Source organism: Varanus komodoensis, unplaced genomic scaffold, assembly GCF_004798865.1.
Source record: "Varanus komodoensis strain SLA01 unplaced genomic scaffold, ASM479886v1 scaffold51, whole genome shotgun sequence".
NCBI classification, from domain to species: Eukaryota; Metazoa; Chordata; class Lepidosauria; order Squamata; family Varanidae; genus Varanus; species Varanus komodoensis.
Window position 1 is genome coordinate 3,661,587 of NW_025336100.1, and position 61,065 is coordinate 3,722,651.

General features: G+C 42.6%; 1 protein-coding gene across 1 annotated transcript; it reads right to left on the bottom strand.

The window, feature by feature from the left end:
• Positions 1-6,298: 6,298 nt before the first annotated feature.
• Positions 6,299-54,017, bottom strand: PARM1 (prostate androgen-regulated mucin-like protein 1). Its single transcript, XM_044447400.1, has 4 exons — positions 53,821-54,017; positions 17,882-18,601; positions 15,143-15,221; positions 6,299-11,083 (listed from the first exon to the last, which is right to left on the bottom strand). Exons 1-4 carry the CDS (start codon positions 53,876-53,878, stop codon positions 10,999-11,001), a joined length of 942 nt encoding a protein of 313 aa, XP_044303335.1. The 5' UTR covers positions 53,879-54,017; the 3' UTR covers positions 6,299-10,998.
• Between the last annotated feature and the right edge of the window lie 7,048 nt (positions 54,018-61,065).

Sequence of the window (61,065 nt, forward strand, 5' to 3'; positions counted from 1 at the left end):
GGGGCACCAGCTTGTCGGGATCCGGCTCGACAATTGGTGCGAGAGAGTTCAGAGAGAGAAATAAAACACTGCAGACAAAGAATAAGTTTTAAAGCATGCTTGGCTGGTTGTTCATGAGAACGAAGATCTTCGCAGAAAAATTCCTCCTGCATCAACACAAGCAGCCCTTTTTATTATTTCACAGATTGATACATTTATACTTGCGTAATCCAATAGCCATCGAGTAAAGCAGTGAACACCCTAGTTGATTGTGCGCAAGCGCAGGATTCACAAAGGCTTATTGATTGCTTATGCGCAGGCGCGGGTAACAGGAAGCGTACTTATTGCTATATATGGTCACAAGCCTTATATGGTTACACAGGTGAAGTACAATGCTATTAGCTGAGTAAGTTGCAATACTATTGGCTGGCAAATTACAATACTATTGGCTGAGCGTAGCGTGCCTAGCTACAGCATGAATGCTGCGAGGCAGGGATGAATTCCCACAGAGTGGGTTGCCATTTCCTTCGCCAGTGGATCATGTTTTGTCAGAGCTTTCTGCTATGACCTGTCTGTCTTGGGTGGCCCTGCATGGCATAGCTCAAAGCTTCATTGAACTACGCAAGCCCCTTTGCCATGACAAGGCAGTGATCCATGAAGGAGCCTTGTCTTGTACCGTTTTGTATATCTATAATATTTGTAAATTCTCTATTGATTATAATCCTAGCAGACTGCTTTTGATAGGTGCTTGATATCGCATTAATGAACTTTTCACCAAACTCTGTTTGAACTAGTTGTTGCTTCATAAATTGCCAATTAACATTGACAAAAGCCTTCTTTGCATCCATTGGTTTTTCCATATGTACCTCATAATACTCTAAGATGTCCAGGATAGTTCTCATGTTATTCCTCATTTGTCTTTTAGGTAAGAAACCATTTTGGTCTGAGTGAATAAAGTCTGTTAGATACTTCTTCAATCTTCCTGCCATTATGGAGGCAAAAATTTTGTAATCCAGATTTAACAGTGATATAGGTCTATAATTTTGAATCTGCATCAGGTCCATGTCTTTTTTCAGTATTAATGTAATATTTGCCTCTGTCCAAATATTTGGTATTTTAGCATTTAACAATGCTGCATTACATATATCCTTATGAAGCATAGCAAAAATTCCTTCAAAGGATTTATAAAACTGTGCTGGTAGCCCATCCGGGCCAGGAATTTTGTCATTCTTTTGTCTCTTAATTGCCTCTATTACTTCTGTGATTGTTACTTCTTGATTCAATACTTTTTGCTATTTCTCCGGCAACTTTGACAGGTCTCCCTTTCGGATATATTCGTTTACTTTCTCAGTTGAAACCTCATCATTCTGGTATAGCTTTGCAAAGAAATCTGCTATTTTCTTGATATGTATACTTTGTACTTGTAATCGTCCTTCTCCATCCTTCAATTTACTTATTAGCCTCTCCTCTCTTTCCTTTTTTACTTTATAGGCTAACCATCTCCCTGGTTTATTCGCATTTTCAAAGAAGTTCTGTTTGGTCAATTTAATTTGCTTAGTAAGTTCGTTTGTATCCAGGAGGTTCAGTTTGTTTTAGAATATTCATTTGTATCTTAAAGTCCTTTTTGGATGGATCTTCCTGTAATTCTTGTTCACATTTCGTCAATTCCTCTACTATTTTAGCTCGTTCTTGTTTTCTCCTTTTTATTTTTGCTGAGTATGTTATTATCAGCCCCCAACATAGGCTTTGGCTGTATCCCAGACATTTTGCAAAGAGGTTTCTTCAGTTTTAATTTGAAATAATATTTGCATTTCCTTATTTATCTCTTCTGTGAATTTTTTATCCTTTAATAAGGCTCTGTTTAACCTCCATCTGGGCGTTTTTACTGTCCCTTTCAGTGACATAGTTACAGGGTTATGATCTGCCCAGACATTTGCCTCTATTTCAGCTTCTAACAGGTCTGGTTTTAAGTCTGGGGTTATCCAAACCATATCAATTCTAGACCATGACCTATGTCTATTCGAATAGAAAGTATATTTAGCAGTTTAGAAAGTATATTTAGTTGGGTTTTTATGTCTCCAGACATCTATCAATCTGAATTCTTCAATCATATCAGAACAAGACTTTGAAAGTATCCTCCTGCTGTTTCTGCCCTTAATCTCACTCTTATGATGCATTTTCTTGTCCACAATTGCATTAAAGTCTCCCATTACACATACGGTCTGGTAGTCCAATTGTAAGAGTAAAGCATGTAGTTTTTGGTAAAACATTTCCTGATGGTCATTTGGGGCATAAATCGCCACTAAAAGCACCTTTTTCAGTTTCATTGTGATTTCAACCATCAGAATCCTACCATCCTCATCAGCTAATATATGTTTAGGGTCTAATTTTTCCTTGATGTATAAAGCTAAACCTCTTTTCTTTTGAGAAGCAGAAGATATAAATAACTTTCCAAGCTTTAAACATTCCAAAAGTTTACTATGTTGTTTCTTAATATATGTTTCTTGCAGACAAATTATATCTAATTTTCGTTTTGAAGTTGAGAGAAAATCCTTCTCCTCTTAGAGGGTCTGTTTAGTCCATTTATGTTTAAAGAGAGCAGTTCAATTCTTCCTTCCCTTTTGAAAGCCATATTTTAAAAGTAAATATTTAGCTACTTATGCTTCGCCTTTACACTTCTACCGTTTTTCTTTTCCCTTAGTTCCAGTGTCTGTCCCTCTTGTTGTAAGTCTGTATTCACTATTTCTCCTTCTTCAGAGCGGAATGCTGTTAGTTCCATTGGTTCAGCACCTTTCCCTCCTTCTTTTGGAGCACCCAATTCTTCCTCTTCAAATGTACTTCTAAATTTTTCATAAAACTCTTGTGCCTTGAAGATCGAGTCCAGCTTGTACCTTGTAAAGTTTCAGGTGAAAAATATTCGTTTTGGCATTAGCCACATAAACATGATCTCTTTCTTAGTCAGCTTTGTAGTAAGCAATACATATTTCTTTCATCCTTCTCTAATCCTCCATGGTAATTGTTTCAAAACAGTCACCTCATGATGATCATCCGCCTTTAAGGGTTTATTATGTACAGCTCTCAAAACATTGTCTCTAATAGACCTTTTTGCAAATTTAACATGGACTTCCCTTGGAAGTTTGTTTCCTGGCATAACTTGAATTCACTCAATAAACAAGGTCAATGCTTATGTCTACCTCTTCATTTTCCAGATCCAACACCTCTGCCAGCATAGTAATTATTAATTCCCTTAGGTCCTCATTCTTTCCTTCGGGTATATTCTGGAATCTCAGATAATTAGATGCCTTCTCCATCTGTAATATAGCAAGTGAATCCCATAATGACTTGCTTGTTTGTTTTATTGTGTTTGTCTACTGTTCCAATTTCTTTCATGGGCTTGTTGTATTTTTTTGTGTATTCTGTTCAGTTTTAAGTTGAACATCTGCCAGTTGGTTTGATACATCCTTAACAGAGCTATCCAGTTTGTCAAGATGTTCTCTTTGTGCATTTACGAAGTGTTTCTGCTCAGCTGACATGTTCCTCTGTTCTGCTAATATATTCCTCTGTCCTAAGCTTAATTTTGATATAGAATTTTGCATAGCCTCATGGGATGCTTGCATAGCTGCTAAAGATGTTTGTATCGCCAAAAGAGTCATTTGTAGATCTTTTTGGTATTTTTCAGCATCTGCAGCTTTGGACTGGTGAACTGGACTCTGAGCAGCTGATGTAGGTGCCGAAGAGGAGGAAGAGTGTGTTTTTTTCATAGTGATGTTAGTTTTTTGCTAGTAATTGCAAGGAAGCAACAAAAAAGAGAAGAAAAAGAAAAAGAAAAAAAACTCCAAGAGAAAAGAGGAAGAAGACTTGTTGTAAATCCAATAGCCACAGGGTGGCAGCAAAGAGTTATTTTGTCTTTATGTGACATCACAAAGAAGACTGAAAAAAGAAAATGTCCGCTCGTCAAAGATAAGTAGAAGTTTGTTTTTCTATCACTTAATCTACAATAGTTTTTTATTCTGATTCTTCACCCTTGGGGAGGTTAAAAAAAAGAAATCTTTCTTTCCAGCCTCATATTTTCCAAATCTCAGTTCCTCTCCCCTAGATTAGTCTCTGCTTAAACTCCCCGGGGGTGGGGGTGGGGAATTCCTCTCTCCGTCAAGGGGGCTTTTCTTTCTTCTTTGTCCCAATTAGTATCTGCTTCAGCTTCTTCATGGGTAATAATGGAAAGGTAGAAATGCTCACCTAGCAGGTCCGATGAACGTCAAGCTGTTATTCTATGCTATATCCAGTCATCTATGGCTTGCAGGGAGCGGATCTCTCCCCTGTGTTGTTCAATTGAGAAAATCCCGAGTTTCTCCCAGTAAATGTGGAGCCGCCGCCCCACATCACCCAGAAGTATGCTAAGACTTCTATTCCCTGCCCCGACAGGGCTTGGATGAGCCTCTCGCAGCTGTCGAACAAATTACCGGCGTGATTACAGGAGCCCCCATTCTTCACAGTCGTCTTGCCACGACGTCAACCGGAAGTCATCTCACTAATTTTCAGTTATACCTATTAGGTCATATTCACCCTCCTGTATTAATCATTGAAGTTCATGCTGTTTTTTCCCCATTCTCCAGACATTAGTATAATGAAGACCATGTGCTTTATACTCCAGCTTTCTTCCTTTATTTTCTGGAGAACTATTATTGGGCATTGTTAGAGTTGCTCCGTCTGTTGTGGTGCTTAAGACTTTGTCTGTTGTTAGATGAACTTCTCCTTTTCCTGTGGGATTCACTTTAAACCCCTTCTGATATGCCTCTTCATGGTGTGGCCAGACATACTCTTTCTAATCCTTGTAAGGTGCAACCCATCCCTTGCCAGCACTCTGTCTTCCGGGAAGTGTAGCCCATGGTCCCAGAATCCAAATATTTCACAGCACCAACTTCGTGGCCAGGAATCCACCTTTTGTATTTTTCTTTTTCTGTCTATTCCTCTCCCAAGAATTGGAAAGACTGTAGAGAAAACTATCTGGGCCACAAAGTTCTTAACTTTCCTCCCCAAAGCTTCACAGTCTTGTGTGATTTCTTCAAAACTCTGCTTGGCAGTGTTATTTGTTCCCACATGTGTGAGAGGTAAGAGAAATGTGTTAGTGGGGTGTATGAGCCTTGGCAAACTTTCAGTTATATCATTAGTCTGCCCTCCAGGGAGCTAACATACCTGATGAGTCCACAGGTCTTCCTGACATAGGTTTCCATCCAACACAACAAGGAGTCTCCTACAACTAACATTCTTCTCTTCTTGTTCTTGCAAGCCTTGGTATCACTGCCACTTCTTGGTTGACCTTTGGCCTCTTGTTCAGTGTCACATGAGACATACTGTTCTTCCACTGGAGTCTTCCTCCAGTCTCATCCTTGAGTAACTGAAAGGGGTGCCATAGTTCCACTGCTTTCACTGGTGCAAACTGTCTTCTAGTTCTTCACATGTCACCTTTTTCCAGGAAGTTTTCTCCTAATTTTCCTTTGCCTTGGGATTCTTTTTTTCTGCCTAAGCTTACTGTTGCACTTCTAGCATCTGGACTGCTCTTAGCTTCTGCAGTTCCACCACTTCATCTAAAACCTCTTCATCTTCTTTTATTTCCTTGAGGATAGACATTTGCTGTTCTAGTGCTTTTCTTCTTTTCTTCTAACAGAGCTACTAGTTTGTACTTGATGCACATGTAGGCCATGCTGACCTCAGGCAAGAAAACAAACAGCACAGACATTGCAGGTCAACCCCACTGGGGAGTCTTCTCAGTCCATTCTTTCTACTATCTTTTTGATTCTAGCTTGCTTGGCCTGTTGTAACAACCAGTGCTTTTTCCTCTGTGTAAAGGTTAACAACGCAGTCATACTAGTAAATATTAGGGGAGAACTGGACATGTTCAGCCTTGAGAAGAGAAGACTGAGTGGGGACATGATATCCCTATATAAGTACCTCAAAAGCTGTCACAAAGAGGAAAGTCAAGATCTCTTCTTGCTGATGCCAGAGTGTAGGACATGGAATAATCAATTCAAGTTGCGACAACCCAGAGTCAGGCTAGATATCAGAAGATTCCTCACTGTCAGAGCAATATGACAGTGGAACCAGTTGCCTAGAAAGGCCGTGGCCTCTCCCACACTGGAGACATTCAAGGTGAAACTGGACAGCCATCTGAGTGGGATGGTGTAAGTGGTGTCCTGCAACAGCAGGGGGTTCAGCCTAATGGCCCCTTTCAACTCTACTATTCTATGAAGGGTTTTAAAAGGAAGAAAACAAAGGGGGGGGGAAGAAAAAGAAGAAAAAAATAAACAGTTTTAAAAGAGAACTTGTTTTTTTATTGAACCCCAACAAAATGAAGTTTAACAGCGATCACAGCATCCAATTCTCTGTAGTCAGAAGGCAACAGTAACTTTACTTTAAAAAAAGGCTTTAGAGCTACGTGTTCTACATGTTCAGTCGTGTGTTCCTACAATTATAAAAAAACAATCTCCCAAAGTGTAACTGTGCTGTAGGGGCTCCAATTCAGCAAGGCTTGGTCGATCTGTGCTGCCCCCTCAGCACAGCAGTCTCAGAGGGGAATTACATGTTGGAAAAGACAAGGGACTGCTGCCATTAATGGCAACTCTAAAATGAATTCCCCTTCTCTCACTCAAGAATGTCTAGCTTAGCTTACAATTATGACATTGTTACAGTGTGCATTTTTTCCACAGATGAAAAGGCAGCAAAACCAGAGGACAGGCTACCTAGCACTTTTCAGATATTTCTGCCTAGTATTCCTACAAGCCCCAGCCAGCATGGCAAGTGGTCAGGAATTATGGTGATTGTTGTCTAAAACATCTGGAGGGAATCAGGTTGCCTATTACTAGGTAGAGGGGAGAAAGGCAGGTTTCCTTACCTGTAACTGTCATTCTTTGAGTGCTTATCTGTGCATGCAGGGCTCTTTGTGCATGTGTGGAGCAGTTTTTGGGAAGATTCCAAAGCTGATTAATTATTATTCGGCAGGATCCTAGCCCCCAACGTGACTAGCATGTGGGCAGGGCTCCCACTGAGACCTCAGTTCGAGACTGAGACTGCCATCATAGTCACATCAAGAGATGTGCAACCCATGTGTCAAATGAGAGACACCAGAGAGGTTGGCGGGTGGGTATGTGCGAATGCACAGATGACCACTCAAAGAACAACAGTTACAGATAAGGAAACCCGCCTTTATTCTTTGTGGTCTCTGTGCATCATACATGTAGACTGGCAAGCTCACCTCAATGAGGAGGGTGGTGTTGTTCATCAGACCACTCTGCTGAAGGCACAGTCCTTCCTGGAGTTAACATCAACTGTAATAGTGAATAAAGGTTGAAGGGTATAAGTCAGTGAGTGACACTCCAGCATAGAGAGTGGTGGAGGTAGAGGTAGCTCTGGTAGAGTGTGCTTTAACAGTTCTGGAGAGCTGAACTCCAGAGAGCTCATACATCAGGGATATGGTGTGCACAATCCACCTGGAAAGCCTTTGTGGGGAAACAGGGCTCCACTGTTGTGCTTCACCATAGAGGACAAAAACTCTCTGAAATTTTCTAAAGGATTGAGTCCTGGATTTATAAAGTGCTAGCACTTTTGCCAGGAAGTGATAGGACTAGATGCCATGATATTAGTTTTCTTATGTTGAGTTGCAAGCCAACTTTTGCATTCTCCTCTTTCACCCGCATCAAGAGGCTCTTTAGTTCCATTAGAGTGGTGTCATCTGCATATCTGAGGTTGTTATTTCTCCTGGCAATCTTAATTCTAACTTGTGATTCGTCTAGCCACACTTTCACATGATGTGCTCTGCGTATAAGTTAAATAGACAGGGTGACAGAAGGAGGCTCAGTTCTGAGAGCTGCAAGTTCAACAGCTCTGAGGACAGAGATGACAGCAACCAAAAGGGTTGCTCTCTGGGAAAAAAGGCATAGATCAGAGGAAACTTTTGACTCAAAGGGAGGGTTAGTGAAAGCATGGAGGATGACTGAGAGGCTCCAGGATGGAGAAGGGCATCTGATGGGAGGGGCTAAATTGAGGACCCCTTTGAGGAACATACAAATTACAGGATGGGAGAAAGCTGTATGTCCTAGAATAGGAGCATGGAAAGCTGATATGGCAGCCGTGTACACCCTGATGGAGGAGTAGGAGAGACCCTTCTTATTCACGGAGTTAAGGAAGAGGAGGATTTGAACGGGAGAGGCTATGGCTGGAGAGAAGTCATGTTGCCTTGTGAAGATAGTGAATACTGTCCACTTAGCATCATATGATTTTTGAGTAAATGGATTAAAAGAAGCCTCACAGCTCTGAGGTCAGGAGGGATGTCTATCAGTGGTGCGGGCTCTGTTGAATTATCCATGTGGTGAGTTTGAGAATAGTCAGGTTGAGATGGAAGGTTTTGCTGTGGTCCTGAGAAAGGAGGTCCATATGATACAGCACGTGGAGGAACATCCTGTTGGAAAGGTCAAGCAGGAGAAGGAGCCAGTGCTGTCTGAGCTACCATGGTGTAATAGGATGACATTGGTGAGGTCTCAAGAGATTTTTGTGAGGACTTTTGGGATCAGGGGGAACAGGAGAAACAGGTAGAACAGGTTCCTGTTCCAGGATAGCAGAAATGCATCTCCGAGGGAGGGAGTGCCCAGGCCTGCTCTTGAACACATGGTGTTGTGTTTGGTAGTGATTGGATCTACCTGAGAAACACCCCAACAATTCCAAAGGGATTGAAGACCATGGCGTGTAGTTCCCATTTGTGGCACTTGGAGAAGTCCTGCTGAGAGAAGGTTGGTAGAAGCGGGATGGTGACTGGACCGGCAGACTCCACATGGACCACTTCAAAGACTGGTTCTTTCACTCTGGTGGGTTCCTGTCTACGGTTGAGCCCAAGACTGTGAGCCATGTGGGGAACGTGGGAAGAAAAGAGGCCCAAGTTCTCTGGTGTGTGAGGAAAATCTAATGTTGGTATAGAAGTACCAGGTGGTAAGTCAGAGTGTCGGTCCAGAAGGGAGATGACCGAAATTGAAATGAACTGGTCTATGTCTGACTGATTTGGTTTGGTTTGTGTGGTGGCTAAGTATGCTAAAAGGAGGTCGACACGCGAGGGATAGTTGCCTGGGTACGTTCCTGAACAGGCTTGGAAAAGGGAGGAACACACCGTGGTCCTGGTATAGAATCCCGATGGGACCCATAGGGGCTTCAATGGGAGCCTTCGTGCCTGGAGTTTATGGATCCCCATTGCTCAACACAGTAGTTGGTATTGATGTCCCCTTGATGTCCCAACGGAGTTTGATGTCTTCTGTGTGAGGTCTCAGTCAAATGAGAGCGAGAACAATGTCTATGTCTTTGCTGTTCTGAATGGAGAAATACACTAGGGATCAAGGGCACAGGCAAGGTTTGCCTCTGTACCAATGGGTGCTTGGGTTTTGAGAGTGGAGCTGGAGCTGGATCACACATCTCCCCCTCTGAAACTAAGGTGCTTTTCGGTTGGGAGGGAAGCTCCTGAGACTGTCTTGGTATCGGAGCAGAAGGGTAGCTCTATTCTTGCTACGGTACATGGGAGACTGACAGATGGTGGAGAATCCGTGCATTTTTGGCCACTCTTAGCACTCTCCTTCTCTTTGTTAAGGATAAGTAATTTGGAGGACTTTGCCTTCTCGTCTGTTTTTTTCTGTTTCATTGTTTTAGGAATTTTAGCTGATGGAGGAGCAAACATCTCCTCCGTGGTTGGGAGAATTGGGGCCCCCAAGTTAGATGAATGAGGACCCTCTGCAAGCAGGGCACAGATGCAAAGTCTGGCTTTTAGCCAGTAAGCTCAGTGTTTCCTTGCCTGCTTGGTAAAAGCTTGGCAGTGATAGCAGGATTCTATGACATGAGATTCTCGGAGGCAGAAAAGGCAAAGGGGATGGCTGTCTGTAGGAGGGAGTTTACTACTGCACGTGGTGCAATTGCCGAAAGGAGCCTTCAATGCCATTTCGTTAGTTCAATGAGGCGCGAGGTAGGGCAGGGTTAGCGGGCAAAGGTTCTCCCACTGAGAACTCTTGTCGTCCAAGGTCTGATTTTAAAATTATTCTCTCTCTCTCTCTTTCTCTTCTAGTGAGAAGAAATGACTGGTAGCAAAAACTCGTCAAAGACAAATAATTTTGTGAGGTAAATAAGAGAAGGAACTTCCCAATGTGCTCACAATGGTGGTCGAAGAACTGAGGTCTCGGTGGGAGCCCCACCCTCACGCTAGTCACGTTGGGGGCTGGGCATCCACTGAATAATAATTAATTAGCTTTGGAATCTTCCCTAAAACTGCTCCGTGCATGTGTGAGGAGCCCCATATGTGTGATGCACACAGACCATGAAAAATAACATGGCATTTGGCTGCCATTTGTAGAGATAGCTCAGTGTAGTTTTGCCCTTCCCTGTTAAAACAGATATGGGACAAGACACTTCACAAGAACTTCAGCAATAGTATGAGGTTTTTCCCAGCCTTCCTAAATTTGAATTTCCTATGGAGACAACCTGGTAAAGCCAATAAAACAAGAGCCAAGATGGGTATTAATTTTCTGAGTCCCTCCTAAGCTATCTGTTTGGCAAACGTTTGGTAGTTAATTACTAAAGAAGCCACATTCTTTCTGCCTGGAAGATCTCCCACTAAGCCTTTTCATCTACAAGCTGCTGGGAATTCAGTCACAAGTAATACTGATACAGAAACTTTCCACGATCTTTTCCTCCCTTTGCAGAGATTCTAACAACATTATATAAGTAAGGTTTGGACCTAGTATGCCTATGAGTAAATATTCTTGTGGTTACACATTCCAGCTCTTGCCTGCTTTCTTGCTGTAAGCTTCATTGCAGTCCAATTCATTTTGCAGATTCTGATGTGTATTGAAATCAGGATCGTACATCAGATAAAACAGATGGAAGAGTGAAAAACACAGAAGTTGGATGTAGAAGGCTATCAGACCACGGCAGTTGAAGTGAAATAAGTGCTTCATAAATACAAGCCAAGTTTTTGGCTTGATTAACTTTCTTTGCTTAAGAGTCATCATAGAGAGGATTGTTGTAGTTTCCCCAGGATCCATAGTCATGATCATCAAAGAGTCGTCCATAAGAAGAATGCCTGAGAATGAAAAAGAAACAGTACTTTACCCCTACTATACTGCACTTCCCTGTACAGTCATTGCTATTGACTCTACCCAGAACCAAGAAAGTGTGCCCTAAAACATGGCCAGTACTCCCTGCATCAACATACTGCTGGGGGAATAACCTCTGGCATTCCATTGCTTCCCCTGTCTCTTATTCATTAAACTACCAGATAACCAGTACATCCTGTCAACTATTGCCTTGGGAGATTCACAAGCAACCTCTTCATCATAGTTCTTGCACCATGTTTATCTTGCTGCCTGTTGCCAACCAAGTGAAGATTGCCCAGGCCCAGCATCAGACCAAAAACAGGAGAAGCTCATTTTGCTCTTCCATCCATGAAGAACTCAGGGCCAAGCTACACAATACATTAGCTCAGGGTTCCTCAAACTTTTTTTACCAGGGAGCCAGCTGAAAGCTACCAATGCTGGACGTGGGCCGGAAAGGTGGTGCCAGCGGGGCGCGTGGGCTGGTGCAGGAGTGGGGGCGGGGTGCGCGGGCACACACTCACTGAGGTGAGGACAGGGCGCGCAGGTGTGGCGAGGTGTGGGTGGGTGCGCACGGCAAGGGGAGGGGAGGCAAGGTGGGGGCGGGCACACGCTGCGATGCAGCAGCGGGCGCATGGAGTGGCTTGCTCGCTTGGAGATCGTTTTCTCCGAGCAAGTCCAAAATGATCTCCTTGCAAGCAAGCTGTCGCCTCCGCATGCAGCAGGCAAGGCGGGTGGCAGCAGGCGCCGTAGCCTGCACATGGCGCATGTGCAGCACATTGAAAATCTCTGAGGCGGGCCAGATAAATAGCCATAGCGGGTCGGATCTGGCCCCCAGTCCATAGTTTGAGGAACCATGCATTAGATGTACAGTGCCTTGCAAAAGTATTCATCCTCCTTTGACTTTCCCACACTTGTATTACAATATGGAACAGAAATATATTGTCATTGTTATCATGTGATATATGTGATAACTTGCAAATGCACGTATATGAATACTTAATACCTAATACCTTGAAGTTACAAACTTCATACTGAGAGCTATACAATGAGAGCCAGTGTGGTGTAGTGGTAAAGAGTGCAGGACTAGGGTTCAGATGAACTGGATTCTAGTCCCTACTCTGCCATGGAGCCAACTTTGGGCCCATCACAGATTCTCAGCCCAACCTAGTTCACAGGGTTGTTGTTGTGGGGATAAGACTGACAGCAGCAGCAGAACAATGTAAGCCACTTTGAGTTCATTGTAAGAAAAACGTAGGATATACATCCAATAAATTAATAATAGACAAACTTTTTAGTGTGGTGCAAAACATAAATAAACATAAAGAAAGTGACTCACCCCTTGAGTCAATGCCTAGTAGAAACACCTGCAGCAATTACAATTGCAAGTCTTTTTGAGTAAGTATTTACACATCTGGATCGTGCAATGTTTGTCCATACTTTCTGAAAAAACTGCTTCCCAGTGGGTGGGGATCACTGATGAACTGAAACTTTCAAGTGTTGCCACAGATTCTCAGCTGGAGTGAGGGGTGGGCTTTTGCTGCAATGTGGGCTATAATAAGTAATTCAGCTTGTGGTTTTTAAACTACTCCAGTGTAGGCTGTATGTTTAAGGTCACTGTTGTGCTACAATGTGAACTTATTAATTCTTTGGGAATACTTGTTCCTACAGTTTATTGCAAATGATTAAGTTAAATTTGAATAAGTAGTTTAATGAGATTTCAAGACAAATGGACAGACGGGCATTTATAAAGTTACGTCTATGAAGAAGGACATATAAACTTCAAATGAATAGTATGCCTGAAATTGTCTGTGTCTTACATGATATTCCTTTACGTGTACTGGCAAGTATTTCCAGAAGCTTAATGTTTTGCGTCATACATTTTCATGGGGTTCCACTCCAGCGTGAGTATCTTTGAAAATAATACAACTTTTGATCAAAGAGAGTAGATTTGGACTCTTAAACCTTTCCTGATACCATTGGGCCTATTTGTTGACTTGTGCTAGATTTTGGTCTTTTCCACTTAGATTAGAGAGAGCCAGTGTGGTGTAGTGGTTAAACGCATGGGACTGGGACTCAGATGATCTGGGTTCTAGTCCCCGCTCAGCCATGGAGCCAACTGGGTGACTTTGGGCCAGTCACAGACTCTCAGCCCAACCTACCTCACAGGGCTGTTGTTGTGGGGATAAGATGGAGGAGGAGATGTAAGCTGCCTTGAGCCCTTTGTAGAAAAAAGGCAGGATATAAATGGAAAAATAAATAAATAAATAAGATTCTCCTCTCTGGTGTCTCAACCAAAAATGGAATAATAAACTGGAGCATCTTATCTTGCCCAATCAATACAAGGTTTCCGTATCATTTGTTTCACAAGGGCTCCTGGATCTTTAGTAGTAAAGGTTTCCCCATGACATTAAGTCCAGTCATGTCTGACTCTAGGGGGCGGTGCTCATCTCTATTTCTTAGCCAAGGGAGCCATTTCTCTGCAGACAGTTTCCATGGTCATGTGGCTGGCATGACTAAATGCCAAAATGCAAGAAATGCGGTTCCCTTCCCACTAAAGTGGTACCTATTTATCTACTTGCATTTGCATGCTTTTGAATTGTTAGGTTGGCAGGAGCTGGGGCAGAGCAAAGGTAGATCACCTCATCCCATGGATTCAAACTGCTGACCTTCCAATTGACGAACCCACGATGTCACCCATGTCCTCGCATGGGTTAAGGCTACGTTTAATTTAGCAAAAAAGAATGTTTTGAGTATAAAGAATGCTACAATGTCTTGTTGATACTTAGTGTCTTACTAAAGTGGTCAATTGTTAGAAGTTCGATGCTGCTAATGCTTCTCTTCTTTTGGCGATACCCAATGGCAGCTTCCTTTTGGGAGGAAGTAATAATTTGGATAAATTTTGTGATGGAATTTTTTTTGTACAAAAAAATTAGATACACATGTCCTTTGAATTACCTGTTTTACCTGTTTATCTCATGGAATTTACACTAAGTCAGTATGGATTGATTTTCCGAGTCTTTTGGACAGCTAAAAGGAAAATACTAAAACACTGCAAGGATAATTAGCCACCTGCAATAACACAGTGGGTGAAAAATTTAATGAAAAATTCTGTTTTTGAATGTGTGGCCTTTAGGCATAACCTACAAATGGAAAAATATATGGCTATTAAGGCTGCTGCAGTTCACATTTATGCATAATTATTTTCAATAATGGGAGCATGTTCTGTAACATACTGATGCATGTGTGTGTGCATGTGCACACACGCACACAGCACCACTGTTAAATATCTTTATAAACCTTATTTAAAATTAAGTTTTAGTTTATATTATTCTCTTTTTCCTTCTCTAATGGTGTGCTTTGTTTGTGTTGTACAATGAAAAATATTAAGAAGGGGTAACAATGTGAATGTTTTATGTTTCAATTTTAGGTCACACGAATGTGCATGAATGCTTCTGCAAGACCCTGTGAACAACAAATGCAGTGGAGTCTGGGAGAGTTTAGATTAGATGGGGGAGTTTTAATCCTCCTGTCTCTAGCCAAGCTCACAACAAAGATTGTCCCCTGAACACCACTGCAATTTGTATTGGGAGGGAAACTCCCATTGGAACCAATAAAGGTGAATCACTGGATGCAGAATAAAAGAATGATAACAAAGGGACAATGAGGAGATGGAATCTGTGGTGGAGAGATCTGTTGGGGCAACAAATGAGGAAACAAAGACAGAGGAAAACCTAGGAGTATGGATACCTAGGAGAAGTGTGTGTCTGAGTGCATGTGTAGCAGTGGCAGCAGCTAAGGAGACAGTATGAAGTGATGCTGAGAAAGAATAGTTCATATGTTATGGGCTACACAGAGAAAGGGGGTATTAATAGAGAAGGGGGGAAGCTAGCTAAAATTGTATGATCCCTCTGAGTGGATGAAAACGAAGTGATTTCAGCAAGTGAATTTTATGCAAACTCTTTCACTTTCAGGACAATAGCTGAGAAGCCAGCCTCTTCCCAAGGAATGACTGTGTCTCCTCTAAATAAGCAGGTGCGAAATCTTACCTGATCTTCAGGAATGTGGCTAGGCCAAACACCACCAGTACCACTACAATCACTGTTACAGTAATGGCTGCAATGCTTCCTGAACAGGAAAATTAATGCACACATAAATTGAATATTCAGTTACTGCCAACTCCACACAACAGTTGTTCTTCAGTATTATAATTTAACACAGCACATATGCATACTGCCATCTAATGTAGGAAATGTGATAGCTCCAGATAGGTTTTTGCTCAGAGAGCTAGCTACAAGAGTGGAATCTGTACTTAGCTTAGCTTCTACAAATCCTGCAACATGTACATAATTGCTTCTAAATAAATATATTGTTTTCTACTTCAGTTTGGTCACACAATTCTTTCAAAATGTCAGATGAAGAAAAAAGAGTTGGGACCTAAGTAAACACTGTTGCATGATCATTGCTATCTTCAATAGCAATTATATCATGCAGTTGAAGTACTTCATGCAGGGCAATATCAATATCCAGCTATCATGATAAAGGTATGGAAGAAGCTGAGAGATTAGCCGCTTGCTTGAATCAGGTACTTCTGAGTTTCTTTGCCTATATAAGTGGCTCAATGCTACTCCAGTCTTTATATCAGCTTCGGGCCAAACTAGGTATTTGTTAAATCAGGTGTAGCAGAGCTAGATGTAATTAGCTACTTACTTCTACCTATGGAATGGGAGTGGGGGCACATGGACCCTTGTGAATGAATTCTCTCCCCTGATTACTGGAGAACCAACTAGCTGACCTCTTTCCTTGTCTCATTGCCAAGAATCATAGAAATGGCCCACCTACACTTCATCTAGTCTCAAAGATACTTCTTAGGTCATAAAGACCAGACATTGAGATCTTTAAAAAAGATGAAGCTCAAATACTAAGATTCCTACAGTGGTAACTCTGCTGACATTTGTTCACCTTAAGTTGTCACAGTAGACACGTAGGATCTTTGTTCTCATAGCCATTGATAGTTTTCCACATATGTAAAATATGTGGCTAATAATAAAGAGATAAGCAACAATTGGTGTGGGCACTCAGAATTCTAGCAAAGCTTTCAGATATGTCTTTTTTTTTGCACATTCCTAAATTGCCTTAGTAGAAAGAATTAATATAATAATTATAATAAATATAATAATAATTAGGATTATTGGTACCAAATATTAGGTTTGAATAAATCAGATCTGCAAGTGATGGGCTTATGCTTTAAACCAGGGGAAGGGAAGGATTCCAAGAGAAAGAGGAAGGCTTTTGGGGTAGGCTTGCAAGAACTATCCCAAGTCCCATGATCTGGTTGAATTGTCCTTCCCTTCCATCATGGAGCCTTCTACCAACAACTACCCAGGGAAAGAACTTTACGATTTTTTTTAAATTGTTTTTGAGGATGTCAGTAGTACACTTTTATCATACTTTTAAAACACTTTGGAGGGTTTTCTATCCTGAAAGTGGCATATAAGTGATGGAAATAAATAAAACTGATACCCTCCAGACATTTTGGATTACAATTCCCATAACCATTGGCAACTGACCAACATTAGCCTGGGATTAGGGCAGTTATTGTTAAGCACATCTGGAATCAGGTTACACCACAGTTTAAAAAGTTTAATCATGATATGTAAATTGAGAAACCATGCTTTGCTGTGGGTTTGCAATGATTTGCATGAGGGCAGGTAGAGGAGAACACTTAACGGCCATCATTCTGCCTTTACAAGTTGTTGAGTAAGACTGGATGAGTAGACAGAAAATGAAAGTAGTCGGACATGTCTAAAATGGCTTGTAGATTTGAGTTCTACATTATGACTGGTGCAAACTATAGTGAGCAACTCGTGGCTCTTTAGATGTTATGGCTTACATCTCCCATTCGACCTAGCCAACATGTGCATATGTGAGAGATGATTAGAGTTGTAGGCCAAAAGATTTGGATGGCCACATGACTACCCTTGTTTTTTTAAAGATGACTGAACCAAGTCTACTTAGGGCTCAGAAGCTCAACATCCACTTTTTCAAAGGTATGTAAGAACATTACATGATTCAACTGGGCCATTTTATGCATGTTTAGACAGCAGTCTTACAACTCTGTAACTACAGGACTCATTTCTAGTTAAATCTGTGCAGGAGTGTATCTTAAGTGTAAATAAAAGTTTTTAGAATGTGTTATGACAAATGAAGTAAGGCTAAACACCATCAAGAATTCAAAATTCTTCAGAATCCAAACTGACCTTTTTATGTTTCTGCTGTATGAAGTACACATTCATCCACTAAGGAAATGAAATGAAACGAAAGAAATCTAATTTCCAAAGAGCAAGTAATAAATGTGCCACTTCAAACTGCAGCTATTTGGAGCCCTGATCAAAATTGGGACCAGGTCATGTGGGCATGCTATAAGCCTGGCAAAAATCAGTCCACAGGTAGAATTTGGCTAAGGAGAGAAACTCCTTCCATTGCCGAGGATGGCAAGAATAAGGCATATAACATAAACATATTGACAGGTAGTGCTACCTTGGGGAAGATTCCTAATGGATCTTCCCCATTACCCATGATGTGCAGTTTAGTCAACTGAGGCTTAGGACATGGGAGAATATTGTTTGTAGGATATGTCTCCTTTTCCATTGCTCAATTTTGGGGGGAGTGGGGGAAGAAATCCACTTCTTTTATCATTCTGATTATTTAAACAGTAACATTGACCTCTGCCTTATACTTCAAATTAACAAGGAAAAAAATTAAGCAACAAGACTAATAAGGCTCACCTGAACTCAAAGCATGTGGGACCTCTTGTATGGTTATGCCAGCAGAGAAAGTGGTGCCATCAGTAAGGGAGGTGTCAGGAGTAGATTTACTTCCTAAATGCATTTGTGAAGGTGTAAGCCTTTCTATGGGGCTTGGGGAAGTGGGTGCCACAGGAGCCTCCCTAGATGTTGTCTCCTCAGTAGGGAGTTTCTTGCTTGTGGTCACAGTTACTGCTGCTGTTTCTGTGTTTGGCAACTGGGTAGGGACAGTTGCGCTAAGGTTTGTGATATCAGTTGAAGCAACAATGGTAGATAATGCTGTTCTAATGTATGAAGAGGTGATTCCCAGGGTTTCTGAAGGGCGAATGGTATTTGTTGTACAACTAGCAACTGATGTCACAGAGGCCACGCTGTTTTCTGTACTTTGTGATCCAGTGCTTGACTGTGGGGATGATTTAGCTCTGGAAACAGTTCTTGATAGGGGTGTTGTAGCCAAAATGTCCACTGTGGAGGCACCATCAGTAGAAACTGTGGAATGATCTTGCTCTGTACGTCCTGAAGTGATCCTAAGGGAAACAGAGGCTGATGCTGCAGTTACTGGCATGGTGATAATTGAAGTGATGCCATTGGATATAGGAGTCTGATCATCAGATGTGGTTCTTCCTGAGGTAGCTATTTTTAAGGGAGTAGGTGTGTTGATAGTAGGGGCACTGGTTGAAGATGCAAAGTTGATATGTAATCCTGTATGTACACACACACATCATTAGCATTCCAGCTGGTCAGTCAACTACTATCTACTTAAACCTATTAGCAATATTCTTCACACATTAGCATGATCAAGAAACTATCTAGGAGTCTGTTATTAATGCTGATGAAAATGTGTACTTCTGAAGATGAGATTCTCCATTATGGAAACTAGGAGGAAACATGTTTCCCATGCCACAATGTCCCTCAAAGCATCCCATCACTTTCTCCCACACAAATGAATGATTCAGCTGAGGCTCTTCTGCAGGTGCCTCTGCTACCAAAGGTGTGGCAAGTGGCTATTGGATAGAATGCATTTTCTGAGGTGGAAGCCAACCTTTGCCTCTTCATGCAAAGTCACCTGCTGCTGTTGCTCCATTCTGAATGTCAGTTAAGGTCTAGCATGGTTTCCTGTTTAATATTATAACTGTTTTTATCAGTATATATATTAGTGTTACTTGCTCTGTTTAATTTGTTTTTAGTCTGTTAGCTCTGTTACTCATTGTTATTTAACAATAATTTAACAAAAACTGTAAGTTTCCCTGGTGCTATTATAGACAGATGGAATTACAAAGAAACAAATGAACCCTAACTCAAATTCAAACCCTAAACCTAAATAAACAAATAGACGTGGACTTTCACCCTGTGATAAAAATTAAAGCTCTGCACTTTGGCAGAGACAAGATTGGCAGAGACAATTAAATAGTTCTATTTGTAATGGCAAGCAACTGAGGATCAGATTTCAAATTCTTCAGGAGGCATTGCTGTACCTAATTTGAAGTTATACTATTATGCAGCAGGCCTGGTTTATATTGCAGACTGGATTCTAAATAGGCAAGTGAAGTTGGAGTTGGCTGATCTTGAAGACGGAATACCTAATCTTTTATGGGCTAAAACATCAGTTAAGAAGGCTCTGATCTTAAACAACAGCCATGTGCTAAGAGATAGTTTAATTAAAAATTGGTATTCCTTGAAGAAAAAAAAATAGTCCTTCAATCTCCCCCTGATGTCTCCAGTTGAAGCATATCAAAAACAATCAAGGAGAAATAACAATCTTATAACTTATCGAGACATTAATGATCAATCAGGATGAATTAAACCTTGGCAACAACTGAAAGATGAAGGGAAAAATATGCAGTGGCTTGTTTATCATTAATTGATTTCAAGACTGAAGGGGAAAACGTGACCAGGAGAAGGCATCTTAAGAGATCTGACAGATTTTGAAAAGTTTATACAGCAGAATGAGCATTCACTGGGAAGACTTTACAAACTGCTATTACAGTATGATACTGAAAGCCATCAAGATAAGAAACACATGATAATACAGAAATAGAATCTTGGTGAAGTATCACTGGGTCAGTGGGAAGCTCTCTGGAAGAAAGATTCACTGCTAGTCAAGCATTAAGAGAAAATTGGTGTAAGATGTTTTATTGGTGGTACATTAAAAGATATTGGAAAAATAGAGAAGAATTATAATGGAAAATGTTGGAAACGTAACAGGGTAGATGCAACTTTCTATCATACGTGGTGGACTTGTGAAATAACACAAAAACTTTGGAAACTGATACATGCAGAAATGCAGAAAATCTTTAAAATGAAGTTTCCTATGCGTCCCAAGAACATGCTTTTGAATATTGTACCAGAGACCCTTTTAAAAACATGTCACAGTTATTTAAGTATATGACTAGGCCAGCAAGAATCACAATAGCTTCAATATGGAAATCGCCGGAACCCCCAGCCATTGAAGAATGGAGAAATAAATTAGCAGAATAGGCAGTGATGGCAAGGCTAAATATGTTAATAGAAGACTGTCAGAAGAATTTAATGACAAATGGAAATTTTATTGTGCTTAGCATGACTAATGGAAATTCAGGGGATTTTGGAAAAGAAAAAGGAAAGTAGTAGAATTTGAACTGATTAGAAAATTTGTTGATGTATAGAATAATGATTTATTTTTTGTAAACTCTCAAAGAGCATGGGAAGACAGGAAGAGAGTCAGTTTTGGGGGTTGCAATACATCGGCTGTATTTGTTTAAAATTCCCCTGGAACTTTGTCTATTTTGTTTTTATAATAGGCTTATTTTTATTCTACATTTCTTCTATGTATTTGTATATGTTAAGAAAATAAAAATTAAAAACAAACTCCCCCAAACCAAAGCAAGACACATGAACAAGTAACACGGATCTGTTTGGATCAACAGGAACAATTGGAGCATATGAGATGGGTATTTTACTAAAAACTTGCGTACCACTTCTATAATAATGAAAGACTTTATGTATACTTTCTCACGTTTTCTAAGATGACTATTACCTATTATAAACTATGATTAATTAGCATGGGTGTTCAAAAGAGCTGCATACTTGACAATTATTCCAGCTGGAAACTAGAGATTTTTTTTATTGTGAACGATCAACTTTGAGTTCATTTCTCCTTAGGATTGGCAAAGATGTTCAAATAATGTTTCTTTTGCTGTTTGAGAAGGAAAGTAACAGTTCTGTTTTCAGTTTATCATACTGACACCTGGGTGATGTGTTTGTACATGATAGTAAAGTGTTTGACATGTACTTGTTTTCATCTGAAATGGGAGTCACCCTCAAAATTTTGAACTTTCCCATAAATGCACACACAATCTTACTCAAACCTTCAAGAACTTACAATATAGACAGATCTGGGGCTAAGGCAGGCAGGGAAAAGATAAAGCAAAAATCTGCATGTAGTGATCAGCCTCCTCCCGCCCCCGGTCCTCACATTCCTGCAGCTCACTGGGCTGTAACCTCCACCCAAAGACTCCCTGGTCCCCAGTTCCAGTCCAGACACTGGATTCAGCACACCACGACCCAAGCATTGGGGAAAATGCATTTTATTTAAAAGGTTACCAAATAGAAGTAGGGGGTTTAAAACCACTAAGACACACAAGCACCATTACATACAAGGAAAGAGGGCAAGGGAAATTGGAAAGCAGCACAAACACAATTTACAACCAATCACAGCCCCCCGAGGCACTGTTGGCCTCCTCAGGTACAAAATAAAGTTTCCCTAGCCTATAGTCTTTCCAAATACAAGGTAGCAAAGCCTCCAGCAGCAAGAAGAAAACCTCTCCTTGAAGTGGAACCCCAAGCCTTCTCAGCTCCCTTCTTTTATCCCCCTTTGTTAATCAGATAACTCATGAGGTGACATCTTATGACATATTCCAGGTGATGATAATTTGCCCTTATAGCTCCCAATCTTTCTTAGGGCGTGCAAATTCCCCTGTCCTTGGCTATAATTTACATCTCTCTGCTTTTGCATTCCCAAGCCCTATCTGGCACTCCGAAGGCCTTGGCACCTGGCTCTCTTTGAATCAACACCCGGAAGTTGCAGCCATTTACCCTGTATGTCAGTTAACCCATCCCTTGAAGATTGGGTGTTAGGCCAGTTCACGTTACCCTGCACATGCTAAGTAACATATGCTTTAAAGAAAGTCACTGTCTGTCTGTCTTTCTGTCTGTCTGTCTCTGTGTGTGTGTGAGTGTCTTTAGAGGACCCTGTCTCTTATTTGTAAAAAGTGATTGTGGACAGGGCAGATTTCTGGAAAAACTGCAGGCAGAAAGATTCAGGCAGGCAGCAGGAGAAGGTGAAATACATGGGGGCAAAAAGTCAAGGGTCCATGGACAGCAGCATGGTGAGGCAGATGGTCCAGGGATTTGGGGTGCCCCATAACACTGCCTCTGGTTAATGCCTCTAACACTAATATTAGAAGATAATTAAAAGTCACTGGAGAAAATAATAATGCTAGGAAAAGTCAAAGGCAGAAGAAGATGACTATGAAATGGATCAATTCCATAAAGGAAGCCACAGCCTTGAATTTACAAGATCTGAGCAACGCTGTCAAGGCCAGAACATTTTAGTGGCCTTTCATTCATAGGGTTACTATAAATTGGAGATGACTTAATGGCACATAACAACAAAACTTCTCAAAATGCCTTCTAAGATCACCCAGTCAGAGAAGAATCTGTTACAGCCAGAAGCTCAGGTATATTTCTAGCCTTTCTGCAGCTTCTATAGTTAATGTAGCAGCTTTGTTTGCTGTAATACAAATCTACCACCATGAGGAATCTGCCTCTGATCACAGAAACCCCCTAACTTCCTGTCTCCTTCAGGTATCTTCTTTTCCTGGGGTGTGGGGGAGACAGGACCTCGCAGTTACAGAATCACTACCAGAAATGTGATTAAATCTCTACATGGCCGTGTTTTCAAGAGGAAATACTAGAGACTGTCAACAAAGGGTTACCTTATTGACTCTGTATATTTAATCAAAACAACCCCCACCCACTGCCACTCAGTTTCTTAAGAATTTTGGCAAGCCTCTAGCCTCCTGTCAGTGCAAACCTGGCAACTTGCGCACAGTGAAGAGCAACTCTCTGAAATCAAAGGAGAGAGTTTGAATCAGGATCCAGCAAGGAGGGAGCAGGGCCAGCTCACTCTGCACACTTCCTGGCTCCTCCCCATTGCTAGGACATGAATAGGTTGTGGAAAATAAGGGAAATAAATTGTGAAAAATAAAGGAAATAAATGAATATCATAGTATTTCTTAATTTTTAAACTACAAATATTTTAGCAAAGTACATAGAATGTTATTTGTCAAAAATCTTGTTACATATAGCCCTGTTTATGGAGTCATTCATTTTGATATGAGCACTCTCCACATCATTTTAAGAGAGACTTTATATAGAATCAAGCCTAATATAATCCTGTGTTTAATGGATCAAAGTTGGCATAACATTACAGCAGTGACCACAACAAAGTTTTCACTCATAGGGTGAGCTGAACTTCAGCCTATGTCACAACTTGTCTCACACAACTAAATACAAAAAAAAAAAAAAAAAAAAAAAAAAAAAAAAGAATGCTGGTTCTTTTATCAATCTTGTCCCCTGACCTCAGGTTCAGGCAGACTCACTGTCTTTAAAAACAAAATTAAATAGCATATATATCAGATTTATCTGTTTGGTCTTCAATTATTTTATTATTAATATTGTAAGAAATCGCCAGAATACTCCCATGATGGACAAAGAAGCTGTTTGAGTAAACTGAAGTCATCTACAGCTGCATTTTCCAGTTTGGAATTGAACTGATTCCTAAATGCTGCAGAACAAGTTTTTTTCAGAGCTTGCTCTGAAATAAGTCAGGCTGAACGTCAACCAAAGGTGTGTCGGCTGTCACCAGGACTTCTACTTCCTTAACAAGCCTCTCCCATCATCCATTTTTAAACCAATTTCAATCATGACTACAGAAGCCAAATATGAGAGCATTATGCAAAATATTCTAGGAAGACAGCCTTCTCCCATAATGCTTCAAGTAGGCTGTCCTCCTCATAAACTTAACTTTAAAGTGTAGTAACCACCACATTGCTTTCAAGGTATTTGCAGACTGTTTGTTTTATAACTGCTCCAGAATTTCCCCAGGTATCGATGCTTGTCCCTTCTTGAAGATGGCGACAGCATTTGCCCTTCTCCAGTCATCTGGCACTTCCTCTGTCTTCCATTATTTCTCAGTGATAATAGACACTGGTTCTGTGAGTTCTTCCGCCAGCTCCTTTATCACTCTAGTACAGGCCCTGGAGATTTGAACTCATTCAACTCAAGTAGATGATCCTTGACCATCTAACTGCCTATCAATCTTGAGCTGCCATCCTGCTGCTTCAGCTTGTACTTCCCCTTCATAAGGAAAGTAGTAGATCATCTTTTGCAAGAAGAATGAGCCAAAGTAAGAAATGAGCACTTCTGCCTTTTCCTCATCTTCTGTTATCATTTTGTCGTCCACATTTAGTAGCTGAATCCCCATTTCTTTCTGCTACCTTTTACTGTGGACATATCTGAAGAAGGATTTTTTGTTTCTTTTAGCATCCCTTGCTAGACTCAGTCCTTTCCTAGCTTTAGACTTCCTGATACCATCCCTGTAATTCCATGCTACCTGCACATATTCTTCCCTTGTAGCCTGGCCTTTCTTCCACTTCCCATACATGGTCTTTTTTTGCTTTCAGATCATCTTTAAGCTTTTTGTGAAGCCACATGTTTTGCCTTCCACCCCCTTTCCTTATTGGAATTTTTTGTAATTATGTCTTTAGAATTTCCTTTCTTAAACATTCTCACTCATCTTGGACTCCTTTTCTCATGACAGTCACTTGCCATGGGACTTTACTTATTGTTCTGAGTTTATTAAAATCAGCTTTCCTAAAATCCAGGGTACATGTTTGGCTACATTTGGCTTTTGCTTCCTTCAGATTCAAGAATTCAATATGGCATGGCCACTTTACCCAGAGTTCCTGTAGCTGCCATTTTGTCCACTTGGTCTTCCCCGTTGCTTAGTATCAGGTAAACAAAAGGATAACTTCCTTTTGTTCCTTCTGCTGGAGGAAGTTATCAGCAACACCTAAGGAATCTCTGGGATTTTTAGATTGGTGCTGAAGAAATCACTCCAAATTGATTAAGCACAGGATTTGAATATTGCTGTCTTTACTTTTCATTAGCAAAATTTCGAGTTTAGTAACTGGGTTTGTGATCTGCTTAATTATTGTTAGGTTTGTGGAATGGTGCTATACACAAAATGACTCAAACCAAGTTACTTAATTTGCTTGAAATTGTGTAGAAAATTGCTTGCATTATTTTGGTGTGAGTCCACTGAAAAGACCCAAAAGTCTATTGAAACACCAGGTATGATTTCCGTAAGAGAGGTAGGAACAGCATGTCCTATCTGAACCTGGCCAGCAAGGATTGTTGCAGAGGGAAACAACTCTCCAATAAACCTGCAACAGCTCATGCCATGACGGCTTATTTTGATTAGGCAAACCAGGTCATGCTTTCCTCTTAGATCCTGTTTGTGTGCGGCTGTGGGTGGAGCAGGAGCCATTCATTTATTTCCAGGCTAATTTTTGTATTCACATGATAATTTACAGAGAAGCCAAAAAGCAGTAGAGGATTTGAATTTATTGGAGTATTTGTTCTTGTATTGATTAATGATTTATTTTTGATAAACTCCCACTGAGTGTTGAAATATAGAAAGATGGATAAATTTGTGGGGTTGAATTTATTGGTTGCAATTGTTTAGAATTCCTTTAGCAACTATGTTCATTGTAGTTTGCTTTGTTTCATATTTTTTCTTATGTACCTGTTTATGTTGAGAAAATAAAAATAAATTACATAGGAATCAAATTACATGTTATATTAATTATGAGATGGGCAAGTAAGCCTGCTGTGTTCATGAGCAAATGTACATGACTTGATCAGGGCTGCTGCTTGCTGGAAATAGAATTAATATTTTCCCCCTCCCTTGGCTGCTTCTGAAATTCAGTATACACACATGGCATGTGAGTTAAAAAGAAAAAGAAAAAAAATAACTGGGGGAATGGCTTCATTAATGCCAATGAACTTAGTGTTACCTAATTAATGTAATCTGAAGTTTGGCCCTTAGAATACAAATTCTGTGCAGGAACCCGATCAATCTAACACTCAGGGTCTGTAATTAGTTTTACAGGAGGACTACCTGACCTGAGGAATAGATACGAGTAGGCTTCTTCCTGCCTCCAGTTGTTGGCAGCACCTACTTGTATGCCCTAGGGCTTCCACTTGCCAATTCCTACAGTGAAAGCTGTTGTTGTTGGTGGTGTTAGTAATAGCGAAGTCATGTCCAACCCATCGCAACCCCCTGGACAACATTCCTCCAGGCCTTCCTGTCCTCCAACATCCCCTGGAGTCCACTTAAGCTCATGCCGACTGCTTCAGTGACTCCATCTAGCCACCTCATCCTCTGCCGTCCCCTTCTTCTTTTGCCATCCATTTTTCCCAGCATTAGGCTCTTCTCCAGGGAGTCCTTCCTTCTCATTAGGTGGCCAAAGTATTTGAGTTTCATCTTCACTATCTGGCCTTCTAAAGAGCAGTCAGGGTTGATCTCCTCTACGACTGACCAGTTTGATTGCCTTGCACTCCAAGGGACTCGCAGGAATCTCCTCCAGCACCACAGTTCAAAGGCCTCAATTCTTCGGCGCTCAGCCTTCCTTATGGCCCAGCTTTCACAGCCATTCATTGCAACTGGGAAAACCATAGCCTTGACTATACGCACTTTTGTCGACAGGGTGATGTCTCTGCTTTTTAGTATGCTGTCAAGATTTGCCACAGCTTTCCTCCCCAGGAGCAAACGTCTTTTAATTTCTTGGCTGCAGTCCCCATCTGCAGTGATCTTGGAGCCCAGGAAAATAAAATCTGTCACTACCTCCATTTCTTCCCCATCTATTTGCCAGGAAGTGATGGACCAGATGCCATGGTCTTAGTTTTCTTAATGCTGAGTTTCAAGTCAACTTTTGCACTCTCCTCCTTCACCCGCATCACGAGGCTCTTAAGTTCCTCTTCACTTTGTGCCATTAGAGTAGTATCATCTGCATATCTGAGGTTGTTTCTATTTCTCCGGCAATCTTAATTCCAACTTGTGATTCATCTAGGCCCACCTTTCTCATGATGTGCTCTGCATATAAGTTAAATAGGCAGGGCGACAGTATACAGCCTTGCCGAACTCCTTTCTCAATTTTGAACCAATCAGTGGTTCCGTGTCCACTTCTCACTGTTGCTTCTTGACCCGTATATACGTTTCTCAAGAGACAAATAAGATGGTCTGATACTCCCATCTCTTTAAAAACTTGCCACCATTTGTTGTGATCCACACAATCAAAGGCTTTAGCATAGTCAATGAAGCAGAAGTAGATGTTTTTCTGGAACTCCCTAGCTTTCTTCATGACCCAGCGTATCTCGGCAATTTGATCTCTAGTTGCTCTGCCTCCTCAAAATCCTGCCTGTACTTCTGGCAGTTCTCAGTCCACCTACTGCTGGAGCCTAGCTTGTAGGATTTTTATCATAACTTCGCTAGCATGTGAAATGAGTGCAATGGTGCGGTAGTTTGATCATTCTTTGGTACTGCCCTTCTTTGGAATTGGAATGTAAACTGACCTTTTCCAATCCTGTGGCCACTGCTGAGTTTTCCAAATTTGTTGGCATATTGAATGTAGCACTTTTACTGCATCGTCTTTTAAGATTTTGAATAGCTCAGCTGGAATATTGTCTCCTCCACTAGCTTTGTTGTTGCTCAGACTTCCTAAGGCCCATTTGACTTCACATGCCAGGATGTCTGGCTCAAGGTAAGTGACCACCCCATCGTGGTTATCAGTGACGTTAAGCTCTTTCTTGTATAGTTCCTCTGTGTAATCTTGTCACCTCATCTTAATCTCTTCTGCCTCTGTTATGTCCTTTATCATGCCTTTCATCTTTGCATGAAACATTCCCTTCATATCTCCAATTTTCTTGAAGGGATCTCTGGTCCTCCCTATTCTATTGTTTTCTTCTATTTCTTTGCACTGTTCATTTAAGAAGGCCTTCTTATCTCTTCTCGCTATTCTCTGGAATTCTGCATTCAGTTGGGTGTATCTTTCCCTTTCTCCCTTGCCTTTCGCTTCCCTTCTTTCCTCAACTATTTGTAAAGCTTCCTCAGACAGCCATTTTGCTTTCTTGCATTTCTTTTTCTTTGGGATGGTTTTAGTTGCTACCTCTTGTACAATGTTGCGAACTTCCGTCCGCAGTTCTTCAGGCACTCTATCAGGTCTAATTCCTTAACTCTATTTGTCACCTCCACTGTATAGCTGACGTACAAAGAAAGGCAGTCTAGTGAGTTACCAATCCTCCTCTCCTCTCCTCTCCTCTCCTCTCCTCTCCTCTCCTCTCCTCCCAAGGAAAGGTTTTTCTGGGAAACTTCTTACTGCCCTGGATGGATTCTTTTGTTGGGGGTGGGGTGGGGGAGCTACTTCTTGTGATAAGCCTGGGTTGTTGCCTGAGAGGAAGCAAAGAGAGCCAAACTGAAAATGTACAGATAAAAGACATTCACTTTACTAAGGCCTTCTCCACCTACTTCACAGAGGACAACTTCACAGAAATGCATGAAAGGTCCCAGAAGTTTGAGCTGTTCAGTCCTGTGAAAGCCTACGTTCTTAATCATGTGGATTTTCGGTTTGTCATTTATTCTGAGGCTTTTTCATCAGGGTGCTATGAGGGAGGAATTATACTATTTTTGTATACCAGTCAGCCGGTATGTCAGCTGCTCATAAAGAAGGCTCTTTCCCTGATGTAAATTCTTTCCACATTTATTATTAATTAATTATTAATTATTAATTATTCTTTCCACATGTTATTATTTCTGAAGGGGGGGTTCTTTTCCTGGCTTTTCTCCACCAGGGGAACCCTCTCCCAGTGCACCACATCCCTGATCTTCAGAGCACTTATTAACAAAACAAAATCCACGAAAGATCCAGATTAAGCCTCTGCTTTGTTTGTGTGGAGATGAAATACAGAAATTGAGAGCTGGTACGGAAATAATTTGAATCATAGAAACATAGAAACAGAGCAAGTCAGAAGGAGCTTCCCGGGCCATCTAGTCTGACCTCCGGCACCAGCCAGCTCCACTCACGACATGCCCACCATGTGCACGTCCAGCCTATCCTTGAACACCCGCACCGATGGGGCCTCAACGACCTCTCATGGAAGCCCATTCCACACCCTCGGGGTCCTGACTGTCAGAAAATGCTTCCTGGCATCCAAATGGAACCTTGGCTCCCTGAGCTTTGCTCCATTGGAGCGTGTCCTGCCTTCCTCTGCAGGGGAGAACCAGTCTCAACCCATCTCCATGTGACATCCCCTCACATACCTGTATGTCTCCAACATATCCCCTCTGAGTCTGCTCTTCTCCAGGCTGAAGAGAACCAGTTCCCTCAGTCTTGCCTCATACCCCATCCCCTGCAAACCGGCCACCAACCTTGTGGCCCTACGCTGCACTGACTCCAACCTGGCTATATCCTTTCTGTAATGAGGGGCCCAAAACTGAGCACAATACTCCAGTTGCGGGCGCACCAGAGTCGTATAGAGTGGTAGTAATACCTCTCTTGATCTAGAAGCCACACTTCTGGCTATGCAACCAAGGGTGGTGTTCGTCCTCTTGACCACTGTATCACACTGCTGACTCATGTTTAGCCTGCAGTCAACCAGTACCCCGAGGTCCCTTTCACAAGTGCTGCTCTCCAGACACTTGTCCCCTAACCTGTACTTATGACACCTATTCCTATGCCCCAAGTGCAAGACCTTGTACTTATCCACATTGAACGCCATCCTGTTGTCTCCTGCCCACTTCCATAGTCTGTCCAGATCCTTTTGGATCTGGAGTACCTGCTCCTCAGTTGTGGCCACTGCTCCAGTTTTAGTGTCATCTGCGAATCTGATCAGCAGACTGTTCACTCCTTCTTCCATGTCATTAATGAAAAGATTAAACAGAATCGGCCCCAGGACAGAGCCCTGGGGGACCCCACTTGTCACTGGCCGTCCCGATGATTCCCCACTAATGGTTACCTTCTGCTTTCGGTCAGTCAACCATGCCCTAATCCACCAGACAGTGCTTTGGTGTATCCCAAAACTCCTCAGTTTCTCTACCAGGATATCATGGGGCACTTTGTCAAAGGCCTTGCTGAAATCCAGGTATACCACATCCACTGCATCCCCTCCATCTAGCCATCTCGAAACCTTGTCATAGAATTCCACAAGTTTTGTCTGGCAGGACCTGTTTTTGCGGAAGCCGTGTTGTGTGGCTGTCAGCCTCCCTTCCCTATCTAGCATCACTAGATCTCTCTCTCTTATGAGCCTTTCCATTGTTTTTTTTTCCTACAATGGACATAGGGCTAACAGATCTGTAATTCCCCATGTCTCTTCTACTACCCTTTTTGAAAATTGGGACCACTGATGCCACCCTCCAGTCCTCTGGAACTTCACCTGTTCTCCACGAGGCCTCAAAAATGGAGGTCAGCAGGCGTGAGAGAACCCCTGCCAACTCTCTAAGTACTATCAGGGGTAACCCATCAGGGCCTGGTGACTTTGCAATGTCCAATGCCCTGAGGAGCCCCTCGACTTCAAGGGGGGTGACTCTAATCTGTGCCCCTAAGTCCCCAGCCTCATCTAATCTCCTGTGCGGATATCCCCCGTCCTGCTTTGGGGAGAACACAGAGGCAAAATAGTCATTTAGCATCTGTGCCTGATCCCTCATATCAGTCACTGGATCTCCTTCCTCCTTATTTAGTGGTCCCACCACTTGTCTTCCCTTCCTTTTCCTATTCACATGCTGAAAGAAGCCCTTTTTGTTGCTCTTGATATTCTTGGCAAGTCTCAGCTCGTAATCAGCCTTAGCCTTGTGAAGAATCCTTCTGCGACGGGCCTCCTCCTCCCAGTATACCCTTTTGTCTATTTCCCCCAGTACCCATTTCCTATGGAGGTTCCTCTTTCATCTAATCCCTCTAACCACCTCCTTTCGCATGCATAGCAGCACTCTCCTAACCTATCCCAGGAGACTTTCCCCAGTCTGGCCTTCAGTTGGCCAAAGTTGGCCCTCTTGAAGTCCCAGCTTCTAGTGCTCAACCTGCTGCACGTCCCCAGTCCCCTGATCTCAAAGCAAAGGATGGAGTGATCACTCGCATCCAGAGCTCCCCTAATCTGTAATTCATCTATCAACTCCTCCCTATTGGTCAAGACCAAGTCAAGGAGGTTTCCCCTCCTCGTCACCTTTCGGACCCTCTGTGTAAAAACCCTCCCTCTATAGCTTCTAGGAAGCGACGTGACCTGGCTGTCACCACCGAGTGAGTCTCCCAAGTAATATCTGGGAGACCGAAATCTCCCATAATTACTGTGTCTCTCCCCCGAGATATCCTTAGAATCTGGCCTGTCAGGACATCATCCAGGGTCTCAAATTGACCTGGAGGGCGATAACATACCCCCACTGTCAGGTCTCTTTCCCTGTCAAAACCCCTAAGTTTCACCCAGACTGCCTCTACCGAATCCCCATCTGTGCTGCATTCTATCTCACTGCATTCTATCGCTTCCCTGATGTATAAAGCCATGCCCTCACCCCTCTTTCCCTTCCTGTCCTTTCTAAAAAGGTGATACCCTTCTATGTTCAAGTTCCAGACTTGCCTTTCATCCCACCAAGTTTCTGTGATTCCCACCAGGTCATACCCTCCTATTCCCAGGAGAGCTTCAAGCTCTTCCTGCTTATTACCCATGCTCCTTGCATTGGTGTACATGCACCTCAATTCCTTCCCACTGCTTCCTTTCCTTTTAGTTCCCAGCCTCCTCCTTCCTCCCATCCGCCCCAATACCTGCCCCCTCTCTGTAGGAGTCCTGTCAGTTCCTGCAGTACTTCTGAAACCCTGCTCCCAGAGCCCTGATCCTCTCCCCACACTTGTCCAGTGCAGACACGTTTCTGGGGGGCCTGACCCCCCCCCCCAGCTCAGTTTAAAGTCTTCCGGATGAAGCTCGCTAGAGCATCTCCAAAGGACCTTTTCCCCATCCTCATGAGGTGTAACCCATCCCTTGCCAGAAGTCCATTGGCAATAAACCGAGTGCCGTGGTCAAGGAACCCAAAGCGTTCCTTCTGGCACCACACCCTAAGCCAGTCGTTCACCTCGGAGACCCTCCTGTCCCTTCCTGGCTCAAATCCCCAGACTGGTAAGATTGACAAGAAGGCCACTTGGGACTTCAGCTCCCTGAGTTTCTTCCCCAAGGCCTCGAAGTCCCTGGTGATCCCAACCGCACCCTGCCTGGCCACCTCGTTTGTGCCCACATGGATCACCAAGAGTGGCTGGTGACCCCCGGAGCGAACAAGATGCTCCACCCTGTCCTTCACATGCTGGATGCGTGTGCCCGGCAGGCAGCAAACCTCCCTTGTCTCCAGGTTGGGGCAGCACACCACTGGCTCAGTGCCCCTCAGCAGGGAGTCCCCAACAACAATCACCCGCCGCTGTGTCTTCTGGGTGTTGGTGGGTGGCCATGCCCTGGCCCTTGCCTCTCCTGCAGCGGCCCCCTTGTCATCCCAGGCAGGGGGTCCTGCTGGTCCCCTGAGGCCTCATCAGCCCCAGCCCCCCCAAGTGGAGAGAACCTGTTTCCCAGCTCCAGATTGGTGCCAGGAGAAGGAGGAGGCCGTGCTCACCTCCTCCTCCTGTGGGTGACATGCCTCCATGTCTCCATGGCTGCTCCTCCCGTGGTCTCTCCCTCAATCCTCTGTCCAGAGGGGGGCTGCTCCTGGGGGGCCTGGAGAGCTCTCTCGGCCCTCAGGCACCTCACCTCCTCCTATAGCAGGGTCACCAGCTTGCACCGAGGGCAGGTGTAACCCTGCCTCTCCTGGGGGAGAAGGGCGAACATGTCGCAGCTGACGCAGTGGACAGCAACATCCGTGACTCCCACCAAGGCCATCTCCTGGTCTGCCATTGGGATCCCTTCCGAGACCTTACCTTGGTCCCCTGCCTTGTTTGTCCTGCAAGTACTGCAAGACATTGCTCATTTATCTTGGCAATTTGATCTCTAGTTGCTCTGCCTCCTTGAAATTCTGCCTGTACTTCTGGTAATTCTTGGTCCATATACTGCTGGAGCCTAGCTTGTAGGATTTTGAGCATTACTTTGCTAGCATGTGAAATGAGTGCAATGGTGCGGTACTATGAACATTCTTTGGCATTGCCCTTCTTTGGAACTGGAATGTAAACTGGCCTTTTCCAATCCTGTGAGCACTGTTGAGTTTTCCAAATTTGCTGGCATATTGAGTACAGCACTCTTACTCCATCATCTGTTAGAATTTTGAGTAGCTCAGCTGGAATACTGTTGCCTCTACTAGCTTTGTTGTTGCTCAGACTTCCTAAGACCTGTTTGACTTCACATTTCAGGATGTCTGGCTCAAGGTCAGTGACCAGCCCGTCGTGGTTATCAGGGATGTTAAGTTCTTTCTTGTATAGTTCCTTTGTGTAATCTTGCCAACTCATCTTAATCTCTTCTGCCTCTGTTAAGTCCCTGCCATTTTATCCTTTATCATGCCCATCTTTGCATGAAACATTCCCTTCATACCTCCAATTTTCTTGAAGAGATCTCTGGTCCTCCCTATTCTATTGTTTTCTATTTCTTTGCACTGTCCATTTAAGAAGGTCTTCTCATCTCTTCTCTCTATTCTCTGGAATTCTGCATTCAATTGGATGTATCTTTCCCTTTCTCTCTTGCCTTTCGCTTCCCTTCCTTCCTCAGCTATTTGTAAAGCTTCCTCAGACAGCCATTTTGCTTTCTTGCATTTCTTTTTCTTTGGGATGGTTTTAGTTGCTACCTGTTGTACAATGTTGCGAATTTCCATCCATAGTTCTTCAGACACTCTGTCTATCAGATCTAATTCCTTAAATCTATTTGTCACCTCTACTGTATATTCATCAGGAATATGATTTAGGTCATACCTGAGTGGCCTAGTGCTTTTCCCTACTTCCTTCAATTTAAGCCTGCTACAAACAACACAAATATAAAATATATGAAATGAAGGTAATAAATTCTCATTTAAGGGAAACAATAACTAAAATAGAACTTTCATTAAAAACAAGCAATCCTCTTAGTAAAGTTGGTTGACTTGATTAATCCAATTAGGAGTTCATTTATAGTTCATTGCTGCTTTCTTCATAATACTGGCAGAGTCCTACATTGAGCAGGGGGTTGGTCCAGATGGCCTTACTGGCCTCTTCTAACTCTACTATTGTACAATTCTATCAATTTTCCTAACATTTGTCACAGATAATACCACAGATATATGCATCCAGGCATGATGGATGGGAGAATAAGTAGGCAACTATGTCATGTTCAAGAAGTTTAGGCTGGAAGCCATGTATTGCTATTCGTTCTACACAGATATCAACTATCAACACATATATCATATCATATCATATCATAGCAAATCAGAGCCCAAGTCCCTGTGGTGACTGGTGCCTGCAGGCCTTCAGGCTCTCCAGTTATGGATGGAAAGCCTGGTGCAGCAAGATTTTAGAAGATTCTTTGCTATTTAGGCACATGGGCAATTTAGTATTCAATAACTTTGCTAAGTGGGAGGTAGTTGGCATTGAGATTATCATGCAATTGAGATTGGGTAGTTCGCATTCAGATGACCACTGCCATGCAATGTCGGCATTCAGATGGCCTCAACTTTAGCTTTTGCAGAGACCTGCAAATGATTGCTAAAAGGTAAGTTTCGTTCTCTTGGTCCTGGTAAAGTAGAATCAATATGGTACTCCAGGCCAACTCTAACACCCCTTGATATCATTTGCTGATAGCAATATTTTCTCTTGACTCTGTAATTTCATTTTAATGAGATCAAGACTGATTCTAAATAAGAATTTCAGGATTTTCTGAATAGGTCTTGTTGCTTCCAATTGAAGGAAGTAACTCAGTGATTGAGAAACAGTGAGGCAAACAACCAAGCCATGAAGCCTGTCTGAAGGAATGTGGAAGGGAGAAAAAGATAATTGGGTTGAAGAAAGAAGGCTACCTTCTATCTCATACTCCCAGTAGTTTTATGAGACGGGGGGGTCATAGGGCAAGGTGAAGCCAGGAAGGAGTGAACTAGTGAACTTGTAGTTATGAACACGCAGGCATAGTAGGTTGATGAATATTAACTCACACACCTTGAATAGACAATGGGCTAATTAAATGCACATGTGATGTATGTAGATGCATGTAGAGATGCAGGGATGAGATGGGAGATATGAAGTAGGCGGATGGAAAGACTGTACCCCCTTAGTACCTCGTCCAATGAGGGAATTGGGGAGGGCTATGGCAGCCAAGTTAGGGTACAAAAGGAGATGATTTGTGTGTTTGTGCTTTGGAGAGGTTCTCCCCGTCTATTGCAATAAACGAAGGAATTGCCTCACTCTGATGGTAGTCTTGGTTATTTAACTTGAGGAGAAGTATTTTCGCAGATTTTTGCATAACACAATTTATGCAAGAAAGCTTAGAAATTACACTTAATAGGCTTATCGGTATTTTTAGGATTCAGTTTGTTTTGTCAGGACTAAATGAGCCAAAGCCTGCAACTGACAAAAACAGTTTTAAACTGTTTAAATCCTCCAAGTATTCTGCTTCCTTCCCTTTGTCTTTATGAATCCTCAATCCCATAGCACTCTTTAGGATTTTGAAGAGAAGGCTGCCTCTTCAGATTCAGTAGACCCCTGAATGATTCCAATTAACTGAAACTGCTGACAGACCACAACTGACTGTTAACTTCTAACAGATTAAACTCTTCCTCCTCACACACTTCCAGGCTCCGTCCATATACTCTCAGTCGCCAACCACTCACTTCAGGCACTCATCCCCTGCCCCTACCCCCCGTGCCCTTCTGAAACTTACCAACATTTAAAGGATCATGCATGCAACCCTTTAAATCATTACGGGGGCCCTTCCGCATTTATCATCAGGTAGCATTTTTGTACCCAAAGCTTTCCCCTTAACAAGAACTGCAATCTTCTCATTACCATTCTCAATAGTCAAAGACTCCCATTTAGATACAATCTGTTCACTATGGAATTTGGATTATTTGACAAAATAATAATTATTATTAGTTGACAAAAAAACTTTACTGAAATACAAATTTTAAAAAACCTTTTGGACAAATATGAACTTTCTCCATACCTTTACCTTCCCCATCTGCCGTAAGTCTCAATTTAGTTTCATTCTTGCTTATGAATGTTTGCCCCAGAACTTTCTACCCTTTCATATAAACATATTTTTTCTTCTCTTTGGATGGGTTTTTATAGGCTAGCCATCAAGCTAATATGGCTATACTAGTTTCCTCTGATCTAGCTAGTTAGGTTTCTCTAACGTACTTGACTAAGATCTTTTTGCCTGTCCTGCCTTCTTTATCATGGGAAGTGATTGATGACACATTGTTTTTTTACAGATACCAGCTACATGCAATTTCAAGATGGATACTATTTCTTGATATATTTTGACTATATTCCCTTCACTTTGCTATTGGAATCTTAACAAATCTCATCTATTATCAGAGATTCTATTTCCTGGACCATCTCAATTGCTTTTCACTCACCCAAGGTACCTTCAACTGATTTTGGCAAATAGGGAAGAACATTGCCAATTTCCCTATGGCAAAACTTAAGACATGGGAGATCAAGTTTTGCTCTATTTTCTACTGTCAGTTGTTTAATACTTATTTATTTATTTATTTAGAGAACTTCTATGCGGCCTCATTTGCCGAAGCCTCAGGGCGGCTCACAATCATAAATTACATAATATAAAACAATATAATGTAACAGTATAATTTAAATTACCCTGGCCAAAGAATAAAATAAATAAATAATATTAACAATTAAAATAACATTTGAATAAAAAGGTCTTCGCCTGGTGCCAAAAAACAAATAACGACGGCGCCAGGCAGACCTCTCTGGGGAGCGCATTCCATAGATTGGGTGCCACCACAGAGAAAGCCCTCCTTGTGGGCTAATACTTGTGCATACAAAGAAGGAAACTAACATAAATTCTACAGACTGCTACCCCATCAGAGAAATATGTGAAATTACCTGAAATAAACTTGCAACTTCCATTTAAATAACACACCCACATGGTGTTTAAAGATTAATTCGAACAATACTTAGCTTATTTACTTTTAATCCTGGGAGAACCTCTCCCATATTACGGTCTTCTCTAGTATGTCGTAGGGTCATCTCAGAAGAGTCGTTAGCACATGAAAGACAGCCAGGAGCTCCCAGCAAGAGTCAGGCTTTAGAGCAAGAAGATTTCTACTTGGTGCCCATGGCACAAAGCCGCCCCCCCACCCGCCACCTGACTCTGAAGTTTTTGTAGAAGTTTCTGATAACGCTCATGGGGCGACCGTGGGAATGTCTGTTGCCATGAGGAATGCCCAGCTGAGGAGAAGACTTCGGCACTTGGACCAATTAGAAGAGAGGCAAAGTCAAAGAAGGAGGGAGAGGAGCTTATCTAGCCCCCAGGGGGAAATTCAAGTTCACAGGATTAAAAGTACGTCGTAAATCGGAGAGAGGTCAGAAAGGAGGGGGCAACTGTGTTGCTTAGAACCATCTTTAACAGCTCCTGCACTATTCGTCGCCTGTGTATCTTGAAGTTGTTTAGAATAAAAAGCTTTAAACTTTTATTGCCTGTCTCTGTGTTAGTAATTAGGAAGAGTGCTACAGCCTCACGACAGCTTGCCCCCTCCTTCCTCCACATTCCATCATCCACAAGAGCATCGTAACTCACACAGCCAGGCGAAGGTTTTTTGGAGCAACTCGCTGATGGAGTCCTCAACCCAGGCTGCCCCCACACCCCGGAGTGCAAAGCTCTACAAGATGAGAACATCCTTTTGAGGGTCGAATCTGCGGCAGCAAATGAGGAAATTAATCGGCTGCGAGCTGAAGTTGCTTCACTTCATGCAGCATGCCTACAGTGGCAGCAGCCCTCCCCCCCAGCCTTTGGAGATAAAGTTGAAACGATGCCCAGTAGAGCCGCCTCCCAAGTATGATGGAAAGAGGGAAGGATTTACAACTTTCAGGGCATAATGTGAACTATATATGTATCTTTGCCAAAACAATTTCACCAATGAGAAGACCAAGGTAAGCTTTGCGAGGCCTTTGCGAGAGCCTCAGGACAGCTTATACAAATAAAATTCAATACATAACAGTATAACATAAATAAATTAACGACCCACTCTGGGTGCAATTAAAATATGGTAATAAAATTCAATATTAAAACTTGTTAAAATATTGATTAAATAAAAAGGTATTAACCTGGCGCCGAAAAACGTATAATGATGGTGCCAGGAGGACCTCTCTGGGGAGCACATTCCATAGACGGGGCGCCACCGCAGAGAAGGCCCTCCTCCGGGTACTCTGTCTCCTAATATCTTTCACAGAGGGTTCCCGGAGGAGGGCTTCTGCTGCCGATCTCAGGGGGCAGGAGGGCAAATAGGGAAGAAGGCGTTCCTTTAGGTATCCTGGTCCCAAGCTGTTAAGGGCTTTATAGGTAATAACCAGCATCTTGAATTGAGCCCGGACTTCAATGGGAAGCCAATGGAGCTGATAGAGGACTGGGGTTATATGAGAATAACGCCCAGTTCCTGACAGCATCCTGGCAGCTCTGTTTTGAACCATCTGAAGTATCTGGACTGTCTTAAAGAACAGCCCCACATAAAGCGTGTTACAGAAATCCAAGCGGGAACTAACCAATGTGTGTGTTACTGTTGCTAGGCAGTAATTAAGAAGCCTTAATCAGCAGCTGGCTCTGATGACTTTGCCCAGCACTTTAGGGATAAAATCGCTCAGATTCACCATGAGCTAGACTCCACAGTTGATACAGTTTCAGAGCAGGGAGCATCCAGAGCACTGTCTGGTCTATCTTTATTGGATGAGTTTCAGTTTTTGTGGCCTGAGGATGTGGGCAAGGTGCTTGGATTGGTTCAACCCACCACTTGTCTGCTTGCCCCTTGCCCCTCGTGACTGCTCATCAAAACCAAAAACAGGATATGTACCTGGGTCCAGGAGGTCATCAACGCCTCTTTGAGAGAAGGCCGGGTCGCCACCCCTTTGGGAGGTGGTGATGAGGCTTGTCCTGAAGAAGGCAACTCTGGACCCACAGATAACCGCCAACTATAGGGCAGTGGCTAATATCCTGTTTTTGGGCAAGGTGCTTGAGCGTGGTGGTGGCAGGACAACTCCAGGTGCTCTTGGAGGAATTTGACCATTTAGGCCCATTGCAATCTGGCTTCAGGCCCTGCTATGGCACTGAAACTGCCTTGGTCACCCTGTATAATGATCTGTGGAGGGAAAGGGACAGGAGGAGTGCATCCCTGTTGGTTCTCCCAGACCTCTCATTGGCTTTCAATATCGTCAACCATGGTATCCTTCTGGATAGGTTGGCCAGGTTGGGAGTTGAAGGCACTGCTTTGCAGTGGTTCCACTCCTACCTGTCTGGCCAATTCCTGAAGGTTGGTGCTGGGGGATTATGGCTCTGCACCATGACAGCTTTGCCATGGAGTTCTGCAGGGTTCCATTTTATCCCCCATGCTTTTTAACATTTACTTGAAACTGCTGGGAGAGGTCATCCGAGGGTTTGGGCTGTGGAGTAATCAGTATGCTGATGACACCCAGCTCTACCTCTCTTTTACATCTAATCCAGGTGAGGCAGTGGTTGTCCTTAACCAGTGCCTGGCTGGGGTCATGGGCTGGATAAGAGCCAATAAACTGAGGCTTAATCCAGACAAGATGGAGGTCCTGTTGGTGGGTGGTCCAGCCTTCTGGGTAAATGACTTTAGCCCTGTCCTGGATGGGGCTGCATTCCCACTAAAGGACAGGGTATGCAGTTTGGGAGTGCTCCTTGACCCAGAGCTATCCCTGGAATCTCAGGTGGCAACAGGGGCAAGGAGTGCTTTCCTGCAGCTTCAGCCAATCCACCAACTGTGCCCTTACCTGGATCAGCATTGCCTAGCAACAGAGACCCATGCTCTGGTAACTTCCCAATTGGATTACTGCAATGTGGTCTACGTAGGGTTGCCTTTAAAGACGGTCTGGATACTTCAGTTGGTTCAGAATAGAGCTGCCAGGATGTTAATGGGGACTGGCAGGTATTCACATATAACGCCAGTCCTCTGTCAGTTACACTGGCTGCCAATTGAAGTCCAGGCCCAATTTAAGGTGCCAGTGATGACTTACAAAGCCCTAAATGGAATTGGTCCAGGTTACCTGAAGGAGTGTCTTCTTCCCTATGTGCCCTCATGCCCCTTGACATCTGAGGCGAGGGTATTGTTCTGGAAGCCCTCCTTGAAGGAGATCAGGAGGGTGGCTACCTGGAGGAAGGCCTTCTCTGTAGTGGAGCCCTGACTATGGAATACGCTCCTCAGAGAGGTTTGCCTTGTGCCAATGCTTTATGCTTTTCAGCGTCAGGAGAAATCCTTTTTATTTTCCTATTATTTTAATGTCTAGTGGGTTTTAACTGAGGTTTTATTATCTTGAGTTGCCGCATGCGGTGTTTAGAAAGAGTGAGTCAGATGGGGATTCCTGGGCCATCTAGTCTGACCCCTGGCTCCAGCTGGCTCCACTCATGACATGCCTACTATATGCATCTTCAGCCTATCCTTGAACACCTCCAGTGGAAGCCCATTCCATACCTTACGGGTCCTAACCATCAGGAAGTACTTCCTGGCATCCATCCTAAATCTTGGTTCCCTGAGCATTGCTCCATTGGAATGCATCCTGCCCTCCACTGCAGGGGAAAAAAAGTCATGATCCACTTCTGAATGGCAGTCCCTCATGTACCTGTATGTCACTAACAGGTCCCCTGTGACTCTCTCAAGGCTGAAAAGACCCAGCTCCCTCAGTCTCTCCTCATATGGCTTACACTAGTGACACTTCGCTGCACTGATTCCAACTGTGCTATATCCTTTGTGTAATGAGGGGCCCAAAACTGAGCACAATACTCCAGTTGCGGGCGCACCAGAGTTGTATAGAGTGGTAGTAATACCTCTCTTGATCTAGAAGCCACACTTCTGGCTATGCAACCAAGGGTGGCGTTCACCCTCTTGACCACCGCATCACACTGCTGACTCATGTTTAGCCTGCAGTCAACCAGTACCCCAAGGTCCCTTTCACAAGTGCTGCTCTTCAGCCACTTGTCCCCTAACCTGTACTTCTGACACCCATTCCTATGCCCCAAGTGCAAGACCTTGCACTTATCCTGGGCCATCCTGTTGCCCCCCCCCCACGTCCCTCTTCCATAGTCTGTCCAGATCCTTTTGTATCTGGAGTACGTTCTCCTCAGTTGTGGACACTGCCCCCCTTTTAGTATCATCTACGAATTTGATCAGCAAACTTGTGACCCCCTCTTCCAGGTCATTCATGAAAAGATTGAACAGGATCAGTCCCAGGACAGAGCCCTGGGGGACCTCACGCATCAATGATTGCCATTCCAATGATTCCCCATTGTTACCCTCTGCTTTCAGTCCGTCAGCCATGCCCTAATCCATCGGACAGTTCATTGGTCTATTCCAAAACTCCTCAATTTCTCAACCAGGATATCATGTGGCACTTTGTCAAAGGCCTTGCTGAAATTCAGGCAAACCACATCCACCGCATCCCCTTCATCTAGCCACCTCAAAACCTTGTCACAGAATTCCACAAGGTTAGTCTGGCAGGACCTATTTTTGTGGAAGCCATGTTGCATGGCCACCAATCTCCTTTCTCTATCTAGGATCTCCAGACCATTTCCTGTTAGTAGCCTTTCCATTGTCTTTCCCACAGTGGACATAAGGCTAACCGGCCTGTCATTCCCCATGTCCCCTCTGCTACCTTTTGAAGATTGGGACCACTAATATCATCCCCTAATCTTCTGGAATCTCACCCATTCTCCAAGGCCTCAAAATGGAGGCCTGCAAACGTGGCAGTTCCCCCACTAACTCCCTAAGTACCCTTGGGTGTAACCCGTCAGGGCCTGGGGCCTTTGTAATGTCCAGTGCCCTGAGGAGCTCCTCGACTTCTGGGGAGGGGGAGGTCTAATCTGTGCCCCTAAATCCCCGGCCTCATCTGATCCCCCATGCAGATCTCCCCTGTCCTGCTTTGGGGAGAACACAGAGGCAAAACAGTCATTTACCATCTGTGCCTTTTCCCTCACATCAGTCGCTGAATCCCCTCCCTCCTTATTAAGTGGTCCCATTGCCTGTCTCCCCTTCCTCTTGCTATTTACATTTTGCTTGGTTTGCCATATTTGTTATTTATTGTAAGCCGTCCTGAGACGTATGTGGTGGACGGGTTAGAAAAGCTTCAAACAAACAAACAAACATTTGTGAGAAAGTCAGCACAGAAGTGGAGGGAATTGGGAAGCTGGTTTTGTTGACTTTACCCAGTAAGACAATGGCTACAGGTAGTTTCCTCCTCATTTCTCTGTTTTTTTCTTCTTCGTGATTTTTTGTGAGGCAGCAGAAGGTGCTATCTCCCCACCACTGCTACTTCTCACTTGCGCATGGATAATGGTGTAAGGCCATTTCCTTGCATATCACCTTTCAAACTCCTCCTCTTCTCCTACAGTTGTATAGGTCTGTGACAAGAGGTCACAGTAGACATCCAGTAGAAATGCTGGATTTATTAGCATGTGCCCCAACTGTAATAACTGTATTCAGCCCAAATACTGAGACTGTACTCCCTCATAATGTACGGGACTCTAGTGTAGATCTTCCCCAGGGTAATCATATCAAAAGACTGAAGAAACTGTAGAAGGTAGTTTTCTGCCAATTCACATCTCCAATCTGCAACATTCCAAGAAATTGTTTATTATTATTTATTAAAAACTTTTGCATGCAGTCCTTTATATAAATATCTCAGGACGGTTTACAAACCTCAAATTATCTGAGGTTTGAAGATATTCAGGAATACAGTCAATCATTAATTAAAGAGGGCAAATATGATTAGGTAGCTGGATGGCCTCATGAATTCCTTTTTTTCCTATTTCTGTTCAAATTTTGTATAATAACCCCATTTCCCTTCACAGAAAGAGTCTAGGTATGCTTGTTTCATTAGATTTCAGAAGTTTCATCTCTCTCCTTTTTTGATATTGTTTTTGTTGCATTTTTGAGTACAGCATGGAGTTAATAAGCCCACTTTCCACCATACAAGGTAGCCAGATTGGGTACTTTAGGGAGGTAGGTGGAGAAAAATTACTTTTACCATTATAACTTTGTTGCCAAGATATTTATGCTGTTTAGCGGATCTTTTTTGCAGCAGGCTTGCCCTGAATAAAACACCTTGGTAGTAGTCAAAAGGAGTCTCAGTGGAATAGCCTCTGTTTTCAAAAGCATTTTATGGGACTTAGGGCATTGCAATGTGTTCCGTATTTCCACACATGTCTTAAAGTTCTGAAAACTCAATTCAACAGTTCCTTTTGAGCCACTGAGCAAAAGGATGTCAAACACTTCCTCTCACTTCAGGTAAGTTTTATTTGTCCAGTAATATGGCCCTTTCCCAGTGAAGGTGCTGTGCAGATCCTTCACTCGTGAATGAAAATATTACAGTACTATAAATCTTTTTTTCCCTGGTTGTTCCAAAGATACAGAAGAGGAAGGCTGAGTCACATACAAGTTACTTTTGTCATGTTGAGGCACTTTGAATGCAGCTTCATAAGATGTTTTAGCACACAAGATTCATCATTAAGACTTTGTCCCAATCTATAGTCTACAGACATTCCCCTAACAGTTGGCTAGTGATTTAATGTTCCAAAGAACTATTTATTTGACTAAGTTGCATATGGCCATGATCTGCATTGGTTTCTTTTAAAAATATATTGCTTAACAGGACAATTTTCAATTTCTGTGTGTAAAAAAGAGCAATCAGCATCTTTAAAGATGTCTTGTGGTTGCCTTTGTCCAAGTGTTTTTTTTTTTCAATTTAACATTTCAGGAGTAGAAGCAATTGTCAAAATAATTTAATTCTATCAAAGTGCATGTCACTGAAACTATAGCTTGGAGAGCAGAAACAGCTTTTTGGATTTGAGATATGAAATATTTTCTCAGCAAGTGTACATGTCCCAACAAATGCTGGGTTGTCAAACCCAGGTGTAGTGCCTGAGTGCCATTCTCTGGTTTTGAGCATTGAGATTGTATGCTTTCTTTTCTTCTTTTCATACTGTACTGTTACCAGGTATCACTTCTTCCAGATTGCTCAGCCATATTTCTTCTTGATGATTATTTCCTTATTCATAAATAGTGTAGACATCTAGTATCACTTATTCCAAATCCCCTAGCTAAGTTTCTTATCCCTCAGTTGGAAACCAAACTCCTGACACCTGCTGGGCCTTCAGACATCTGGAATTTATGTCCTAGCAAGCAGTTCCTTGGCTGCTTAATCATCTATCTCAATCACATCAGAATGTTAATTGTGTTGTGGGAAGTTGGCTGTGTGGTTATATTGACAAAATGGATTAAACACTGACCAGGAAACTTTTACTACCCTTTGCTATATTCTTATGTTTTCATCTTAGTGTTGTTGTAAACAAACGTCCCAAATTCCAGTACATGCAGCTGTCATGCAGCAGGATTCTAGCGTAGTCTTCTCCTTAAGATACCCATTATCTACGTGCAACAGATTTTAAAAATGTTATACTTTGCCATAGTCTGAAATAGGAGAGCCCAGACAGAGATTTACTGCTTCATTGAGAAACAGGCCGTTGTCTGAACTCCTCTGTACTTTTGGCTGTCAGGCAAGGCCTTTCAGACCATTCTAAGTACCAAGCTAATGTGCTGGAATACAACTCCCACCATCACCAAGCTCTTGTTGGTTGGGGATGGAAAGAGGTGTATTCCATCAATGTCTTAGGCTGTAGTTTGAGTATTTTACTCAAGAAGTCTAATAAGGAGTTATTAAAAAGTTTGAGTTGTGGAAGAAAACTAGGGAGGGGTTCTAAGCTTCTGAGAAAAAAGATGCCTCTATTTGTAACTTGGAGCAGTCTGTATTCTTTCAAAGTAATTGAATTTCATGTATGGGGAGCCATGCATCCCTGTCAGTCTTTCATAAATCATCATCTTCAGTTCCACAGTTCTGGTCAGCTGCTGCTTCAGTGGATATCCTATTACCATTAATGAGCTTCACTCCAGGCATATTTTACTGAATTTAGAGGACTCTGTTTTCTGTCAATGCATCATTCAGTCTCTACCAGAACAACTCTGAAGAGACTGCAGAGGTTCAACAGGCAGTGTACAGAACCTTCCCAGTTCAAAAGCCAGAGTAATTTCCTGAAAGCATGCCAAGGCCTCATGGCCTTCAGGTGTAGATAAGGCAGGCTTCTGCAGTGAAAATGAAACCTAAACAGCTTCATTCCCAAGAAGGGAGAGGAAGGCTGGATGCTTCCTGACAGGCTCTGCTACAGTGGGAGAGAAGAATCATTTAAAAATCCATGGCAAAAATTCATGTGTTCTCAGTCTAAGGTGGAGAATTCATGTCCCACTTGCCCAGATATAGGACACCAAGTAGAGTAGTGCAATTTTATTAATCACCATAATATCAATTGCACCTCACAAAGAATGGGAAGCAGATGTCTGGCCACTACATGGAAAAGTTCATCAGGAGGGCTTTAAACTATGGGAGGGAGATGTGCAGCATGGCATACCATCACCTGGCAACAGAGAAAAAACCTCAAGCATCTTGAAAAAAATGCAGTGCGTAATAGAAGTCAACATGGATTTATTTTTAAAAAATCCTGTAAGACTAACTTAATCTCATTTTTGACTGGGTAACCTCCCAAATGGGCAGAGGGAATACTGTGGACATAATCTACCTAGACTTTAACAAAGCTTTCAACACGACATTCTGATAAGCAAATTAGCAAAAACTGGACTAGATGGAGAAACTATTAGGTGGATCCAAAATTGGCTGCTAATTTGGACACAAACTTGCTCATCAAGGACACCTTCTCAAATTGGATGGAGGTAAGTAGTGGAGTGCCACAGGGTTCAGTTCTGGGCCCAGTGCTCTTCAGCATCTTTAGTAATGATTTAGATGAGGAAGTACAAGGAAAGATAAGCAAATTCTCAGGTGATACAAAACTGGGTGGGATAGTGAACACACTACAAGTCAGAATGAAAATCCAGGGCCATCTGGATAAACTTGAGCACTGGGCTTAAAGCAGCAGAATGAGATTCAGTAAGGACAAGTGCCAAGTCCTCCACCCAGGAAAAGAAACCAAATGCATCAATACAAGATGGGGAATACGTGGCTCAACAGAATGAATACAGTAATGATTTAAAACATTATGAGTGTGTTCCTTTAAATGTTGATATGTTTCAGAACAGCATAAGTGAAGCATGGATGCATGTGAGAAAACAGACACACAGAGACACACACACAGTCAGTCAACAGTTAATAGTCAGAACTATAGTCAGTCAGCGGTCTCCAGAATCAGAAGAGGCAGACTTCTCATTAGAATATCATAGAGTGTTATAAAAGGTATTTAAGATTCAAAAGGAAAGGGAAGGAAGTAGAATAATTAGAGGACATATTAGCAACTAGGGAGAGTCAAAACCTAATACTGTCAAATATTCAAAGTGTGAGAGATATACTGTAAGCTGACAGAAACTTGAGTGAAAAAGGGAAAGATCAATAAAATAATCTAAATAATAAAATAAGATAAATAAAATAAAGACTTGATGTCCAAATGGTCTGTGTCTTTGTGTGCATATGCCCAAAATCTACAACAGAAGGTTTTCTTTTAAAAGATTTGTTCATGAAAATAACAGCTGCCAATGAATCATTCTAGATGGCACCCCTTAGTAGTCCTCAGTTGGTCCTTTTATACATTGACCATTAAAGGGTTACACGTAACACAGTTAACTTTCCGACAGGTAACAGAAGTAAAAAATTACAATAGCATGATTTTTCCCACTTGCATAGCAAAGAAGATGCTCCAGAGGAGGGGAGAGGACAGGGAGCTATTACACAGAAGAGGAGGAGGATGGGCTGGGCTGGTGTGAATTGGCCTTTGTTTAAGCAGCTCTTATCTGTCACGCGCCAACTAGCTTTCTCTGGTCTGGTGCCTGGTCAGTGCCAACTACATTTCAAGGATGCATACATGCTGGTTCTAGAAAGGAGGGTTTTTCTCTGGCCTGGTTGAATGTCAATGACTGCCTGATTGCCTAAACCTCTTGAAACCAATATGCTTAATATACAAATTAAGTTCCATTTTGTTTATTGTTAACTCAGAGCCATAGGCTGTTTGAATATCAGCGCCTCATCCTCAGGAACACACAGGCCAGCAAAGGAGCCTTATAGCGTTGGCATGATATTGAGGGAGAGGTTAACTGGAACTTAATTTCCAGTGGCAGACTTGCATACCCAGAGAAAGAGAGGAAAATATCAAGAATGCTAAAGACATACCATAGCCAAACAAATTACAGGAGAGTACTCATGACAAATACATTTCCAAATTTAAAAAAAGAAGATATACCCCTTCACCAAGAATCTTTCTGTAGAAAGGAGCCTTACACAAACCACAGAAACACTCCAAGTCTTTAGGTAATATGTTTATAGTCCAGTCTTAAAGTTTCTGACCTAGTAACTCAGATGTAAATTGTGAATTGTATCTAACATACAAGATAAAATGCATTTGCTTGTGCTTCAAGACACCATCTCATTTTGGCTCAACCCATGAACTGCCATTGTGTAACTGGCTCTAGCTAAAGTAAAACACACATGTGTGCACACAAAAGCAAAAGATCCTGAAAGGCCATCCCTGACCTAAGGGATTGGCTGGAAGCAGAACTGTGCTCTTATACAACTCCTGCTCCTTTCTAGGTGGTTGCACAAAAGAACTTTCCAGCACACCCAAATTCCAAACCAAGGAACAGGATGGAGTTGTGCCACTACTGATCCTTGCAACATCTCAAAAATGATTATTATAATAGGTAAGGTTGAAGGTACTGAAAAGAGTAAACATTTGGCCAAATGCCAACCTATTTCCCCCCACCCCAGACATTTCTGGTCAACAAGTGAGGTAGGTCAAAAGCAATTCCATTAAATATTGAACTTATTATTCACTTTTAATCCAACACAACAGCAATGCCCTCAGTTGCCAGACACCAGACTCCTACAATTTGCTTGCGTAGTCACATGTCTGTGCATCAAAGGAACAACAGGATACAAATTAGGTTTCAAACACATAATGAGGCTTCTGGCTTGTTTTGTAGCTTTTTATCTCAGCATGACCTCTGGTCTCATTAAGAGAACTGCTTAGTTTCAGGATCTTCTAAAATAGGTTCCCCACTTTTTCAAAGCATAACTGTCACTTCTTGAGAAAATACGCTCAAGTTTAGCAAGCTCACTTTGAGTGTACAAATGACATGTACAAAAATCATGAAGTTGTTGCTACTGGGATTGGAACAATTTCATGAGGGGTGGGAATAACTGCTAGCAATCAAAGATCTACAAATGGCAGGATTTCTTACAGGGGTAGGTCCAGGATAATTAAGCATTGCTTATAGTTGTGCCATTCAGTGCTGGTATCCTGTTTATGTACATGGTGCGTGAATGTGAACAACAGCTGTCTCTGTAAAACTAAGAAGAGGGGAGCATATACGACAAGAAATTCTGAGAAGGTGGAAAGGAATGTGTCCCTTCCTAGCCCACAGAGATGGCTTGCATAGGCTGCTGTCTACCACAAAACTGTCTCCAAGTAAGGCTTTGCTTATACATTCACAAGAGGGAACTGATTTATTCAATGAGGTTCTCTTTTCCCCTTCAGTTTTCCACAGCAGTTTACATGGAGTTCCAGGCTTCTGAGCACCCTTGGGCAAGCCACCCTCAATGGGTCTCCTTGTTCAGCAAGCCTGTCATTCTCATCTGCAGCATGTCATCTCTGTTCTTGCCACTGCTTTCAGTTGCTTGTTCGACAGAGAACCAGTGGTGTTTACTGTTCCATCTCCTCACCACTACCATTGTCCGATCCAGGAGCAATTCCAGCGGGACTTTGGCCTGTGCACCTTTGTTGGGGTATAGGTTCTCAGCTGATGCCCAAGCATGCTTACCCGTACCCTGCTGACAGGATTCACACTAAATCCCACAGTAAAGTCAACAGGTAAGGAGACACCTGCAGCACATAATAAACACACAGAAAAATGCCAATCTACAACAGCTTCACCACAGATTAAAAGATTTTTGCCCAAAAGACATCAGGGCCACGTAAGACTTCATCATAAGCAGTTCCATACACAGTCCACAATGATTAAGAAGCTGCCCCCTACCCCGTGTTAAACATTCAATTCTACAAAACTTTAACAGTTTAAACACTAATACAAATGACAAAAAGCACATCCATGTATTTTAATGATTGTTGTAAGCATTGTTATTACCATAATACTGTCCTTCACTATTTTGCCAACAAACAAACACATAAATCTCTGGACAGTCAAAGTTCATTTTTGACTGACCAAATGCCAGACCTGGTTGGGAATCATCATCATTATTTACACAGCATCATCAATATGCATGGTCCCTTAAAGCATAGTATGAGTAAAAAAGAGATATCCCTGCCTCAAGGAGCTTGCAATTTGATATGGGGTAAGCATAGAAGGAGAGGGTAACCGTAGGGGTATTTGCAAAGGATCCACTTACAAAAGCCCCTTGGAGCTGCTCCTGCTCTTCACCACTGCAACCTGTGGAACTCGAAGCGATTTGTGTGGGGAGCAGTGCAGTCACTATGTGCTTTGCAAGTGTGTGTCTGATAATCAAATACTGGGTAGGTCTGCATGACACTTTTAAGCCCAGGGGGTCATGTACAGAAGCACATACGGGAGCAAGGCAGGGATGACAGCTGCTGAAAAACATCCAAGAGGCACTTTCAGAGGCTGCCACTGGCATCCCCACCTTACACTCCTACTGGCATTCCTCCTGAGGAAGGGGAGCACACTGCGGCTTATCCTCAGCACCTCTATGGAGTGACAGCTGTACCAAGTAAGAACAACAAGAGCTATGAAGGTGGAACCAGCCCAGCATTTTTCCACAAGTGTCTTCTGCTGTCCAGAAGTGAATGCCTCCAGGCAAATTCATATTCCATGCCTCCAAATAATGAAATTGAATTCTACCTATATTATGCAACCTGAACAAGTATCTGTAACATCTCAAATTTTGCATACTTTATTCTACAATTTAAACCTTTTCATAACTACTATGTCTTTGCCAAGCCAAAAGAAAGATCTTATAGAGTAATATCTCTGACTTCTGCTTCCTGGCATTACCCACACATTTTCAAGCATAGCCTTGCAGCCATGCAGCTAGAAATGTGTCTTATTCTCATGACATACTGAGAATTTTTTTTCTTAAGAATTACAATATGTACACCATTAAACTTTACGGTTGAGTTTAAGGCAAGGCCTGTAATAATGATGCAGTGAACCAGAATGCCGTGAAAGCACACTAACCACAGTGCATACACCTATGTCCCAGCAAGACCTGTTCTGTTAATGTGCAGCAGAAGCCAGCTGCGTAAAGCATGGATTGACTGGCCCTTACAATGTCACCCCCAGTGTCTGTTTGGAGTTCTTGCTAAATGGTTTTCACTTTCTACAATAAATTAATCAACAAGCCAATTTAAATAAATAAGTAGTCTTATTCATTTAATGGACTTGCAGTGAACTCTATCCCCCTGCTGTGAAGACAAGCTGTGCTGCGTGCATAACAGTTATTTTGTATGCCATTGTTTTAACAGTTATGTCCAACAGTTATTTTGTGTGCCCTGCAAGCTGCTGTCCACCACAGTACCTCCCTCCTGATGCCCTGGTGAAAGCAGGGATGTGGGGGCATGGAGGCCGGACAAGCTGTGACACAGCTGTGGCATGTCAAGTTGGGACCCTCCTTCTTCACGCCAGCCAGGGCCAAGGCCTTCCACACCTGCTGCGCTGTCATCACCACTGCTGCCACCAAGGACTGCTGAAGAGACTGTCTCATTCCCTGCAGCCCTGCAAGCCGCTGTTTACCATGGCATCCCCCTCCCAATGCCCTGGTGAGAGTGGGGATGAGCAACAGGAAGAGGGAAAAGCCAAGCAAGAACAGTGTATTGATTAATTCACCTAACGTACAACAACCCTAGCACCCTAACCCTAGTGCATGACTTGCTGAATTCTTGAACACTGTCTAGTCCATACTTTGCTACATTAATAAAATATGGTTTGCTGTTCAATTGTGGACTTGGATTTGTTAGGGTCCTTTCGGAAGAGGATTTGAATTTTGTTGCTTCTCAGATTGATGTTATGATTTATGGTTTTGGCAGGAACTGTGAAGTCCCTCCTGTTCTCACTCTTGATTATGGTACTTTTAGTTTACCAAAAATCAAGCACCCCATCAAAAGTAACAAATGAAATGTTCTAGATGGTGTGATATTTGGAAAATGCTTATTCACAACCAGGGAGGGTGGGGAAAGCAATGTAGACATGTGAATGTTTCACAGATGCAAGGCCCTGAGCAAAATATAGTTGCCACACAGAACCAGATGACATGGATCACACACAAAATGCCCAGGCATCAGCAAGTGGCAAGCTGAGGGAGACCTCCTGGCTAGCAGAGACAGGGTAGTGATTCACTGGTAGAAGCATACTGAATAGGCAAAGGAGGTCAGGACGTACCGCTTCTGTGTCAACACGCAAGCAATGACCTTTCAAGCCTCACAACTACCAGCTCATTAGACTTGGTAGAACATGGGACAAAACTGCTCTGCTCAACCAGCTATGCAGGCAGGATAATTTTACAAGGCAGAGCTGTGATCTGCACTTCAGAACTTGATCAGCCACAGTTTCCTGTAGCTGTGCACTATGCATTTAGAAATACCTGTCTCCAAATCATATTGTGTGTTTATTGGAGGAATCACTAGTGGAATCACATACAGTGAAGCTGCCTTTAAATACATCTTTGCAAGTGTACCTTGGAACACTTCAATTAACAGTAGGTTTGAAGCTGAAGCATTCTTAAGGTATTTTCAGTTGCTGGATGTTAGCCTGAAGGATGAGATATATATATATATATATATATATATGCGCCAGCATTGGAAAAAACATTATGTAAACAGAAGCTGTGTGTGGCCAACAATTAGCACTATTCTAAAAAAGCAGGAATGGGCAACCTGTAGCTCTCCAGATCTTGCTAGACTACAACTCTAGTCATTCCTCACTATGCTGGCAAGGGCTGATGGGAACTGCAGTTCAACAAGATCTGAGGGGCACAAGTTGCTCATGCCTGACAAATGGAGGATAGTACAGTTCACTTCACATAGACCATGCTAAAAAATGTAGGCTTGCCATCTGAAGAATACTTATCCTTAGTGTTTTAATGAGCTGCGTACGATAGATGTGTTTGCAAACTTGTGCTGGCTTGTGTTATGTGCTGCATTTTTGGACATGGACCAAAACAAGTGATTGCAGTGTTCTGTCATACTGAACAATGGACAAGTAACAAGGTTTCTTTTTTTTTCTTCTGTTCTTAAATAATATCGGCTGACAAGAAGATCATAATACTCCCATTTAACTAGCAAAGAAAAACTCGCTGCACTCTGCAGGTCCCCTGCTTTCAATTTCAATTCTAACTTCCTGCCTCAACAGCACACAAGCCATATTAGCTCGGCTTATGTTCCAGTTTCCCCAGTGTTCTCTCTTCCTCCTCCTCCAAACAGTAGACTATAGAATAACTTCATAAATAATTAGACACCTTCGAGAAATTTGAGTTAGACGATGGGCCTGGAATATTCACTTATAACCCTTTCATTGGTAAATTAAATCATTTCCAGTAGGACTCTCCCCAATAATTATATCACTCATTACTTGGCATTAAGTCCTATAGATTCCTAAGCACCTGACTGCATAGGATCACAGCCCATTTCCCAAGCACAGCCCTGCACTTGGAAATCTGTACTCACACTCTTTGGGGATGAAACAATTAGTTTTCTTTTTTAAAAAATAATCAATTTCATGAGCATCTTCAGACATCTCATACCATTTGATCATTTCAAAAAAGCCTCTAGTTTATCTGTTTCCTAGGATCGCAGAGATGGGGAGGGATCTGACCCAAGCCCCCTTCTCAATGCAGGAAGTTAAGTGCTAAAGCATCCAACATGTGCCTACATCACCTTTGCTTGAACACCTGCAGCAAGGGAGACCTCTGCAACCCCTGAAGTAATTATTTCCACTGCAGAACCATTCCTCAGGAGTTTTTCACAAAGTTCAACAAAATTAAACCTTTCCAGAACTTAAGCCCATTATAGCTAATTCTGCCCTCTGGGGGAGCAAAACCAAGCCCTGATCCTCTTCTATGTGGCACCCCTTTACGTATTCTAAAAGTCTTGTCATGTTCTTCTTCCAGTCTTCACTTCTCTGGACTAAAGACCTTTCCACATGTTTTCTTCTGTACTCATGACCATTCCTGCTGCCCTGTTCACAACCTGTTCTGGTTTGTCTATATCCTTCTTAAAGCAAATGCAACACTCCAGAGGCCATCTACTTTAGATATTAGTGTGATGCAACCGAAGTTACCTACAAAAAGAATGAATAAAATGGAATTAATATTACTCCTGACTTGGGAGCTACGGTTTTATTAATACAGCCTAAAATTGCATTCGCCTTTTTTGCAGCTCCATCACACTGCTGACTCATGTTCAGCTTGAACAATGACATTTATTTCCCACTTTTTCTCCAAGGCTGCAGTCCTGGTGCTAAATGAAGCATTGAGCTCCTTGGCAGTCGACATCAAAGCTACATCAAGTCGGATCCCAAAGATGGCTAGGACGGGATTACTACGTTGACAACCTTCCTAGAATAAGTTGCACTTCCCGCTCCTTACCTGCCACTGTGACAACGAAGAAAAGGGCAGAAAGAGCCCGGTATTCCTGGTGAGCCATCGTGCGCAGAGCCTTCTGCGGCGGGGACGCCCGGCGCGGAGCCCCTGGAGATGGTGGCCAGGGCAAAGCACTCACGCTCGGCCCAGGGGCGCCTTCTTGCGCAACTTGGCGCGATCCTGCAGGCAGGACCAGCTGCACTTCCTCTGTCTGCGCCAGAAGCGCGTCTTTCTCTTTTGCCAGGTCCGCTGCGGCGAAACGCCTCGCTCGAGCCAGGTCTCCGTCCAGCACTTCCAGCCTGCCTCCTCCCGCGGGCGCAGCAGCCCCCACTCGTTCCTGTCGCTACCCCAGTGCGGCCTCTGCTGGACGGTGTGCGCGTATTGAGCGATGCGGCTAGTTGAGCCGGGCGAGAGGCGTCCTGATGGAAAGGGAGGCGCCAACTCGAGAGAAAAGCGAAACACCCTGCAAAGGCCAGGCCTTAAGAGCCTTGGCTTCTCGCTCCATGCTCCTGCTTCGTTACGTGCTCGCTTCGGTTTTGTCCTGCCAGACTTAATGGCTCCCAAAATACAAACTGACCTAGCCACCTCTGCCGTCTCTTCTCTGGCGATTACTAGGATAAACTTTGGCTTATAAAACAAATTTCATTTGCTTGATATTTTTTGTTGGCTGTGATTATGAGGTTTTAAAAATGCCATTTAATGTGAGCCACGAGGGCCACGGCCGGCTGAAAAAGCTGGCTGAATTGCATGTTTGCAGAAGTTCGGCTTACTTAAAAGCAAGGCCTGCAGAGTTCAGTGGGTTTGACTGTCCAGTAAGCGTGCTTAGCAGTATAGCAGTAAAATAGTCTGGCTGTGAGGATACTCTTAAAATTAAGATAAGTTGTCCCATCTTTTCACCTGCCTTTGCAACCAAACCATTCATTCCTGCTTACAGACTAAGCAAAATAACAGAAATGCAAATATTTTTAATGCATGAACTTTGTCCCTTGTTGGCAAAATATTTTCTACCAAAATAGTGGGATAGCTATATGTGGCAGTATTGCTTTCTCCAGATTCTCAAAATACTGGATAAGCTACATCTTATGCAACTATCTGAACTAAAGATACAGATCACAAGCAAATAAGTTTGTTCCACTATACACGTTACAAATTAAAAGCACAATACTGATTTGTAAACACATTCAGAATTCAAAATGGTTATGGCATTACTGTGTTATAGAGAAAGCAAAAAAGGCACTGTATAATGCTACAAGTGAATACCTTTACAACGACCTTGGCTGCATGGACTAGTCAAAAATAGGTACACATTTACAAAAATGGATTGTAAATTACACAGCCAAAAGATCAAGACATTTTACTATTCTGCAGCACTTTTAAGCAAACCTCAAATGAAAAAATACGATATAGCAAGAGAAATCTCAATTTATTTAAGGGTCCTTCATGTTTTGGGTCAGCACACATCACAATATTTCTGTTTTGAAAGCTGCTACTTCATCTGTTTTGAAAGCAAATGACCTATTTATAAAGCCATACCTGTATGTAATGAAGACAGATTAAATAAACTTCTAAAGCCCTAAAGCCCAAACATTCATAATATTTGCCTGGATTATTGTATGTGTTACGTTTCGTATATTGGGCAGGTTTCAGGAAGGCAGTGGAACACTAACAGTTTAAAATAATTACCCTTCTTGGGCAAGTATCTGCAGTTTGCAACTTCTTCCTACTATATTTCTATGTCCCCTCACCCCCAAACCACTTGCAAAATGTGAGGAAATTGCAGGAGTCTTGCCCCTCCTATTTTGATGAAAATCTCTTATATCCTCATGAAATTATTTGCTTTTAAATTCCACATTGCTTTATTTATTTAGAGTGGACAGAGCCTATCTCTCTGACTTGTTTCTTTCCACAAGGAAGATGGCTGCTGTCAAAGTGAGGAAGTTTGGTAGCTGCTGCAGTGCCAAAGAAATAGATTTGGAATTGTGTTCTTCAAATAGGAGAGAAAAAGAACAGGGGAAGTTAGGAGAAACTAACCTGAGATGTTGAGATATTTTTAAGGTTTCATTTTTGCCTGTATGGATAGTAAGGTTGCTTATCTGTAACTGTTGTTCTTCGAGTGGTCATCTGTGCATTCACACAACCCACCTGCTGACCCCACCTCGGTGTTAATGGTCAGTTACCTGTCTTCCCTCTAGTTTGGAGACAGTCAGGTGCCAAGGCCAAATGTTGGTCTCCATGTGAACTGAGAAAATGGTAGGAGCTCTGCCTATTTATACTAGAGAGGAGTGGGTGGGGCCCCTGTCAAAAATTCTAGGCTTGGCTAGGAGAATCTTGCCTAACAGAAGCACTGCTCAGGCACAGAGCCCATATGTACAGGCAAGCAACTTTACTTTCTTCTTCATGGTCACTGTGCATCACACGTATGAGTGACTAGCAAGCTTACTGGAGAAGGAGGTGGGAGGTATCATCACTGAAGAATGGAGGAGAGGACAGCACAACTTGAAGGAGCAGTCCTGTCTTGTTTTAACATCAACCCAGTAATGCTAAACAAGGGCTAAACGTTGTGGACCAATCAGTTCATCTTTGGAATGGCCAGTGTATTTTATTAATAATCTTTTGGTCCGGAAAATATTAGCAAACAAGAAAGGTATTTGATGCTACATTTAATCACAGCGGCGAGGATTGCGCTTGCTCAATACTGGAAGAGTGAGAAACTACCCACGGAGGAACTGATTTTAAAAAAGATTCTGGACTGTGCAGAAATGGACAGATTGACTCTATTACTGAAGGAGAAAGAAGATACTGACTTCTATCAAACTTGGGACCTTTTTTATGATTGGCTGGAGAAATGGGACTTGGCATAGATTTAAAGATGTTTTTAAATTTTAATAAATCGATTTGAATATGATTACAGAATGTTAAAAAGATATGTTATAGGGGGCTGACCCAGTACGTCCGATGTATTTGATGATTGATTTTTTTTTAGTTTTTAGTTTAAAATCTTAATAAAAATCTTTATTAAAAAAATAATAACCCTTTGGTTAGTCCTACCGACTCTGTGTGGGATCTGTAGAACACTAGTGTTCTTCATACATCAAACATATATGCAATGTTCTTTCAACCAGTGTAGATGGGGCCAGGAAAAAGGCTGGAAGTACTATATCTTATGTGAAGGATCGAGGAGACTTTTGGGAGAAAGATGGGGTCCAGTCTTAGAACTACCTTTTTTTGTGGAAACTCATGAAGGTAGTTTTTTTACCTCAACAAACAGGATGGCATGAGGTCTGCTTTCCTAGGTCATTGACTATCTGTATATGGGACTGGTGCATCCACAGGAACATAGCTCTGGTTGCTGTCTGTGAGGCAGGTCTGTGGAACACAGTCCTGGACCCATTTCAGTCTGGCTTCAGACCTGGTTATGGCATTGAATCTGCCTTGATCACCCTGTATGATGACCTGTGCTGCTTTAGACTTTCTCTGCACAATTTTATGCCTTCTTCCTTAATGGGAGGTCTATACATCTTGTGACCTTTAAAGGTGCATGCAGACCAACAGTTGCATGTGGCCAATGATTACCCATCAAGGGCTGAATAAACCTGCTTTTGTGACCTTCTTGGGACTGAAAAAAGAGGTTGTCAAGCACCTGTTATTAGCTTGGGGGCAAGTATCATACATTGTGCAGGCCTGCCCGGTGTACTCCACTCTTTTGGCAAGCAGATTTTGGACAAGCTCTTTCTGTCCAGGAGGGCTTGCACTTGACTAAGTGTGTGAAAGGCCCTTCTCACCATGGATGTCACACCTTCACTGGTTTTATCAATGGATTTATCTGCTCCACAAATGTATATAATGAACTGTGATTCAAAATGTCTCCAATCTGAAGTTCATCTTCATCAGAAACTTACAAGATAGACTTTGTCAAGGTAACCTCTCAAAGCCTTTGTTCTCCACTAATATAGGGAAAATGCTGGCTTATGGTACAGGGCTGTTGTATGAATTACAACGAAATTTTCTATGTGAAGTGCTTTGAACCCTCCAATAGAATCAGTTTTTAACATTGTTTTAGATCAGTGAAAGGGTTTTGGTCAAGCTAACCTAGTTTTGCTAACCAGCAAAATTATGCAGAATTGTGCAGACAAAATGTTCTAATTTGCTTCAGTGAGCCTCATGATAAGTTATGTCTGCCGTCTACAGGCTACAGAAAAGAGCTGATCTATTAGAAAAGTAGAAGTTTTCACATTTATCACCTACCTTTTCTGTGCAAGCAGCCCAAGCCAGCCTACTCTTAAACTTAACATAGTCCCCCAACAAATAAAGGTAAGGTAAAGGTTTGCCCTTGACATTAAAGTCCAGTCATGTCTGACTCTAGGGGGTGGTGCTCATCTCAGTTTCCTAGCCAAGGGAGCCAGCATTTATCTGCAGACAGTCTCCATGGTCATGTGGCCAGCATGACTAAACACTGAAGTGCACGGAACGCTGTAACCTGCCCACCGAAGTGGTACCTTTTTATCTACTTGCATTTGCATGCTTTCAAACTGCAAGGTTGGCAGGAGCTGGGACGGAGCTATGGGAACTCACCCCATTGTGCAGATTTGAACCGGCGACCTTTCGATCAACCAAGCCCAGCAGCACAGCAGTTTAAACCATTGCGCCACCTGCATGTCTTACAAATAGCACATGGCAAATCTCATAATAAATTTGCAAAGATTTAACAAATGGAAAATGTCTCAATAGTCAAAAAGCTATCAGGTACATCATAACATACAGTGAATCCAGAATCCTATTATACATAAATTTATTAGGACACAAAATAGCAAGTAAACTTTTGTGTTCTCCAGAACTCTTCTCTGGAGAACTCTTCTCCAGAACCTCTTCTTCTGCATTGGATGCAAAAGGAGGTGGTAAGAGGAATTAGACACAAGAGGAACCTCCATAGAAAATGGACAAATAGACAAAAGGGTGTACCTGGAGGAGGAGACCTGTTGCAGAAGGATTCTTCACAAGGCTAGGGCTGGTTACAAGCTGAGACTTGCCAAGAATATCAAGAGCAACAAAAAGGGCTTCTATCAGCATTTAAATAGCAAGAGGAAGGGGAGACAGGTAGAGGGACCACTTAATAAGGAGGAAGGGGATCCAGTGAGGGAACAGGCAAGAATGCTAAATGACTATTTTGTTTCTGTGTTCTCCCCAAAGCAGGATGGGGGAGATCCACATAGGAGAGTAGATGAGGCCAGGGATTTAGGGGCACAGATTAGAGTCACCCCCCCTTGAGTCACCTCCCTCAGGGCACTGGATATTACAAAGGTGCCGGGCCCTGACAGGTTACACCTGAGAGTACTTCAAGAGTTGGCAGAGGTTCTCTCATGCCCGCTGGCCTCCATTTTTGAGACCTCATGCAGAACGGGTGAAGTTCCAGAGGACTGAAGGTAGCATAAGTGGTCCAATTTTCAAACAGGGTAGTAGAAGGGATATGGGGAATTAAAGACCAGTTAGCCTTATATCCATTGTAGGAAAAACAATGGAAAGGCTCATAATAGTGAGAGATGCTGGATAGGGAAGGGAGGATGGTGGCCACACAACACGGCTCTGTCCTCGGACTGATCCTGTTCAATCTTTTCATCAACGACATGGAAGAAGGGGTGAACAGCCTGCTGATCAAATTCGCAGATGATACTAAAACAGGGGCAGTGGCCACAACTGAGGAGCAGGTACTCTGCACCACTGGACAGCTCACAACAGAATCAATAAATACAATATAAATATAAATATCATAAATTCCCTAAACTATAATAAAACTGAATAACCCATGGGTGAAATAAAAATAATTAAAATCTATTACACATTAAAATATTGGATGAATAAAAAGGTCTTGACCTGGCACCAGGCATATAATACCAGGAGGACCTCTCTAGGGAGCACATTCCATAGCCGGGGCACCACCGTAAAGAATGCCCTTCTCCGGGTAGTCTGTCTCCTGATCTCCTTCAAGGAGGGTTCCCAGAGCAGGGCCTCTGCTGCAGATCTTAAGAGGTGGGAGGGCCTGTAGGGGAAAAGTATCCTGGTCCCAAGCCATTTAGGGCTTTATAGGTCATAACCAGCACCTTAAATTGGCCCTGGACTTTGATGGGAAGGCACTGGAGCTGATGGAGGACTGGAGTTATATGAGATTAATGACCGGTCCCCGACAGCATCCTGGCAGCTCTACTTTGCACCATTTGAAGTATCCGAACTATCTTCAAGGGCAGTTTTGTGATAACACAATATGTATTCTTATTTTGCCATCCTCACTGAGTAGTTGAACCACCATCTCTTTCTTCTGTCTTTTACAAGTCATCAACCTGAAGAAGGCTTTTTCTTGTTGTTGTTGCTTTTGATATCTCTCTCTAATCTCGACTCATTTTAAGCTTTCCTGACGTCATCCCTGCATTTCTGTCCTACCTGCCAGTACTCTTCCTTTGTAGCTTGGCCTTCCTTCTTCCTATATTTGACCTATTTTTTTCAGGTCATCTCTAAACCTTTTGTGAAGTCGCTTTGGCATCTTGTGTTGTTTTCTACCTTTTTCCCCCTTGTGCTTTTGTATGGACAAAGGCTTGGCTTATCTGAATTTTTCCCCAGTCTGCCTGCTTGTCTAGTTTACACAAGCAGTTATTTATTTATTTTATTTATTTATTAAAACGTTTTTATGCCACCGCATTCGCCAAAGCCTCGGGAGGCTTACAATAATAAGTTACAATAAGTTACCAAGTTATCAAGCAGTTTACACAACTGGCAACGATACACACATTTGTAGTTAATGCATTTTAAGTGTTCCCTTGCAACTGTACAATATAGTTTACAGTGATTACTAAATTTCTCATTTCAGCTATTTCCAGGATAATACTTGGCTTAGGTTTTCACTGCAAACCTATTATGGATTTTTGCAATTACATAATGTGTGAAAAAGTATTTAGACTAAAAATCTAACCTTAAAGTTTAGAGTGAAAACAAACAAAAACATTTTTTTAGAATTTGTTGGCACTATAGGGTATATTTTTACTTCTGATTTCAAAGGGTGCAGAGCTAGGTTGTTGCTTAAAGTCCCATCCTAACTCTTCACAGAACACAAAAGTGATACTACATTCTGGGTGCTTTCTTGTCAGGGAATGTCACTTGTGAACAGCAGACTTACAGCTAATCATTCTCTCTCCTTTCCTACCCTCTTTTGTCATGGTTGGTTCTCAAGTTTAAAAACTATTCCAGCAAATGATAATAGTGTTG

Bases quoted from the DNA above. Each gene is read 5' to 3' on its own strand.
- PARM1 (XM_044447400.1), bottom strand. From the start codon at position 53,878: ATGGCTCACCAGGAATACCGGGCTCTTTCTGCCCTTTTCTTCGTTGTC. The intron at 18,602-53,820 runs GTAAGGAGCGGG...GTGTACATACAG, and splicing joins CTTCGTTGTCACAGTGGCAG to GATTACATATCAACTTTGCA. The intron at 11,084-15,142 runs GTAAGATTTCGC...TTTCATTCTCAG, and splicing joins GCCACATTCCTGAAGATCAG to GCATTCTTCTTATGGACGAC.